This window comes from Acomys russatus, chromosome 13 (genome assembly GCF_903995435.1).
Source record: "Acomys russatus chromosome 13, mAcoRus1.1, whole genome shotgun sequence".
Taxonomy (NCBI): domain Eukaryota; kingdom Metazoa; phylum Chordata; class Mammalia; order Rodentia; family Muridae; genus Acomys; species Acomys russatus.
Window position 1 is genome coordinate 14,947,813 of NC_067149.1, and position 68,558 is coordinate 15,016,370.

The window sequence follows — 68,558 nt, forward strand, 5'->3', positions numbered from 1 at the left end:
AGAGTCCTAGGTTCCCAGGACTGACGTTTGAGGGGAGAAGGTAGTGTTGGCTGTGATTCCATCATAGCCCTGAAGCTCTGCTCTTCAGACTTGTGTGTGTCTCTGCCAGAGAGGCCTATGGTGGAGCTTAGGAACTCAGATGCGGCTGTGGGCTGACCAGGGCAGGATTTCAGCCTATGGGGGGTGGGGGGTGGGGGTGGTGGTGAGGGGGTGGGGGAGGTGGGGGTGCTGAGGCTAAGGGAAAAACCCACACCCCTCCTGGAACCCACTGCTCCAGCCACAGCAACAGAGTTTCTCGTTGTCACTTCTCCCAGGGTGGGACACCCAGTGTTGTGTCTGCGTCCATCCCCTGTGCCACCACTCCTTCACCCCCACCCTGCCCCCCAACCCCCTACCATGTATTAAGTCAGGGTTTGGGCTTTTGTTTGTTTGTTTTTTGAGACAAGGTTTCTCTATGCTATCTTGGCTGTCCTGCACTTGCTTTGTAGACCAGGCTGTCCTCGAACTCACATCGGACCTGTCTGCCTCTGCCTCCCGAGTGCTGGGGTTAAAGTATATTTATTTATTTATTGTGTATATGGGTGCATGCACACACACATGGAGGTCAGAGGACAACTTGCAGGAGTCGGATTTCTCCTTCTACCACATGGGCTCCAGGAATAGAAGTCAGGTCACTGGGCTCTGTGACCTGAGTTCTTTACCCACTAAGCCATCTCACCAGCCTCCAGCTCAGTTTTTTTTCTTGTTTGTTTTTTGTGTTCAGAGTCAGGATCTTTTGTCCCAGGCTGGCCTCCAACTTATTATGTGGGCAGAGAGTGACCTTGAAGCCCGGACCCTCCTGTCCCCACCTCCCTACGTGCTGAGAAGACAGGCACGAACCACTGCACCCACTAGCCGTTCACCATTACCTGCACGGGAGAAACACATGGGCGGCTTTGAAAGCTTCCGGGTCCCGCCCCGCTGAGATTCTTGAGGCACAGGCATCCACTGTGGGGCCAGGATGAGGCTCAGCATTCACAAGGTTGGGGAATAGTCCTTCCTGTGTGCTCTGGCCACTTCAGGAGGAGCTGGCAGCCTGCCCTTCTGTCCCTAGACTACAGGGTCCCTCTGTGACTCTCCTAGATGCTTAACCTGTTCCACTGTTGTTCCCTTGCCAGCCTATGAGCAAGCACCCTCTTGTCACCACCTAAAAAAGCCGTTTAGAACCTCTTCTCATGCCTTCTCTTCCCGTCATGCCTCTAGAAGGGGCAGCATTTGCATAAGACAAAAGCACAATATAAAAAATTAAAAACACAAACAAAAAAAAAATTAAAACATAATAGTGGCATAGGAACCAACAATGGCTTGGAGAGTAAAGATGTTTGTCACAGGCCTGATGACCCCAGCTGGATTCCTCCTGGAAACCACGTGCTGCTACAGACTGTCACCTGACCTCCACACTCACAATGTGGTACTCAGAAGTGCACACACAAATGAAAATAAGTCAAATATTTTCAGTGAAATAGGCCATTTGTGGAATGCGCAGCACAAACTGCTGAGACATCTGCAATCTCTGCTTCCCCCTCCACTAGTCAAGTAAAAAGTCATATGCCGTCCTGTGATTGGTTGGTTGGTTGTTGGTTTTAAGCTACCAACCTAGCAAAGAAAAGTCTCTAGTGTGGTTAAGGATGTGGGAAACAAGGAGGGACCATATAGAGAGACTCTGTCTCCAAAGCAAACAAAAACAACAAGGAGAATATGTGGGAAATGAACCCGAAAAGGAGAAAACATCTATGTAGAGAGGCCTGGTTGCCTTCCATGAACATCCATTTTGCAGTGTGTGTGCACTGTGTGGGTGCCAGCATACATGGGAGGGTCAGAGGACAACTTTTTGGAGTTAGGTTCTCCACTTTGTTAAGACCAAGTCTGTCTGGTGTTGAGTACTGTGCCTTGTAGTCCTTGCTAGCTGGCCTGCGAGCTCCTGGGGGCCCCTCCTGTCTCCGCTCCCGTCTCAAGGAAGAGCAGGGGGATGACACAGACCCAGTACCATGTCTGACATTTTATATAGGCTTGTACGAGAAGCCCCTGTACCTGGCCAGCCATCTACCTGCCCCTGTTATTTTGTTTTTGAGGAAGGGTCTCTTGTAGCTCAGGCTAGCGTCCAACGTATGATATCTCTAAACATGGCCTTGAACTCCTGACACTGCACCCCCCTCCCCCCGCCCCTGCTTCATTTTCCAAAGTGCTAAAATAACAGCATAGGCTGGAGGGTCATGAATGGTTCCTCCTCCTCCCCTCTCCTCCTCCTCCCCTTCTCCTCCTCCCCTTCCCCTTCCCCCTCCCTCTCCCCTTCCTCCTCCCCATCCCCCTCCTCCTGCTCTTCCTTCTCCTCCTCCTCTTCCTCCTCCTGCTCCATAGGATCTCTCTATGTGCTGCAGCCAGGCAGCACTCATACTGTCCCAACCTCCCTAGTGCTGGGATTACAGACTTGAGACTCCATACCTGGCGCTCTGTTTTTTGAGAGGATGTCCTTTTGCAGCACTAGCCTGGAACTCATGGAACTCCAGCTGGCCACGAACTCTCAGCAATCCTCTTGTCTCTGCCTCCCAAGTGCTGAGATCACAGGTCAGTACCATCAAAAGCTCAGTAAAAGGACTGAACATAGGGATCCCACCTTCAAAAGGTCCTGAAAGGACGGTAGTCGAGTGATAATTCTGTAACTTTGTGGTTAGCAAGGATATCCTGTCAAACTGTCAAAGTCTACTTTCTTTTTCTGTGGCTGCCTCTCCTTTGAAGAAATGGGTCACAAGGATTAGGTTCTCTTTCTCTCTTTTTTTTTTTTTTTTGGTTTTTCGAGACAGGGTTTCTCTGTGTAGCCTTGGCCATCCTGGACTCACTTTGTAGACCAGGCTGGCCTCGAACTCACAGTGATCTGCCTGCCTCTGCCTCCCGAGTGCTGAGATTAAAGGTGTGTGCCACCACGCCCGGCTGATTAGGTTCTCTTAACAAAGCTTCAACTTCTTAGATTCCCAAATCCCTTGCAGAAATTTTGGATATAAGTTGGTTTCACCTCAGTGTACAAAAAGACAGTGACCTGCTGGGCTTCACTTTGTTGGCCTGAAGCCAGGCTATCCATTCGCTCAGGCCATGTCTCCAGCCTTTTCTGGTCAGGGGAGGGACCATCTCCTACTCCCCTCACACACTAACACCAGACATTACCCTTGTCCCCTTGCTCAGGGTGAGTGTAGGGGACGGGCTATATAGCCAATGTTCAGCCATCTTGTCAGAGCCTAGGTTCCTATCTCTCCAGCAGTCTGCCATTTTTTACCAGACACCAGCTGACCCTGTCGTGGTTCGGCAGTTAGATTAAAGATAAGTTTTAGACGAAGACAGCCTGTTGTAGTTTAACAGTTAGATTAGATAAAGATAGCAAAATATTCGGTGTGGCAGAAGGTTGTGACCTGCTTGGAATTCCTCGCATCTTGAGATAGCCTACAGCTGGGTTGCCATAGCAGTATGCTTCCCTGCCCCCTGCCTTATAAGAACTCTGTGAAATTTCTCAATAAACGGGGTTTGATCAGAATCCAGACTTGCCCCCTTCTTCATTAGTTGAACCCCAGCGGGCCGAGGCAAGTAAGCCTGTGCTTTCTCCCCAAGGGCATGGGAAGTATAAAAAGTATATATATATAAGTTCAAGGCCAGCCTGGTGTACAGAGTGAGTTCCAGGACAGCCAGAGGCACACAGAGAACAAGCAAATGATGATGATAATGCAATACCATCATCATCATCATCTGTATACTCCAGGTTGGTGGGACACATCTGTAAACCCAGCATTCAGGAGGTAGAGGCAAGAGGATGTCAGAAAGGCCAAGGCCAGACTGGTCAACATAACTAGAGGCAGGCATTTGGAACTACTGGATGAGATCCTGTTTCAAAAAATAAATAATCGAGCCGGGCGTGGTGGCGCACGCCTTTAATCCCAGCACTCGGGAGGCAGAGGCAGGCAGATCGCTGTGAGTTCGAGGCCAGCCCTGGTCTACAAAGGGAGTCCCGGATGGCCAAGGCTACACAGAGAGACCCTGTCTCGAAAAACCAAAAAAAAAAAGAAAAATAAAAAATAAAAAATAAATAATCATACAGCCACAGAAATCATCTTCAAAAATGGACATGGTGCAGTGCACTCCTGTAATAAGAGCACTCAGAGATGGAGGCAAGAAGGTAAGGCCTTGCTTCAGAAAAAACAATAACAAAAAAGTTTGCCCTAAGCCGGGCATGGTGGTACACACCGTTAGCCTGGCACTCAGGAAGCCGGGGCAGAAGGATTTCATGGCTATCCTGTTTTCTTTTGTTTTATTTATTTATTTATTTTTGGTTTTTCGGTTTTTGTTTTTGTTTTTTTTTTTTTTGAGACAGGGTTTCTCTGTGTAGCCTTGGCCATCCTGGACTTACTTTGTAGACCAGGCTGGCCTCGAACTCACAGCGATCCGCCTGCCTCTGCCTCCCGAGTGCTGGGATTAAAGGCGTGCGCCACCACGCCCGGCTATTTTTGGTTTTTCAAAACAGGGTTTTTCTGTGTATCCTTGGCTGTCCTGGACTGGTTTTATAGACCAGGCTGACATAGAACTCACAGAGATCTGACTGCCTCTGCCTCCCAGAGTGCTGGGATTACAGGCATGCACCAGCGTGCCCAGCTAAGTTTTCTTTTTTTTTTTCTTTTGGTTTTTCGAGACAGGGTTTCTCTGTGTAGCCTTGGCTGTCCTGGACTCGCTTTGTAGACCAGGCTGGCCTCGAACTCACAACGATCCATCTGCCTCTGCCTCCCAAGTGCTGGGATTAAAGGCGTGTGCCACCATCTGGTTCTTGCTAACTTTATTTAAAATTTTTTTATATATACATGTGTTTGTCTACAAATGTGTATATGTCCCACATGTGTGCCTGGTATCTAAGGAGGCCAGTGGGGGGCATGGGATCCCCTGGAGTTGGAGTTCCAGGTAGTTGTGAACTGCCGTGCCGGTGCTGGGAGACAAAGCTGTAATAACAAGTGTGTCCATGACTGTGTGTGTCGGGGGGTCTCCCCAGCACTTCTCAATGGGTGCTTTTTAAAAAATACAGGTGGCCAGGCATGGTAGTGCATGCCTTTAGCCCCAGCCCAAGGATTTGAGGCCAGCCTGGTCTACAAAGCAAGTCCAGGACAGCCAAGGCTACACAAAGAAACCCTATCTGAAAAACAAACAAACAACAACAGAATAAAGGCACTTGAGGGGGGCATTCATGCCCATTTTTCCATTCTCTTGAGCTCTGACCTCTGGTGATCCTTTCAGCTTGGGCATTACAGGATGGCGGTGAGAACTCTGGATCTTTGTTTGTTTGTTTTTTCAAGACAGGGTTTCTCTGTGTAGTCTTGGCTGTCCTGCACTCCCCTTGTAGACCAGGCTGGCCTCGAACTCACAGCGATCCGCCTGCCTCTGCCACCTGGCTGAGACCCCTGGATCTTGTGTCTGACCCTGCAGCAAAGAATGGGTTCTGCGCTACTGCAGATGCTTGGCTGCCTGCTGGGATGGAGGTCTCAGCCTTGGGAGGAGGGGGAGAAGAGGAGGAGGGGGAGGGGAGGCAGACCTTTCTATCCTCTCAGTGGGTCGTCCTGTCTTCCTCCTATCCCCTCCTCCCCCTCCTCCTCTCAAAAGCCAGCTGGAGAGTCAGCTCTTGGAGAACTTTGATCTCATTATCTGGAAGGCAGGAAGATAGGCCTGCGAGGCCTGGGGGCTGTGCACCCGGTGCTCAGGAATGCTTTGCGCATTGTTCTAGCAGTTTCATTCCTGCTGTGTCTTCTAAAGGGGGACCTTCCCCCACAGGAAGGCTGCAGGGGAAATGGCAAGAGCACAGAGAGGGAGGAGTCTTTGGAAGAAACTATCATGGCAGAGTTGGGAAAAAGATCCACCCTAGAAAAACCCTGAAAGCCTGGTGGTGGTGGCACACGTCCTTACTTCTAGCACTTGGGAGGCAGGATCGCTGTGAGTTCGAGGCCAGCCTGGTCTACAAAACGAGTCTAGGACAGCCAAGACTACACAGAGAAACCCTCTCTCGGAAAAAAAAAAAAAAAGCAAGCAAGCAAACAAACAAACAAAAACCTGTCTCAAAAAACCAACCCAAACCAACAAACAAAAAAAACTTGCACTAGCCGGGCGTGGTGGCGCACGCCTTTAATCCCAGCACTCGGGAGGCAGAGGCAGGTGGATCGCTGTGAGTTCGAGGCCAGCCTGGTCTACAAAGTGAGTCCAGGACAGTCAAGGCTACACAGAGAAACCCTGTCTCAAAAAACCATTAAAAAAAAAATTTAAAAACTTGCACAGCCTAAAATTAAACCAAAACCAAACAAACTACCACAAATCAACTTCCTGAATGGGCCATACTCATGTTAACATCGGGAAATTATGGCTCATAATAGAGCTTTCCTAAAGCTATACAGTTTGCACATAAAATGAAAATTCAAAACTACTTTGATACCTGCTATGGAGGTGCATGCTGGCAACCCTAGCACCCAAGAGTTGGAGATAGGAAGATCAAGAGTTCAAGGCTAGCTTTGGCTAAGTAGGAAGTTCTGAATTAGCTTGGCCTAATATGAGAACTTAGTTTTTTAAAAAAGTAACAAATGGGTGAGACATGGTGGGTCACAGCTAGAATCCGGTACATGAGAGGTGGAGGCAGGAAGACAAGGTGTCAAAATCATCCTTAATAAATGGTTCAGTTCCAGCCTGGGCTACCGGAAATACCCTGTCAGAAAGAAAGAGGAAGGAGTTGGGGAGAGAGCTGAGAGAGAAGAGATAGTGCCTTGGGGGATGAGGCGCTGCCTCTTATACCTGCACTCATGAGGCTGGGGCTAGCCTGGGTTACAAAGTCAGACTCCGAGTCAAAAGCAAAACTAAACTCAAACCACCTAAAACACTTACTGGGTATGAAAAGAGTTAAAAACCACAAGTTCCTTCTCCCTCCACACCACACCTCCCATGCACGGGAGGAGTGGTTTGGCTGGCTTGCTTTGTTTGGGGCTTGGTGTCCTGTTTGATTTTCTGGGCTAGTAAGCAACGCTGCCCACCAAGACCAACAGCAACTTATTGGAAGGACACTGGGGTGGCCCAGGAAGGAAGGAAGAGCTGGTCGCCCACACAGGCAGGAACCAGGGCAGCCCGGACCTTCTTTCTCAAACACCACCGCGTGGCTTGGGTGCTGCGGCTGCAGCAGCCACCAGGCTGAGGCTGAGCGTTCAGGTTTCAAATTCCCTAGAGCATCTGAGCTGTCCACCTGGGTCATGTGTCTGCAGCCCTGTCTCCTCCTCCTCCGTCCTCTCTCTTCTCCCTTCCTTTCCCCTTCTCTTTCTATCCTCCTCCCTCTCTTGTTGTTCTAATGTATTCCAGGCTGGCCCCATGCTCCCTAAGTAGGCCAGGATGACTTTGAACTTGTGACCCTCCTGCCACCTCCCCGGAGCTGAGATCATCGGGCATGCCCCACCAAGCCCAGTTTCTGTGTAACTAGGCAAGCCAGGCATGTCAGGCAAGTACGGTACCGACAGAGCTCCACCCCAGCCCTCCACCCCAGCCCAGATCTCTGTTCTCCTCAGACTTTGAAGGGAAGTCCTTTGCGGGTAAAACAACTCTCCAACCTCCCCCCCACCCCCCATGAATATTTTCTGACCATAGGAAGGAAGGAAAAGTTGACAGAAGTGCTCTGTTACTCAGGAGGGTGAGTGGAAGTGTCATAAGTTATAAATTCAGCCTGAGAAAGTCCAGGACAGCCAGAACTAAATAAATATATAAATAAATAATATAAATAAATAAATTCAGCCTGGCGTTCAGGCTGTTCCACTGGGTTGCATCGCAGTCAGCAGTCACAAAAGAGACAGGCCAATCTGCAACTGCCAGTCACATCATGTCCCAGAGGAATTAAAACCCGAGGGGTCCAGTGGTGAGGGGTTGCTTGTGGCTGGGCTACACTTCTTGCCAGGAACTCTGAGGGCTCTCAGGGAAGACTGCACACCAGGGACCAATGAGATGGCTTAAGGAGTCAATGTGCTTGCCAAAAACCTGCTGGGCTGGCCTCAGATCCATCCCTGGGACACAGGCAGTGGAACAGAACCAACGCCTGCAAGTTTTGACCATCCCTCCATTCCCCCCGCCCCCCCCCCCAACCCACAAGTAAATAAATGTGGTTCAAAACAGAACCAGGTCACATGTCATATGCTTGACCTGGGGGAACCGTGCCTTGCGTCTCACTGCACACGTATGTGGACAGTCCTAATGAGCAAAAAGAAATGCTATCCTATGCTCTGAAGCCTCTTTAAGACTCTCAGTTTTGGAGCTGGAGAGATGGCACAGTGGTTAAGAGTACTGCCTGCTCTTTCAAAGGACCCAGGTTTACTTCCCAGCACCCACATGGCAGCTCACAACTGTCTGTAAGTCCAAGATCTGACACCTCTATAGCAACGCATATGAATTAAAATTAAATAAAATATAGCCAGGTGTGGTGGCACACTCCCCAGCACTCGGGAGGCAGAGGCAGGCAGATCGCTGTGAGTTTGAGGCCAGCCTGGTCTACAAAGAGAGTCCAGGGTAGCCAAAGCTATCACAGAGATCCTGGATGGGAGACTCTCAGTTTTGGGGTTTGTTTGTTTGTTTGTTTTTGTTTTTCGAGACAGGGTTTCTCTGTGTAGCCTTGGCCGTCCTGAACTAACTTTGTAGACCAGGCTGGCCTCGAACTCACAGTGATCCGCCTGCCTCTGCCTCCCGAGTGCTGGGATTAAAGGCGTGCGCCACCACGCCCGGCTTGGTTTGTTTGTTTTTTACTTCCTAAAGGTTTGTGCAAAGTTAAAGTCAGGAAGGCCCTTCAGTCCCAGCACTCAGGAGGCAGAGGCAGGCAGATCTCTGTGAGTTCAAGGCCAGCCTGGTTTACAAAGTGAGTTCAGGACAGCCAGGGCTATTACACAGAGAAACCCTGTCTTGAAAAACCAAAAAATGAAAAGAAATTATGCGTATGTATGTGCACATAAGTCTAGTTGCCCCTGGTGGATGGAAGAGGGCATTGGTCACTGGGACCTGGGGTCACAGAGGGTGGTGACATGAGTGCTGGGAACTGAATTCTCAGGTCCCCTGGAAGAACAGTAAACATTGTCAAGCCTTCAGTGCTCTCCCAGCACCAGGCATCATTTCCTGACTTCCTTTGTGCCCTTTGTGTTCAGTAGAGGAAGTCATCCAAGTCTCCAGTGGAAGGCTGTGGCAGTCTGTCCAACTGTCCTCCTACCCTCAGCCAGCCTGTATGCACCTCTAAGGAATGCATCAGGCTAGTTCCCTGGCCAGGGAAGTAACGTCTGTTTTAACTGAGCTCTGACTGTAATAGCCAAGCCAGAGGCCACTCTAGTGAAGGCTAGGACTAGGGGCAGGAGCCCCCTACCCCTGCCTCCTCACATGAACCTCAGGGTTGAAGCCATAGCTTGGCCTCTAGCTTGTTAGCTGTCAAAGTTTAGTTCAGCCTGAGTGGCCCAGTGTCTCTGCAGATCTGGGCTCTTCTGACCTCTCCATCACCCCTTTGCCATGGGAAATGCATGAAAGAAAGAAAGAAAAAACAAAACCAAAACCAAAAGACCAGGAAGATCCTGAGTCAGAGGCAGTGTGTGTGTGTGTGTGTGTGTGTGTGTGTGTGTGTGTGTGTGTGTGTGTGTGTGTCTGTCTATCTGTCTGTCTGTGTAGGTTCAGACTCTAAGATAAAGTTTTCCTTATGAATTGTAACTCTATTGTTGACTGGGTCCCACACTTGTTTTGTTTGTTTGGTGTATTAGTTTGGTTTCTGCTGCTGTGATAAGCACTATGATCAAAAAAGCTGGCTACCCTGGCAGAGGACTTCAGTTCAATTCCCAGCACCACATGGTGGCACACAACTGTCTGTGACTCCAGGATCTGCTCCCCCTCTTCGGGCACTTAATACAAAATACACAGATATATAAGCAACACACACACACACACACACACACACACACACACACACACACGCAGTCACTATGCAGTACTGACTGCCCTGGAACTCTGTAGACCAGACTGGCCTTGAACTCACAGCTATCTGCCTGCCTCTGCCTCCCAGTGCTGGGATTAAAAGTTGTGTGCCACTACCGTCCAGCAAAAAAAAAAGTTCTTAAACTTAGTCTGGAGAGATGGCTCAGAGGTTAAGAGCCCTGGCTGTTCTTCCAAAGGTCCTGTGTTCAATTCCCAGCAACCATATGGTGGCTCATAACCATTTGTAATGAGATTTGGTGCCCTTTTCTGGCCTACTGGCTCCCATGCAGGCAGAGCACTGTATAAATGATAAATAAAATTAAAATTAAAAAATATTCTTAAACTTGTCCAGTCCTGTAAGAAAAAGCAAATACAATCTTTTGTCTCTCAGTGTATTTTAAATCCCCGTTTGTCAGAGATGTAAAGCCTAGGAAGGCTCAGTGCAGCTGACTCCGATATAATTAGATAAACTCGGGAGAGGCTGGCAGCACCCTACTTAGTCCTTTCTCCTCTTGGGCTTATCTCAGGGAAACAATCACGGGTGTGTTCAAGGTTGTGCACAACAGTGAAAACATGGAAACCCCCCTGACTGTCTTTCGGTAGGAATGTGAGGATTTCCTCTGTGAAAAAAGGGAAGTTAATGAGATTCCTTGCAAAGGCAGTCTGGGTGACTGGGGCGAGGCACCTCCTCTCCAGCCCCTGGGGACTCGAGACTGCTGAGTCTCAATGGGAAAGACACTGGGGACAGAGGCAGACTCTGTGAGGCTCTAAGTCTGGGGCCTCAGGTTAAAGAACCAGATGACTGATTGACAAGGTGGCTCAGTTGATAAAAGACACTTGCTGTCAACAACCTGAGTTCAGTTCCCAGGATTCACCTGGTGGGAGAACCTGCTCTCTTGTTCTATGGCCCCTTCCCCCTCCAAGAGATACAGAGAGAAACTCTGTCTGGGAAACCACCCCTACCTCCCAAAAAAGAAATCAAGAATAAGGCCTTTAATTGGGAGGCAGAAGCAGGTAGATCTGTGTGAGTTTGAGGCCAGTCTGGTCTGTAGAGCAAGTTCCAGGACAGCGAGAGCTGTTACACAGAGAAACCCTGTCTCAAAAAACAAAACAAAACAAAAATAATAATAAAAATTAAAAATGCGGGTGGTGGTGGTGGCACAGGCCTTCTTTTAAATCCCAGCACTCAGGAGGCAGAGGCAGGTGGATCATTGTGAGTTCAAGGCCAGCCTGGTCCAGGACAGTCAAGGCTACACACACAGAAACCCTGTCTCAAAAACAAAAAAGAAAAAAAGAAAAAGAGGAGCTGGAGAGATGGCTCAGCGGTTGGAAGCACTGACTCACTGACTGTTCTTTCAGAGGACCTGGGTTCAATTCCCAGCACCCATATGGCAACACGCAACTGTCTGCAACTCCAAAATCTGACTCCCACAGACATACAGTGCACATAAAATAAAAAATAAATTAAAAAAGAAAAAGAAATCAAGATTATTCAGACATCTAAAGGAATGAGGAGAAACCTAAAGCCTGACAAGGGGGCTCATGCCTGTAACCCCTGAACTTAGGCAGTAGGGCCAGCCTGGGCTACACAGCATGCTTGGTGCCACCTGAGATAACAGTGAGACACTAGCTCAGAAAACCAGGAGTAAGGGGAGGGGTAGAGGGACAGAAAGAGAACTAGAAGTGAAGGAGTGGGGAAGGAGAAAGAAAAGGGGTAAGGGAGGGAAAAGAAAACAGGAAGAAGGGACAGGAGGGGACGAGAGGGGAGGGAAATCTCGGCTGAGGGAGCAGATGTGAAGGCCCCGAGGCAACAATGTGCCATGTGGAACCCCAGCTCTGAAGCGGAAATTACAGAATTGCCAACAGACCTGCTGTGTACTGGGCTGTGGTCAGAACCCACAGTCTCTTTCTTTCTTTCTTTTTTAAGATATATTTATTTATTATTATTTATGCAGTGCTTTGCCTGCATGTACGCTGCAGAAGAGGGCATCAAATCACAGTATACATGGTTGTGAGGCACCATGTGGTTGCTGGGAATTGAACTCAGGACCTCTGGAAGGCCAGTCAGTGCCCTTAACCTCTGAGCCATCTCTCCAGCCCAGAACCCAGGGTCTCTTGCTTGCTCTGTATCCACTGAGCTCTGGCCAGGTTCACCACAGTTCTTGGAGGTGCCACAGACCCTGATGTGTAGGCAATGTTGAGAACCAGGCTGCAAGGGGCTGGGTGCACGCCTTTAATCCCAGTACTTGGGAGGCAGAGGCAGGCAGATCTCTGTAGGTTCGAGGCCAGCCTGGTCTACAAAGTGAGTCCAGGACAGCCTACGCTACACAGAAAAAGCCTGTCTTGAAAAACCAAAAAAAAAAAAAAAAAAAAGACAGAATTTCTCTATGTGGCTCTGGGTGTCTTGGGACTCACTTTGTAGACCAGGCTGGTCTTGAACTCTCCTCTACATCCCGGGTGCTGGGATTAAAGATGTATGCCTCCACAGCCTACTGTGTTTTATTTATTTATTAAAAATTATTTATTAGCTGGGCGAGGTATGACACACCTTTGATCCCAGCACTGCGGAGGTAGAGGCAGGCAGATCTCTGTGAGTTCGAGGCCAGCCTCATCTACAGAACAAAACAAAACAAAAAACAAAAATGGAACAACAATAACAACAAAAACTAAAAACAAAACCCAGAACTGGGGCTGGAGAGATGGCTCAGTGGTTAAGAGCACCAGAGGACCCTGGTTCAATTCCCAGCACCCACATGGCAGCTTACAACTGTCTGTAACTCCAGGTCTAGGGGATCCAACACCCACAGACGTAAATGAAGGCAAAACACCAATGCACATAAAAAAATAAAGAGGAATCGTTTAAAAAAAAAAAAAAGTTTAGCAGCCGGGCGTGGTGGCGCACACCTTTAATCCCAGTACTCAGGAGGCCGAGGCAGGCAGATCGCTGTGAGTTCGAGGCCAGCCTGGTCTACAAAGTGAGTCCAGGATGGCCGAGGCTACACAGAGAAACCCTGTCTCGGAAAAAAAAAAAAAAAGTTTAAAGCGGCTGGAAAGATGGCTCAGTGGTTAAGAGCACTGACTGCTCTTCCAGAGGTCCTGAGTTTACTTCCCAGCAACCATATAGTGGCTCACAGCCATCTGTAATGGGGTGTATGTGAAGACAGAACACTCATATATATTAAATAATAAATAAATAAATGAATAAATAAGTAAATAAATATATATATATTTTTTTGGTTTTTTAGACAGGGTTTCTCTGTGTAGCCTTGGCCATCCTGGACTCACTTTGTAGACCAGGCTGGCCTTGAACTCACAGCGATCCACCTGCCTCTGCCTCCCAAGTGCTGGGATTAAAGGCGTGGGCCACCATGCCCGGCTCATAAATAAATTTTTTTGGTTTTTCAAGACAGGGTTTCTCTTATACTCCTGGCTGTCCTGGCCTCAAACTCACAGTGATCCACTTGCCTCTGCCTCCTGAGTGCTGGGATTAAAGGCGTGTGCCACTACACCCGGCTTAATAAATATATATTTTTTTTTAAGTACAAAAACAAACAAGTAAAACCCCAGAAGGATGAAAATAAGAAAAGAAAACAAAGAACTCAGAAATGAACATGTGGGGCAGGGTCTAGATCCTGTCATGGGGCTCCAGTCCCCTAGGCTAGAGCAATAAATAAAACCCATTTCCAGAAATCTAAGGGCCCTTCCCTGGAATGTTGTTTGCTATTTGGGGACTGGCTCAGATAAGGGTGGATAGGACCTTGTGAGGGGCAGGATGCTGCCGTGACCTGGCAAGGTGACAAGTGAGTCCCAAAGGATCCCTTAGTCAAGGTAGTTTGGCAAGCAGAGTCTGCAGAGGACAGGCAGAGAGCCGGTGCCTCTGAGAGGCTGCAGGCACTGCCAAGCGAGCTGTACCTCGTCTGCTGCTGTCCCTGGGGAGGGAAGCTGGCGGTTAGCAGCCGGGAGTCCTGTCTGTCCCTTTATATGGGCACACAGTAACCAAGCAATTACAAAGGACTGTAGAGAGCTCTGCAGCAGATGGAAGAAAAGGGAGCCGAGGCAGCTTTTCTCCTGACAGGGCACCTTCTGACAGTGAAATTGGAAGCCTGAAGGAAGGGCTTGGCTAACCAAGGTCACCCTAGAGCAGGGGTTAGAGCCCAGCACATGCCCCAGGCTGTGCTCGCGTGAGGAGAACCTCAGGACGAGTGAGGCCAGAGCCTGTGGGGAGCCTGTCTGGCCGAGTAGCCCTGCTGGGTACTGGCTGGGCGGGCAGGGCAGGGGGCAGGCAGCTTGCCGATCTGTGATACAACATCAGGAAACAAAGGGATCGGGACACCAGTGGCCTCCTGTGTTGTGTTCACTGGGGCTGCTTGGTAAGAACTTTGTAGGAGTAGAAGGGGGCTTGGTGCCTGCCGGACCGAGAGTGCAAACTAAAGCAAACATCACGTGTTCGTGGTGTGTGTGTGTGTGTGCAGTACAGGACAGTGGGTGCTGTGTGAGCTGTGTGGTGTGAGTCTGTACACAGAGTTTCTGTGTTTTCGGTTGTGTGGCCTCGCTGACGGTGTGCAGACCCTGAGTGATTGCTGTGAGGCCCTCTGCATGCTCACAGAGGGACGGTAGAAGCTGAGGAAGAGGGAACGGTCCCTCAACGCTCGCTCCCGAGTAAACAGTGTAGTACAAAGCCAGACCAGCAGGTTCTGCGTAGCAACTGCGCCTGTGTGCAGACAAAGACGCTCGCGCCTGCGCGGTGCCCTTCCGGGTCCGCCCCAGCCCTGCGCTCTTCCTCTCTGTAGCGAAGTGTTGCCAAAGTCTTTTTCTTTTGCTTCTACGTTTAGGAATTTGCCCTGTCTACACAGTGTGTGAAAGCAGGAGCTTGTAAAACTCGCCCTTGCTCGGGCTCATCTTGCTTAGTCCAATGTTTTATCTGTGTTAATATTTAGTAAGGACGTTTTATTTATTTATTTTGTTTTGTTTTGAGACAGGGTCTCTCTGTGTTAGCCTTGGCTGTCCTGGACTCAACTGTGTAGACTAGCTCGGCCTCGAACTCACAGTGAACCGCCTGCCTCTGCCTCCCGAGTGCTGGGATTAAAGGCGTGCGCCACCATGCCCTGCAGAACATTTCTTTATAAAAATATGTTGTGGCAGCAAATCCCAGCCCTTGGGAGTTGGAGGCAGGCAGATCTGGAGTTCAAATTCCTGCTCTGGAAGTTGGAGGCCTGCCCTGGCTACAATGAGACTCTATCTTAAAAGTCAAACAAGAAAGTAAAAAGGAGGCCAGGCGTGGTGGCGCATGCCTTTAATCCCAGCACTCGGGAGGCAGAGGCTGGTGGATCGCTGTGAGTTCGAGGCCAGCCTGGTCTACAAATTGAGTCTAGGACAGCCAAGGCTACACAGAGAGACCCTGTCTCAAAAAACAAAAACAAAACAAAACAAAAAAGTAAAAAGGAGCCAGGCGTGGTGGCGCTCACCTTTAATCCCAGCACTTGGGAGACAGAGGCAGGCAGATCATTGTGAGTTCGAGGCCAGCGTGGTGTAGGACAGCCAAGGCTACACAGGGAAACCCTGTCTCAAAAAACTAAACCAAACCAACAACAACAAACCCCCCCCCCAAAAAAAAAAGGCTGAATGGTAAGAGCAGGGGCTCTAGGTTTAAATATTCCCAGTTTGAAAAATAAATGAGCTGAGCATGGTGGTGCATGCTTTAATCCCAGCACTCAGGGAGGCAGAGGCAGGTGGATCTCTGAATTTTTTGGAGACAGGGTTTCCCTGTGTAGCCTTGGCTGTCCTGGACTCACTTTGTAGACCAGGCTGGCCTCGAACCCACAGCAATCCGCCTGCGCCTCCCTCGGGAGTGCTGGGATTAAAGGCATGCGCCACCACTGCCTGGCTATAAATTATGTAAAACAAAATGTCTCTTAAAAAAATCGGCATAGCTGGGTGGTGGTGGCACAGGCCTTTAATTCCAGCACTTGGGAGGCAGAGGCAGGCGGATCGTTGTGAGTTCAAGGCCAGCCTGGTCTACAAAGCAAGTCCAGGATAGTCAAGGCTACATAGAGAAACCCTGTCTCAAAAAACCAAAAAAATGCTACACAGAGAAACACTGTCTCGAAAAACCAAAAACAAACAAACAAACAAACAAAAAACCCCAAAAAACCAAAAAAAAATCATAAAATAAAAAATCAGCATGATCTCTAATACCTTTAATGTTAGCGCTAGGGAGGCAGAGGCAGGCAGATCCGTGAGTTTGAGGGTAGCTGGTTTACATAGTAAGTTGTAGACCAGCTGGTGCTACATAGTGAGACCCTGTCTCAAAAACCAACATTGTGTCTTGCTGGGTACAATACATTTAATCCCAGCATTTAGGAAGCAGGCAGATCTCTGTGACTTTGAGGCCAGCCTGGTCTACAAGGTGAGCTCTATTCCAGCTAGGGCTACATAGTGAGACCCTGACTCAAAGCAAACAAACATTAAAACAAAAAACCCAGCTGGGCGGTGGCGGCACGCGCCTGTAACCCCAGCACTCGAGAGGCAGGCAGATTGCTGTGAGTTCGAGTCCAGCCTGGTCTACAAAGCAAGTCCAGGACAGCCAGGACTACACAGAGAAACCCTGTCTCGAAATACCAAAAACGAAACCAAACCAAACCAAACCAAACCAAAACAAAAACAAAAAACCCCAAATCTCTTTCTCATAGCCATTTTTGAAACACACAGTACATTTGTTATCTGTATTCATGTAATGTGCGCGGCGCATGGCACTTTCCCCCGTGTAACCATTCCCAAATGAAAAACAGGAAAGGGAGATATATACTAATTTGTTTGTTGCTGCTGTTAGGTTTTGAGCCATGGAAACAAATTACCTATTCAAAGAAGGAAATATGTACAAACATTTGAAAGCAAAATGAGAGCTAGTTCTTGATTTGTTTAGACACATATCTTTGAGGGTGCCCTATGCCCTTTATAGGCCGCCAGCGGTGGCCTCAGCCAGCACTTGCCGATGGGAAACTCCAGAGGCAGATGTGCTATGCAGCCTTCCAGATGTGCAGTCAGCCAATCCTCTGTTTGCCCGGTTTACTCTCCTTTTCATCCCTTTTCCAGAAAAACCTGGAAAGCTCTCCAGTGTTTTGCTGACTGTGTTTTCTTCTTTCTTCCTGCCAGGCAGCAGCTAGCCCTCCTGGCAGCCCCACTGCTGGTCATTCCTCTCTAAAGAAAGCAAAACTACACAAAAGCCCCCAGTACACTTCATAGAATCTACAAACCTCAGATCTGTCTGCCTCCTGCTTACAGTGTCCCCTGTGTACAATTAAGCAGGATAAATCAGTTTTAAGACACAGTTTCTTGGTTTCATTTTGTCAACCCAATCAACAGGGAATGCAGGTTCTCATAAAATAATCTGGCACTGTGGAGAGTCCCACGGGGCAGGCCAGTTTGTATGAGAGTCTGGCCAAGTAGAGAGCCCCAGTAAATTTCCATTTGGTATTTCAGAGACTGGAGCAACATGGAATATGTATCTGCAGCTGTCTGAGGCCCAGGGCTGGGGACAAAAACAAGAGACCCAAGTCTTTCTTTTTTTTTTTTTTTTTTCAAGACAGGGTTTCTTGTGTAGCCCTGGATGTCCTGGACTCCCTTTGTAGACCAGGCTGGCCTCGAACTCACAGCGATCTGCCTGCCTCTGCCTCCCAGGTGCTTGAGCCTGGCTCAAGACTCAACTCTTTAACATCTGTGAGGGTTGTTTGGGTGCCTTCAGTTGGCTATCACTGTCTGGAATACTCTGCTTAAGAAAAACAAAAACATCCATATGCCAATCACATCAAGTTTTCATGGCCATTTTGTTGTTGCCACCACTGTGTGTGACGTCACTTATAACCATTACTTTCTCTCCTCCCCTTTTTCTTTCTTTTTTTTTTGGGGGGGGGTGGTTTGAGACAAGGTCTCTCTGTGTAGCTTTGGCTGTCCCAGACTCACTCTGTAGACTGGCCTCAAACTCAAAGTGATGCACCTGCCTCTGCCTCTCCCCTTATTTAGAACAGGTGTCACTATGTAACCCACCTGGCCTGGAACTAACTATGTAGACAGGGCTGGCTTAGAACTTACAGAAATCTGCCAGCCTCTACCTCTCTGTACCTCTCTCCTCCTTAAGTGTTTTTGGGAAAATAGCTTTTATCCTGCAAAGATCTCAGACAGCTGAGGTATAAACTCTTAAGTCCCACAGCCCTGGGTAACTTATTAAACCTCCAGGTGGTAATCTAGTCCTGACAGCCATAACACACAGCTTTTAGATTTCCTTAACTATGACTCCTCAGCCAAGGCATGTGATCTGAGACCTCTGCCAGGTGTGTGCTCCGTGTGGTCTGAAAGCAAGTTGCTTTCCTTCACAGATGCTAAGTGTGACCAGACCTCAGATATTAGAGCAGTCTGTACCCCTCCGGGGAGGACGCACCCCAGTGCTTCCTTCCACTTAAGTGCCCTTGGACGGCTGAGGGCAAAAAACAGAGGACTCTGGAGGCCTTCGCTCCCCAGGATTCTTCCAGGGCCTACCAAAGCCTGACAGAGAAACAAGAAGCTTCAGAGAAAGTGGCTCGCACTCACCCATACAACTCACAGGAGCCTGGTGTTACTCCGGTTTCCTGGCTTGAGACTCTGAAAGGTTGGAAGATGCCAGAAGGTGGCCTGAGACTCAGAACCTGTCGAGTTTGCAAAGTAAAGTTCAACAGCAGGTATTAGCCCTCAGCCCCTTCTAGCTTGGTGTGCTGTCAAAGGCCTGTAATTCCAGCACTGTGGAGGGTGAGGCAGGAGAACTGTGAATTCTGGGCCAGTCTAGACTACACAATAAGACCCTGTCTACAAACCAACCAACCAACTAAGCAGAAAATCAAATAAACAAAAATAAACCAAATCCAAAAAGCCCCACCCCATGGTGACAGTTTTTCTTTCATGAAGGCATAATCCAGACCCAGGAGCCTGGCTGAGGATCCCGGCGTGGATTATGGGTAGATCGGACTCTCTGTTCAACAGTCATGGACCACATTTGTCCTGAGGATGTGTGAAACCTGGGTCCAAGCCTCCCTCACCTGTGGGGCCTGTATGCCTCCCACCTGGCAAGTGTGGCTTAGTCACTATGCAGGATAAGCGGTGAGTCTGGGGGTGTTGGGACCCAGGGTGATCTACATTGGGCTTGTCAAGTGTGTGAGCAGACAGGACTCACCTACTCATTTACCTAGTCACAAATCACAACTTTAGCATACATTACAAACACCTAGGCTGAGAGCGATGTAGGAAATGGAAGATGGTTGAGCCCTATTCGCTCTCTCTCTCTCTCTTAGTATTCTGAGACAAGAGTCTCACTTTGTAGCTCTGGCTGTTCTAGAACGCAATGTGTAAACCAGGCTGGCCCCAAGCTCCCAGGGATCTGCCTACCTCTGCTTCCTGAGTGCCAAGAGTGAGGAAGCATGGTGTGAGAGAGGAGGATGGGTGGGGAATGAGCAGCTTGAAGCCTGCTGAGGGGGGGCTTTGTTCTTTTGTGGTGCTGGGGTTCAATCCCTGGGCATTGAGAGCATACAGCAAGCACCCTACCTGTGAGCTGCATCCCATAGGAGCTGGTTTTTTTGTTGTTGTTTGAGACAGGGTTTCTCTGTGTATTCTTAGCTGTCCTGGACTCACTTTGTAGACCAGGCTGGCCTCAAACTCACAGAGATCCACCAGCCTCTGCCTCCTGAGTGCTGGGATCAAAGGCGTGCATCACCACACCTGGCAGGAGCTGGGTCTTATGTTTATCAATAATAGAAATAAAGTAAAATTAACAGGTGCATCTGTCAGTAAAACCTGGAGGAGCCTCTGAAAGACAGTTTCCTGTCACTCAGACTGGCCTCAAACTCACTATGTAGCCAAATATGACCTTGAACTTCTGATCCTCCTTCCTTCAGCTCCTGAGTGCTCGGTGAGATCCAGGGCTTCATGTATGCCAGGAAAGAATTCTACTTAAACTGTGTCGCACCCCACGCCCCACGCCCGTGAAGGGGTTTAAGCCGAGTCAGACAAAGCATGGAGCTGCTGAACTAACACAGTGCCAGTGGGAAGAAGTGGATTACAGAGAAGCAGCTGCCAGTTTAGGCAAAGATGGCTGCAGATGTGCTCTGGCCTGCAGACTACACATCACTGTGGTGGGGGGCAGGTACCACTCTTGCCAGTTTCCTGCACATCTCGTGTGATTACCAGGAAGTCAGTCCTCTGTGCAGTGGAAGCAAGCAGGGAGAATCCTGTTTACAAAAGGGTACCATCAACTAACTTAAGGTGGCCAGCAAGATGGTAAAGGAAGGGCCCAGAATCCTCTCTTTACACAATGTCTGAGCCTGAAGGATCAAAAAGAGGAGTTTAAGACTTGTGCACAAGAGGAAGCCAGAACGTAACAGGCAGAAAAGCTGCCAGTAGCATCAGCTCAGATCCCATTTTCCAGGTCCCCTTCTGTAGGAGGCCAGGGTACTTATTTCCACCGGTCTCTGGGCGGGTAGGTGGTATCGGGGACGTACGTTACTAGGCCGAGTTCAGCAGACAGCCCTCCTTATGCTGTGCAGTCTCAGGCTCATTGCCCAACTCCTCAGCTTCAAGAAGAGCACCTGGGAGCTCAGTTCAGAAGTCTTACAGGTCAGCGCAGACACCTTGATGCTGGTAGGATCTGTTGGCACTAGGAGTCACATTATCCCGTATTTGATCTTTCCTGCTTTGACCGTAAGCCTTTACTTCCTTGACAAAATGTCTGTGGAATGCCTGTGGTGTTGATCTCTGGAATAACAGACATTACAGGTTTGGAGGCAGCGTCAGAAGAGGTAAGTGAGATGACCTTCCAGGCACAGGCTGTTGAAGAAATACATGGGTTCCCTGGGCCCCACAGCCCCACTGTCTCAAAGCTGATCTCCTCTCTCCATGCTCCCAGCGCCATGCCCTGGGCAGGAACATGCTTCTGTCACAGCTCACAGGTAACACTCATTTTCATGAGACATGTTTATACTCAGGATGAAATTCCATTTCCTGTCACCGCACCTAGCTTCAGTTGGCGATCTTGGCTTATTTTATCCTCAGTGAGTCATCCTTATAAATTTATTTCTAGAGACAACATGGTCAGCTCCTCAGCTCACAAAGGCCATGGGACATCTTACTTCTATATTTACTCAAACAAAATAAGTGGTGGCAACACACGCCTCTAATTCCAGCATTCCAGAGGCAGGGGGACTCTCTTAAAGTTCCACGCCAGCCTGGTCTACAGAGTGAGTTCCAGGACAAAACAAAAACAAAAACAAAAAACCAAAAAAAACCCCCCAAATCTCAGGAGCAGAGTGTGCGCTCAGCACCCCCCTGTTCTGTATAGGGGTGCCTTAAGGTATACGGGAGCTGCCCTTTCTGGTGGGTGTCCATGCCTCTGCCTGCCTGAGGCTGCAGTCAGGTCTGCAGAGTACCTGTGAGGATCTGCAAGATATGGTGGCCAGGTCATCACGCTACCCACACCGAGCTGCAGAACCAGGAGCTCAGACAGTGGCTGTGCAGTATATATTCAAGCTCCCTACCTTGGGCTGGGGAGACAGCTGGATGGTCGATGCAGGCACAGAGCACGCACAAGGCCCTGAGTGCAATCTTTTAGTGTTGCAGAGAAAGGCAGGTTTCCTGCTGGGTAGAAGAGCCTCATCTCAAGGGGTCAGGGTTACACAGGTTGATGAATTTACTGTAGGCTGGTGTTGAGCTAGTTATGAAGCTGAAGATGGCCTTGAAGTGACCCTTCCAGGGGTGGCGGTTACACTGTGCACAGAGGACGGGGCGATGGGAAACTGACCTCGGGCTCTGCATGTGCTGAGCAAGCACTGTTACTGAGCCACATCCCTGTCCTGTTCTGTAGCTGAGGCTGACCTCAAACTCTGGCTCTTCAGCCCCAGCCTCCAGAGCACTGAGATCAGTACAAGCTGTCACACACACACAGCTTAACCTGAAAGCATGGTGGCTGAGAAGGTGTGGGGTCAAATGCATCTCCAGTCATAGCTACTGGACAAGAGACTGGCTTGCCCTGTGCTGCCCAACAGTAAGGCCCATGTGTGCTCTAAAAACACCACAGGGGGAAGCAGCTCTGTTCTTCCTCCCACTCCCCACCTTGTTTGCCTTTCTCAGTGTCACCTGTCACTACACACAGCACCTGGTTCTCACACTCTCTCCCCAGAAGGACAGGAAGACATTGGGAACAGAGCTTTCATTACTGTAGCCAAAGGCCAGTGCAAATCCTGACAGCTAAGAAAGGCTGCACCAGTGGCTCAGTGAGGGCAATGCTTCCTCTCTCTCTGCAACTACCACTTCCCTCTCCCACTACGGCCATGTCTTTCCATGGACTTAGCAGCTGAGAGCTCAGATGACCACACGTCTGTATCAGTTCCAGTGGCAACTCTCCCAGTGTGGTGGTAACAGTTCCTCTCCACCTCCAGATACTGTGTCGGTCGGTTGACAACTCCACCCCTCCCCCAGCCAGCTCCCCTCCCTGACCCAGAGGAGGCAGCCTGTGCCTTCATCTAGAATTTCCTACCCTCTGCTTTGCGCTGGTATCACCTTCCGGAACGTGCCTACAAGAAGCTGACCAGTAAGGCGCACGCCTTTAATCACAGCACTCGGGAGGCAGAGGCAGGCGGATCGCTGTGAGTTCGAGGCCAGCCTGGTCTACAAAGTGAGTCCAGGATGGCCAAGGCTACACAGAGAAACCCTGTCTCGAAAAACCAAAAAAAAAAAAAAAAAGTATTGTTATGTGTATGAACGCCTTTAATCCCAGCACTGGGGGGGGGGGGGGGGGCAGAGGCAGGTGGATCGCTGTGAGTTCAAGGCCAGCCTGGTCTACAAAGCAAGTCCAGGACAGCCAAGGCTACACAGAGAAACCCTGTCTCGGGAAAAAAAAAAAAAAGTATTGTATGTGTGTAAGTGTGTTGCTTGCATTTGTATCTGTGTACCACGTGTGTGCCTCCTGCCCACAAGGTCAGAAGAGGGAGCCAGAAGCCTGGAACTGGAGAAGCAGATGCTTGTGTCACCATACGGGTACTGGGATGTGAATGCAGGTCCTATGCAAGAGCAGCCGATATTATTAAATGCTGAGTCATTTCTCCAGCCTTTTTATTTATTTATTTATTTACTTATTTATATATTTATTTTTGAAGCAGGGTTGCCTGTATCCCAGGCTGGACCTGAACTGACCAAGAAGCTGGGGCAGACTTTGAAGATTGTGAGGTTCTGCTGCCGCCTCTATTTCCTGAATGTTGGGATTACATGCCGGAAGCAGCACACTCAGTTTATGTGGTGATGGGGACAGAAGCCAAGGCTTTGTGCATGTCGGGCAGGCACTCCACCAGCTGAGCTACATCCTCGGCTCTCCAAGGCAGTTTCTGACATCAATGATTGCTCAGGTACTTACCACTGCTCAGACCCTCGCCAGTCAGTTCCTGAGGGCCTGTGTCTGTAGGTCTCAATGGCTGATTCAGGATAGGAACCATTGCTTTCCCAGGCAAGGCAGGAGGAAAGGCTCCCCCCCCCCCCCAGGTTCTATCCACCAGGCTCAGAAAGTATCTGGGCACCAAACAGAAGCTGCCTGCCAAGAAGCATCTACTTAAGAAGCTTGGGCTGGAGCTGAGCTCAGCACTTGGGAGGCAGAGGCAGGCTGATCACTGTGAGTTCCAGGCCAGCCTTGTATACCAGTTGAGTCCAGGACAGCCTAGGCTACACAGAGAAACCCTATCTCTGAAAAACAAACCCAAACAAACAAAAAAACCCAAGAAGCTTGGGCTCCAAAGAACCACTACAAAACGTCCACACATCACTTGGTTGCCACATCCTGGTACTTTCCCTGCCCCATGCTTCTCCCAAGTTCTTGATGGAAGTCAGGACAGTGCACACCTGTAGTCCCAGTGCTGGGAGGGCTCAGGTAGGACTGAGTTTGAGGCTAGCTTGGGCAATATAGTGAGACCCTTCTCTGTGCCACTCCTGCCAAGTTTATTATGATGAGACCACTTTGGGTTTCAGATGAAAGACAGCATTTTATTTTAATAAAAAGAAAGAAAAACAGCCGGGCGTGGTGGTGCACCCTTTAATCCCAGCACTTGGGAAGCAGAGGCAGGTGGATCACTGTGAGTTCGAGTCCAGCCTGGTCTACAAAGTGAGTCCAGGACAGCCAAGGCTACAAAGAAACCCTGTCTTAAAAAAAAAAAAAATAAATAAATAAAAGAAAAAGGAAAAAAGAAAAAATTCATTAAAACAAAGAAAGGAGAGGAGCCAGTCTTCCCCTTTGTGGCTTTCAGCTGGGGTAGGTACCAGTTACCTTGTGTTTTTTTGGTCTTTTTGTTATTTTGTCTTTTTTTTTTTTTTTTTTCCAGAGCTGAGGACCGAACCCAGGGCCTTGCGCTTGCCTAGCAAGCGCTCTACCACTGAGCTAAATCCCCAATCCCAGCTGGGGTAGGTAAAGGGCGGGCTCCTGTGTCAGGAATGCAATGAACAATGCAAGAAAACTCCAGACTAAGGTTGCCTATCACCCTGCTCACATTGCTACCTGATGGCCAGAACCTAGACCATGCCTTCCTCCTGAGGCGACGGTGGGTAGAGGCTGGAAGTGGCCGCTCTGACAAAAAGTACAGGAAGGAGCCACAGACCCACCTTGGAGAGGCCTCAGGCTGAGCCTGGAGAAAGAGTGTGTGGGGGTTGGGGTGGAGGTGGGGGTGGGGGTGGAGCAGGCCTTCTCAGTCCCTTCCCACACTCTGCACTCCCCTCCTTGTTTCTCAGACCCTCCACTTCCATCTTCCTCCTACCCACTTCCTTTACACTCTCCTCCTCTCTGCCTTTTATTCCCCTCCCCCTCGCCTCCATGCTTCCTTCTTTCCTTACTCTCCCCTATCCCCCACTTTCTCTTGCCGCCTCTCCCCGTCTCCAGTCCTTTCCTTTCCTCACCCTCTTTTTTCCTCCTCTTTTACACCTTCCACAACGACCCTTTCCCCCACGGTCCTTTCCACTCCCTTCTGCCCATCCCCCCCAACCCTCAATGGTCTCCTCCCCTCCAGCTCCGCACTCGCGGGAGCCACGTCCGCAGCCCCGCCCAAGCGAGCTTCGCGGGGAACCCCAGTGACGTCACAACCCGCAGCGACCTCCTTCCCGCGTTCTCCAGAAAAGACGCGAAGGTGGTGACGTGTCCCGAGCGCCAGCGCGGCTGCGCACGTGGAGGCGCGTGACCAACCTGCCGCGCCGCCTGGCGGTGAGGCTGAAGGCGACGTGCGGCGGCAGCACGGTGACGTCATCTCTCGGGGCCGCATGACCGCGTGCTGCGTCGGCCGCCCCTGAGCCACTCTGGGCGGAAGCATGGCTTCATGCCCTTCTTAGTTTCCTGAAACTGCTTGCCAACGTCACGCTGCGGGTCATTGGAAGTTTGAGGGTCGGGAAACACGAACACAAAAGACTGCGTATTCGTGCTGCCTTTGTCATCAATCGAAATCATGTCTCAGAAAGGGACAGAAAACGCCGTCTCCAGCAGCAACCTGATGCTGTTGTTTTATGCAGACGACCAAGTGGGACTCAGTGCATTGATTTTCACGAACTAGTCCTTTAGTAGAGTATCCCGAGTCGCTCACAGGAGCGCAGTCCACATTGCAGCCATAGCTGCTGGATCCACCCCGCCCCCCACGAAGTGCAGTCTTCCACATAGCTCTTCATACGATGTCTGGATGCCTCCTGGAAATGCGTGCTTTGGACCTTGCCCTGCTTAGAATTCAGATATACTTTGCGCTTGTTGAGGCCAAAATATGCATTTCAACTAAGAGTGAATCCTATAAACACTGATGTTTAGGCTACTATGCAGCAAGTCTTAATGTGGAAGAGTAATACTAGAGCCAGCCATAGGCCTGCCCCAATGGAGAGAGTGGGACACCTGGCCACACCCCACACTCACAAGGTGCTTGTCCAGCCTTCATAAACACATGCATTCCTTGCTTTAACGTTTTTACTTTATAAGACATAACTATCAAGGGGCTGGAGAGATGATTTAGAAGTTAGCATTGGCTAATTTTCAGGTACATAATGGCTCACAACATCCCTAATTCCAGCTGCAGGTGCTCCAGCAACCTCTTCTGATTTCCCAGGACACCAGGTATCCACGTGGTGTTCATACATACATGTAGGCAAAACATGAGAGGAAAAATAGTCATTTCAAACCAATATGGTTGTTCCAAGTAGAACGAACGTACACATAGAAGTAAACTAAACCTAATTTTAGTACTGTGTAGAGACAGATTTGCAGCCGTAGTGAGAGGACTTTGCAGGAAGGAGTAATGCTTATAATCCAGAGAAAAGTGAAGACTCAATGAGAAAGACCCCCGGAGTAAGTAAGTCATGGAGGTGTGTGGGAAAAGGTTCCTCCTCTCCTAGAAGGCAAAGCTCCATTCATTCTGTGATGAGTGAACCCAGAACTAGGTTTTTTGTTTTGTTTTTTTTGGTTGTTGTTTTTTGAGACAGGGCCTCTCTTGTAGTCCTGGCTGTCCTGGACTCTTTGTAGACCAGGTTGGCCTCAAACTCGCAGTAATCCACCTGCCTCTGCCTCCCAAGTGCTGAGATTAAAGGCCTGCGCCACCACAGCCGAGCCTGCTCTTCTTGTTTTAAAACAGGTTCTCACAATGTACTTCTGGCTGTACCACAACTCAGTATGTAGATCATGCTGGCCTCAGACATCTGAACGCTCAGCTACTCAAAGATTTGAAGAGCCGGGGTGATGGAGCACAACTTTTTTTTTCGAGAGAGTCTCTCTGGGTAGCCTTGACTATCCTGGACTCGCTTTGTAGACCAGGCAGGAAGATCGCTGTGAGTCTAGGACAGTCATGACTACACAAGAGAAACCCTGTCTTGAAAAACCAAAAAACCAAAACCAAAACCAAAAAACCCCAAACAAACCAAAAGCAAAAACCAAGCAAGCAAACAAACAAACCAAAACCAAAAAACCCCTAAAAATTTGAATAATAAAGAAGAAAAATTAAATGTAGCTGGGGTGGTGGCGGCGGCGGCACACACCTAGGCAGCGGCAGGCTAATCTTTGAGTTTGAAGCTAGTCTGGTCTACCAAGTCCGTTCCGGGACAGCCAGGGCTACACAGAGAAGTCCTGTCATATGAGGGATGGGTAAGTGTTGCTGATCCCTGGCACTGCCCACTTTTTCCTGTTAACTACAAAGTAAATTCTCCCAAAGGTTTCTAATAGTAAAATCATGAAATCAATGGTACCATTTTGAAAAACTAGTGACACTGTATTTTATTTGCTATCAGGATAAAGAATGTGATTAGAGCTCTCAGGCAGAGAGCATCTGCCCTGCCTGAGGCATCATTACTTTCCTACACTGTTGGCTAAGGTCCAGTGCTGCTGACTTAAAGAATTACAGATAAACAAGCTGCAGGTGAATCCAGGAGAAGGCCAATGATCTGGATTTTTGTTGTTTCTTCTAAAACTCCGGTCAGAAATAAGTGCCCAGTTTATAATGAAAACTCTACACAGCAGTACCAACAAGGCTATTTACAGGAGTTTCTTCTACAGAACCCACATGAATGTGCTGAGCAACTGCATCTTAGCAAAATGCAGTTCACTGGCAGGGGCTGAGTAAGTTCTACTAGGGTTTACAGTGGTCAGGGGTTGGGATGTGCAAACTCCGCAAAATACTCTTGATTTGCCTCAAGGGAAAGTGATAGTGGTCAGAGGGGCCAGCTCCAAAGGCTGGTCCATGGGTGGCCTTGGGTCCTGGTAGTCAGCCACATGTCCGTTCCGGTGGTGACCATACTCAAACTTGATTCGAAGCTCACCAATCTTGGATTGCGGGAGGATATCTGGGATCCACTCAATGATAAAGGGTGTAGGCTCCTTTTGATCTGGGGAAGTGTTACCTACAGAGGGAAAAAAGGAGGCCAATTAGTATGGATCTACCTGACTTAAATAAAGAGTATTCCTTTCTTTGTTTTTGAGGCAGGGTCTTTTTTTTTTTTTTTTTTTAAGATTTATTTATTTATTATTTATACAGTATTTAGCCTGCATGTGAACCAGAAGAGGGCACCAGATCTCATTATAGATGGTTGTGAGCCACCATGTGGTTGCTGGGAATTGAACTCAGGACCTTTGGACAAACAGCCAGTCCCCTTAACCTCTGAGCCATTTCTTCAGCCCCGGAGACACGGTCTTACTGGAGCCCAGTATGTCCTCACATTTACTGTGTAGCATATAGTAACTCTAGGTCTGGGCTAGCAAGATGGTTCAATATAAAGGCAGGCGGGGCACAAGCCTGGCAACCTGAGCTCAACCCCCCAAACCTACATACATTTGGATGGAGAGAACCAACTCCATGAATCTGTCCTCTGAGCCCCATATACATGCTGTGGCACACTCACAACACCTCCACCTTCATGCATGTGCACGCATGCACACACACATGGAGAGACACACTATAACAACAAAATTAACAATAATAGTTGGGTCAGGCATGGTGGCACATGCCTTTAATCCCAGCACTCTGGGAGGCAGAGGCAGTCAGATACCTGAGTTCAAGGCCAGCCTGGTCTACAAAGTGAGTCCAGGACAGCCAAGGCTACACAGAGAAACCCTGTCTTGAAAAAAACCAACCAACCAACCAACCAAAACAAAAAAAAACCCAGGGTTGGAGAGATGGCTCAGTGGTTAAGATGGCTGCTCTTCCAGAGGTCCTGAGTTCAATTCCCAGCAACCACCTGGTAGCTCCCAACCTAATCTGATGATGCCTCTTCTGGTGCGCATGAAGACAGCGTGCTCATATGCATAAACCAAGTAAATCTTTAAAAGAAAAGGAAAAAAAAAAAACACCTGGGAATACATGCTTGGAGTCTGAGTTTTTGAAGCTCCTCGCCCCCATAAGCACTTTATCCTTTTTCTTTTTTGTGACTGGGTTTCTTTGTGTAGCCCTGGTTGTTCTGGAACTAGCTCTGTGGACAAGGTGGCCTCTCTGCCTATAGAGTGCTGGAATTAAAAGTGTTCCCCAAACTGGGTGTGGTGGCACACACCTTTAATCCCAGCACTCGGGAGGCAGAGGCAGGGGGATCATTGTGAGTTTGAGGCCAGCCTGGTCTACAAAGAGAGTCCAGGACAGCCAGGGCTGTTGCACAGAGAAACTGTCTCGAACAAACAAAAGAAGAAAGAAACCAGACTTGGTTTCGTGGCCCATGCCCATGATCTCAGCACTCTTTGGAAGCAAAGGTGGATGGATCTCTGTGAGCTGGAGGCTAGCCTGGCAGAGTTACATAGAGAGACCCCATCATAGGCATCGCACCAAAAGAAATAAATGGAACAGGGCCAACAAGATGCCTTAGTGGCTACGGGATTGTTCAGGGAGTCTGATGAGCTGACTCCAATCACCCAGGGCCCACAGGGTGGAAGCAGAGAACTAAGTCTTGTCAGTGTCCTCTATCCATGTTCCATAGTGCTCTCTACCCACCCCATCCCCAAATAAATGTAAAAAAAGTAACAAAAACAAAAAACCCTTCATGGGGTTAAAAAATAAAAGGAAAAAGAACTAGAGGAATAAAAGGAAGAGAAGTCAGTGCTGCTATAAGCATTCAAAAGGACATTTCCAGGGCCAGTGAGCAGCTCAGGCTAATGGCACTTGCTAAAACGCCTGATGACCTGAGTTAAAGCCCGGGAACCTCATGCTGGAAGGAAAGAACCAACTCCCACAGCTTGCCCTCTGACCTCTTTCTACAAGCTCACTGTGACATGCACACCTCTCTCCTAAGTAAGTAAATAAACATAAAAAAAAAAATGTAGCCCACAGATGGCTCCCACCACCAAGGATACAAATAAAAGTTAAAAGCCAGTGCTGGCTTTATGACATCAAACAGAATAGCCGCAGTGACAGCAGAGCCAGACTGAGGTGAGAGAGAGGGTCAAGTTCAAAGACACAAAATTCAATCTACACATGGTTGCACAACATAGTCCAAACCACTATGGCAACGACTTCAGTACTAGCTTAAGAGCACACAGAGTAGCGCTGTCTCCCACCAGTAACGAAAACAAAAGGAAGTATATTTTAGTTTCTGAGAGGGTCTCTGTAACCTTGGCTGTCCTGGAACTCAGAGATCTGCCTCCTCTGCTATATGAATGTCAGGATTAAAAGCAAGCAACACCACACTTGATTTTGTAAAAGTTTATTATATTAAATATTGGACATTCACCAATAATCATCTGGAAAAGAACAGAAGATGGCTGGCATATCAATTACACAAGAGCAAGTTTCAGAGGATCAAGAATTTACATGTGGTAAAATATGTAGGCTACTCAGGTGGTAGCAGCAGCGGCAGTGCATGACTTTAATCCCAGCACTCGGGAGGCAGAGCAGGCAGATCTCTGAGTTTGAGGACAGCCTGATTTACACAGTGAGTTCCACGACAGCCAGGACTACACAGAGAAGTCCTGTCTCAAACAAACAATATGTAGGCCATAGATTGCTTTTGAAAAATTCAATATTAAAAACAAAAAACAAAAAACAAAAAACAAAAAAAAGAAAGAAAACTTCAATATTATTGGGAAGGAGAGATGGTTCAGCAGTTAAAGAGGGTGTATTGCTCTTGCAGAAGACCTGAGTTCAGTTTCCAGCACCCACAATTGGGTGGATCACAATCATCCCCAACTCCAGCTCAAAGGGCTCTGATTCCCTATTCTGGCACCACTGGGCACCCCCCCAACACACACACGGCATACCCGTATACAAGTACATATACATAATTTGGGGGGGGCAGGGCTATAGGATGAGCCAGCAGGTAAAGAATCTTTTTTTTTTTTTTTTTTGGTTTTTCGAGACAGGGTTTCTCTGTGTAGCCTTGACTATGCTGGACTTGCTTTGTAGACCAGGCTGGCCTCGAACTCACAGAGATCTGTCTGCCTCTGCCTCCCGAGTGCTGGGATTAAAGGCGTGTGCCACCATGCCCAGCTAAGATACTTTCTATTAAGCCAGATGACTTGAGTTCAATGCCCAGAACCTACTGGACAGAACAGATTCCTCTAACCTCCACATACATGCTGTAGTAGATGTAATACATGTAAAGAAAAACTGGAAAAATAGCATTGAGCATATCCATGGAGAACGGTGTAAGATAAAGGAAAAAAAATCAGCTAAGATATGAGTCTTCAGCAACTTTTAATAGAAAGAAATTATCCAAACATGCACGCCTTTAATCTGAGCACTGGGAGGCAGACATAGTAGTCACGTCTCTTTGAGTTCAAAGCCAGCCTGGTCTATGTTAGGTCTCAAACCCAGAACGAATGGCTAACTGACCCGGCCACCACGTTCTCTCAGCATCCCTCAGTCGCTACCCATTACAGGATATGACTGGCATACCCATCCCTTACTCTAAACTTCTCCAGCCCGGGGCTGGGCTGCTTTTCCCCAGTTGACCTTCCCTATATAATCCAGCCATTTCATCTCCCCTTTATCCTCCTGGATCTCCCCCCTCTCTTCTTTCGTGGCCTGGCTCTGGGCCATGTTTACTCTGGACTCCCTCAGATGTCCCGATCCCTGGCTATGAGCTCCCTTTTACCTACAGTAACCCTTCTTCAGCACACCTAAGAGCAGCCATGTCCTTTTTTAATTTCTTTAAAATTTTTTTCATTCAGTCTACATAGTGAGTTTCAGACTAGCCAGGGGTACACAGTGAGATGGGGTGGGAGGAGAGGAGGGAAGGGGAGGGAGGGAGTGTTACATGGACATAACCGACACTGCTGTGAAGAAGGCAGGCTGAGGGGTTTGACTGCTGCTTTCATCATCTCTCCATGGTGCACAAACATTCAGCTATTGTTCAGAAAGCACCAGCTCAAAAGAGACAAACACTTTCCCTTTCTCAGGTTCTTACAATGTGAGTGCATGTGCTTTGATGAAGGATCCAGAGCTGGGTGTGGACCCCAGCATTGGAGAGGCAGAGGCAGGTGGATTGCTGCCAGTTTGAGGACAGTCTGGTCTACAAAGTGAGTCCAGGACAGCCAAGGCTACACAGAGAAACCCTGTGTCAAATACCCCTCCCTGTACCCCCCAAAACCAAACAAACCGATGAAATCCAGAGCCTCAGACAGCCCTGAGGACAGTGGCCTTCAAGTGAGAGGTGCTTCTGAAAGTCACTTACCAACTTTTAGGAAGGTTTTCAGCTCCAAGGGTCTCAGCACGGGCTGCTTCTCTATGCGGCCGTAGGTTTCTGCTATGCTCTCTACTTCTACTTTAGGGCATTTAAACAGCTCATAAGTCCCATCCCGGTTCTGGATAAAGCTACGTGTGATTTCCAGGGGCATCTGGACACAGAGACAGTAAGTAAGTGGGACATGGAAAACTTGACATGCATGCATCTCAGGTGTCACTTAGGTGTTATGATTTGTTGGCTCTGTTTCTTAACAATTAAACTTTATTATACAACCCAACTAGCTTACACAAGAAGGAAAAAAGGTTAAAGGGACAAAAGAGTGAACCTTCCGGTATCCGTTCCACGGGATGGGTCTTTAGGTGACTCTCTGGCCCACGTGTTGGTCCAGCCAGTTTGCTGCTCCACACCGCTCAAGCCCGGGCTGAACCTGTTGTTCTCTCCTCCCCACCTGCCTGAGTCACATGGGAAGGGGGGGTCTCCTTCTCCCATTGAGGGTCAATTAGAAAAACAACAGCCCAGGTGGGGTTCCCAGGTCTGCTTCCTGAATTCCAGGCCCAGGATGGCTCCACTCAGTCTGTCACAAGGTATTCATGGGGTGCCTCAAGGGTAAAACCCGCCAAGACTGCTTTCACCTGTGACAAAGCTTAATCTTTCCCACAACGACTCTTTTTGTTGTTTTGAGACAGGGTTCTCTATGTAGCTTTGGCTGTTCTGGACTCACTTGGTTAACTAGCCTGGCCTCCAACTCACAGAAATCCACCTGCCTCTCCCGAGGGTTGGGATTAAAGGCATGAGCCACCACTCCTGGCCTCTTTTTATCTTTTCAAAGTGTTTATGCATATGTGTGTGAATGAAAATGAGGACGTGACTCTTTGTAGGGATGGTTGAGGAGAAAAGTTTTATTGCAGATATGAGGGAAGAGAACCAGATTGAACCAGGCCATGAGAGGAGGGCGTGGGAAGTGAGAGAGGAAGAGGAAGGGGTGTGTGGAAGTGGACCAAGAGAGCACATGAGAGCTAAGAGCAGAAGCAAGAGTATGTGTAGCCAAAGTAGCTGATTGTACAGGAAAGAGAAGCCGGGAGAAGGAAGCCCAGGCTCTGAGCTGGAGAACTTCGGGTAGGGACTAGGTGAGAACTGCTGGCAGCAGGCAGAAGTACTGAGATTTGTCCCAGGTTTCTCTGGGACCTGACAGTGTGTATTGTATGTATGCCTCTCATGTGTGTGGGTGCCTAAAGAAGCCAGATGAAAAGTGGGATCCCCTGGAGCTGAAATTACAGTTGCATGGCAGTTGTGAGCTGCCATGTGGGTGCTGAGAACTGAACCTGGGTCCTCTGGAGGCACAACCAGTGCTTTTAACCTAAGCCATCTCTCCAGGCCCATGTACTTTTTTTTTTTTTTTTAAAGATTTATTTATTATTATATATACAGTGCTCTGCCTGAATATATGCCTGCACACCAGAAGAGGGCATTAGATCACATTGTAGATGAATCGCCATGTGGTTGCTGGGAATTGAACTCAGGATCTCTGGAAGAGGAGACAGTGCTCTTAACCACTGAGCCATCTCTCCAGCCTCCCCCCACCCCATGTACTCTTTTTATTTTTATTTTTTATTTTTGTTTTTTTGAGGCAGGGTTTCTCTGTGTAGCCCTGGCTGTACTGGACTCACTTTGTAGACCAGGCTGGCCTTGAACTTACAAAGATCCGGCTGCCTGTGGCTCCCAAGTGCTGGGATTAAAGACCTGTACCACTATACCACTACGCCGGGCTTACTCTTTTTACCTTTTGTTGTTGTTGGTTTGGGTTTTTTTGTTTTGTTTTGTTTTTTAGGTTTTTCAAGACAGGGTTTCTTTGTATTTACTCCTTTTTATCTTAAGTGCAGGCAAATCAATAAACTTTCTTTTGTACATTCTTTACAAATATTTATTTTGTATCCATGTATGTATGTGCTGTGGATGTGACTGTATGTACAGATATATGTGCCTATTGTCCACAGAGAGAGAGACCAGAGGAGGATGAAGAGCGCTACTCTATCATTTTCAACCTCAACACAGGGTGTTTCACTGAACCTGTCTTCTAAGGCTCACACATTAGCTGTGCAGCCATCAAAACCGTACTTCTGAACACAACGATGCTTGGTCCTTCATCTACTCTGTGTTGCATTTGAGACAGTCTCACTGTGTAGCCCTGGAACTCCAGATTTCTGCCTTGGCCTCCCAAATACTAGGATTGTAAGTGTAAGCTACTAAGCCTGGCTAAATTAACCTTCATGTATCAGAGCCCTACTGTGCTGAATTTTCTGAAATATTCTACTTCTGTAGGAAGGGAAAAAAATCGGTCAAAACTTCAGATTAACTTCAACAAACCATTTTAGAATGCATACTATAGGGCCTATGAGATGGGCGAGTCAGTAATGGCACTAATGGCACCTGGTAAGGCTGGCAACCTGGGCTCAACCCTCAGAACCCATAGAAGGAGGAGGGAACTGACTCCTACAAATTGTCTTCTGACCTCTACATGCACACGCGCATGCGCGCGCGCACACACACACACACCCTCTCTCTCTCTCAATACATAAATAAATAAATTTTTTAAAAAAGTAAATGTAGTAAAACATACAGTGTGTCCCTGGTGAAAAATAATTATAGTTTGGGAAGGACTAGTGACTTCACAAATAGAATGTCATCTGTATCATCCATTCCTGTTCTATTGCCAATCAGTAAGGTTGAAGACCTTCACAGATATCAGGGTATCATGAATTCACAAGGAAAATCCCGCTTTGGTGTTTTGGTTTTGGCAGGGGTGGGGTGGTGGTGGAGGGAGGTGGGGACAGGGTCTTACTTGGAAGCTCTGGCTAGTCTGGAACTTGCTATGTCGACCAGGCGAGTGACTGGTCTGGCTCCTAAGTGCTGGGATAAAGGAGTACAACACCATGCCTGGACCCAAATCCTGCTTCCTGACCTCAAAGGCAGAACAGAGCATCCTTTGACTTTAGATCCTTTTTGGTGGATGCTTTATTTGTTCATACAGGGTCTCATACTGCTGAAGCTGGCCTCTAACTTGATAAGCAGCTGAGAATGGCTTTGAACTTTTGATTCTCCTGCACCCATCTTAGTGCTAGAACTGAAGTGTATACCACTGCACCCCATTTTATATGGTATTAGGATCATTTTCAAGGTCATCACACCTTTACCAGGTTAGTCTCATTTTTTGTTTGTTTGTTGCCAGAGTTTCTCTGTGTAGCTCTGGCTGCCTGTACTCACTATGTAGACCAGGCTGGCCTTGAACTCACAGAAATCCACCTGCCTCTGCTTCCCAAAGTGCTGGGATTAAAGGCGTGCGCCACCATGCCGGCTGTTTACCCCCCCCGCCCCCAAGACAGGGTTTCTCTTTGTAGCCTTGGCTGTCCTGGACTCACTTTGTAGATCAGGCTGGCCTCAAACTCACAGTGATCTGCCTGTCTCTGTCTCCTGGGTGCTAGGATTAAAGGCATGCGCCACCATGCCCAGCTCTTATGACACTTTCTATTATTATTATTATTATTTTGGTTTTTCTTTTTCTTTTTTTAAAAAATATTTATTTATTTATTATGTATACAGATCTTGTTATGGATGGTTGTGAGCCAATATGCAGTTGCTGGGAGTTGAACTCCTGACCTTTGGAAGAGCAGTCAGTACCCTTAACCTCTGAGCCATCTCTCCAGCCCTATTTTGGTTTTTCAAGACAGGGTTTCTCTGTGTAGCCTTGGCTGTCCTGGACCCGCTTTGTAGACCAGGCTGGCCACAAACTCACAGCAATCCACCTGCCTCTGCCTCCCGAGTGCTAGGATTATAGGCGTGCGCCACCACGCCCAGCTCTTATGACACTTTCTAAAGCATGAATACTTAACAAAATCAGACTCAGAACTACACAGACTACATCTAAACAATCCCTTAGCATGAAAAAGGAAGAAAGGGAAATGGCTCAGGCAGCAAAGTGCTTGGCATGCAAGCAGAAGGCTCTATGTTTCAGTTCTGCCCCAGGAAGGCAGGTGTGGTAGAAACTGCTTGCAATTTCAGTGCTGGAAACACAGAGGCCTGAGGAACCCTGGAGCTCACAGGCCAACAACCAGCCTTGGTGACCTGCAGGCCAGAGGAAGACACTGACTCAAAAACAAGGTGGAGCAGGAGAGACAGGTGGGTCCTGGGCTTGCTGGCCAGCTAGTCTGACTAAATTGGTTGAACTTCAGGCCAATGAAAGATCATGTCACTCTCAGGAGGCAGAGGCAGGCAGATCTCTGTGAGTTCGAGGCCAGCCTGGTCTACACAGCAAGTCCAGGACAGCGAAGGCTACATAGAGAAACTCTGTCTTGAAAAACCAAAAAAAAAAAAAAAGGCCAGGTGGTGGTGGCGGCACACACCTTTAATCCCAGCACTTGGGAGGCAGAGGCAGAGGCAAGTGGATCGCTGTAAATTCAAGGCCAGCCTGGTCTACAAAGTGAGTCCAGGACAGCCAAGGCTACATAGAGAAAACAAAACAAAACAAAACAAAACAAAACCAAAAACAAAACACAAAAAAACAACAAAACAAAACCAAAAAAAAAAAAAAAAAAAAAAAGACAGACATGTCACTTGCTGGATAGTGCTGGTCCATGCATTTAACCCCAGCACTTGGGAGACAGAGGCAGGAAGATCTCTTGAGCTCTTTGTAGACAGCCTGGTCTACAGAGTGAGTTCCAGGACAGCCCTGTTTCAAGAAAACAGACAAACAAATGAAAAAAGCCCAAACAATAAGGTAGAGAGTGACTGAAAAAGATACCTAAGGTGAACTTTCAGCCTCCATGTCCACACACATGCAACACACACACACACACACACACACACACACACACACACACACACACACGGCTCCTGAGGAATAAACTCTTACCTCTGGGGTGTCTAAGATTTGTTTAACTTGCAGAATATTAGTGATATGCCAGGTGTACTTGGAAAAGGTTCCCAGTGGCAAGGCATCTTTCCGAACAAAAGCTGCAGTGGAAAGGAAGGGACAAACTTGAACACCAGACAGCAGTGTCCTTTCAGTGTACTTGCTACTCCAGTGTCTATCTCACTGCAGTACAGCTGCTCTCCTCACAGATCTTTTTTTGTTTTGTTTTTTATTTTTTGAGACAGGGTCTCTCTGTGTAGCCTTGCCTGCCCTGGATTCACTTTGTAGGCCAGGCTGGCCTTGAACTCACAGTGAACTGCCTGCCTTTGTCTCTGGAGTGCTTGAATTAAAGGCGTGCACCACCACTCCCAGTCCTCTCCTCACAGATCAGTGTGGCAGGTGCTGACGACCAGATGATAAGGACCTCCACGACAGAAGTCTCCGAGGCTTGTTCCAGATTTTCCTTTTTGGACCTTAGAAATTTTACATTTTGTTTTTGTTTCTTTCCTGTAGTACTATGTTGAACCCAGGCCCCTGGCCTACTGTTCCATGCCTGGTAGAGACATGTGCATAGAACTCAGTTCTGAAAACCTCTTATATCCTAAGATATAACGGGTCAAATCATAGTCTTTACAGAATTACAAGCGATGCCTACCCTCTTCCTGCATGTGAAATTAAAACAGCTCCAGCAGAGGGCCCACAGCATAGCTGAGGGATTAACAGTATGTGAGGCCTCTAGTTTGACAGCTTCAAAATTGGGACAGATTAATTCCAGCACTCGGGAGGCAGAGGCAGGCAGATGGCTGTGAGGTCAAGGCCAGCCTGGTCTACAAAGTGAGTCCAGGACAGTCAATGCTACACAGAGAGACCCTGTCTTGAAAAATCAAAACCAAACCAAACCAAACCAACAACAACAAAACAAAAATCAGGGCTGGAGAGATGGGTCAGAGGCAAAGAGCACGGACTGCTCTTTCAAACGTCCTGAGTTCAATTCCCAGCAACCACATAGTGGCTCATAACCATCTATATAATGTGATCTGATGCCCTCTTCTGGTGTGCAGGTGTACATGCAGGCAGAGAACTGTATACATAACAATACATGAAAATCCTTTTTTTTTTTTGGTTTTTTGAGACAGGGTCTCTCTGTGTGGCCTTGACTGTCCTGGACACACTTTGTAGACCAGGCTGGCCTTGAACTCACAGCGATCTGCCTGCCTCTGTCTCTTGAGGGCTGGGATTAAATGTGTGTACCACCACTGCCCGGCTCTGAGTGCTAGGATTAAAGGCTGGGCCACTGTGCCCGGCTACATAAAAATCTTTAAAAAACAAAACCAAAAAAACTTGACATCCTTTAAAAATAAAGAAGTGGGGCTGTTGATCTGATAAGCCTGACTATATGGTTAATGGGCCTTTGGAAATGGTTTCTGGAAGAGGAATGTGGAAGAGTCTGGCCTGTGGGCTGAGGACCTAGAGAGCTGTAAGTAGAGCTTAATGGGCCATTCTGATAGGGGATGTGGGAGAGTGCCAAGAAAGACCTGGAGAGAAATGAAGACTATCAGGAACCAAGCCAGTAGCACTCATGTTAGATTCAAGCAAAGAAACTGGAGATCATACACACACACACACACACACACACACACACACACACACACACACACATGCATGAGGCTCCGTTATAAAGGAATGGACTTCCTTATCTCAAGACAGGGGGCATGCAGACTGTGTATCATGGATGTGGCTCACTACTTATTCAGGTCCCCAAGGAGAGAGAACAAAAAAGGAGCAGAGAAGATATTAAAAGGGTACAATACTGCTGGGCGTGGTGGCGCACGCCTTTAATCCCAGCACTCGGGAGGCAGAGGCAGGCGGATCGCTGTGAGTTCGAGGCCAGCCTGGTCTACAAAGTGAGTCCAGGATGGCCAAGGCTACACAGAGAAACCCTGTCTTGAAAAACCAAAAAAAAAAAAAAAAAAAAAAAAAATGTGCAATACGCTGGGTGTGGGCACATGACTGTAATCTCAGCACTCGGGAGGTAGAGGCAGGCGGATCTCTGTGAGTTTGAGGCCAGCCTGGTCTACAAAGTGAGTCCAGGACAGCCAAGGCTACACAGAGAACCTCTGTCTCGAAAAACAAAAGTGCAATTTGTCAAGCGAAAGGAGCATGAGCAAGTTGAAAGAGACAATGCAGGATTGAAAACAGCTGTAAGACAGGCATGGTGGTGCATGCCTTTAATCCCAGCATTTGGGAGGCAGAGGCAGGCGGATCGCTGTGAGTTCGAGGCCAGGCTGGTCTACAAAGTGAGTCCAGGACAGCCAAGGCTACACAGAGAAACCCTGTCTTGAAAAATGAAGAAAAAAAAAAAAAGATTTCCCTCATGCTCCAGCAAATATGTGTTTTTGGTAGTTGCAGATAATTTCTGTGACATTTGGAATTCTGGGAACTTTTCAAAGGGTATATAAATGCTAGGGCCCTAAGAGGTGAGGTTGGTGGTTGTCAGTCATTCAGGAGGGTTGGTTTTGGTTTGTTAGTAGTCGTGCTTAAAGAAGAAATAAGAAGAAATTAAATTCAAGGATCTCTCTCTCCCCTCTCTCCTTTCTATCTACTGATATGAGGTGAAACTGGGTGGATGAAAAGTAGGAAAAAGAAGAACCCACAAAGTAGCCAAGTTCAGGTACACAGAGGTGTTAAGGTAAAGCCTAAGCGGCAGTGGGGAACCTAGGATGTTGAAGACAGCAGAACCATGGAACATTTGTGGAGGAAAGCCGCAGACGTGGAGTTGAGTTGGCTCAAGAGAGAGGCTAATGTGTCCTCAGGCAACAGTGCTGGAGGGGTGGGACTCCCCAGGTCCTTTGGAGCCTCAGATGTCCAACATGAAAGTATAGGACTTGGTGTTGTACTGATGAGCTTTAGTCTTGCTTTGATAGGATCATTCCTTGCTATGTCCCAATTCTTCCATTATGGAATAGGGATGTTTGTTCTATGCTATTGCATATTCAATGTAATTTGGTTCACATTTCATAAATGCTCATGGTTAAGACTGACTCAAGTTAATCTTAAGATTGATGAGACCTGCTGGAGCTGTTAGAGCCTATGGGAACTTACGATGTTGAACTGATGCGTTTTGTACTATGAGATGGCCACATACCTGTGGGAATTTGATGACTATTGAAGTTTATAGTGATATGCTTTGGTGTTATCAATGGGTAAATGACAAGATTTATGATCATTATGGAAACAAGCCTCTGAGTATGTTTTTTGGGAAGTTTACAGATTAATTAAGGTGGGAAGACCACATGTAAATATAGGCTTTAACCAAGTGGTGGAGATGGCATGCCTGTAATCCCAGCATTCAGGAGGCAGAGGCAGATGGATCTCTGTGAGTTCAAGGTCAGCCTGGTCTATAAAGTGAGTCTAAGACAGCTGGTGCTGTTACACAGAGAAACCCTGGCTCAAAAAAGCTGGGTGCGGTGGCAAAGGCCTTAATCCTAGTACTCGGGAGGCAGAGGCAGGTGGATCGCTGTGAGTTTGAGGCCAGCCTGGTCTACAAAGCGAGTCCAGGACAGCCAAGGCTACACAGAGACCCTGTCTCAAAAAACAAAACAAACAAAAAACCCAAAATCAACCAAATAAATAAATACGGGCTGTACCATTTTATGGGTTAGAGTTCTAGACAGAATAAAGAGGAGGAAGCAAGCTGAGCACCAGCATTCACTTCTCTCTGCTTCCTGTGGTGGCATGGGACCAGCTGCCTTTTACTGCTGCCATGAGTTCCTCACGATGATGAGCCCAAATAAACCGTTCTCTCCTAAATTGTATTCTTGAGGTATTTTGTCATAACAACCAGAAAAGTAATCAACACAGTTTTTAAGTTTTTAGTTGTTGCTTTCCTACAGAAACTTTCCTTTTCTGTTGTTTTGGTTTTGTTATTTTTAAAAAGATTTATTTATTTATGTACATAAGTACTCTATTGCATGTATGCCTGCATGATAGAAGAGAGCATCAGACAAGAGAGGGCATTATGTCCCATTACAGATGGTTGTGAGCCACCATGTGGTTGCTGGGAACTGAACTCAGAACCTGTGGAAGAGTAGTCAGTGCTCTTAACCTATGAGCCTTGTTTTGCTTTTTTGAGACAGGGTTTCTCTGTGTAACAGCCCTGGCTTTTCTGGAACTCACTTTTTAGACCAGGCTGGTCTCACAGAGATTCACCTGCCTCGTGCCTCCTGAGTGCTGGGATTAAAGGTGAGCCACCACATCCTTATAACTTTCTGAAGACCTTTTATTCTAATCTTACTGGTGGAGGTTCTTTCTAATAGTATTTACCAAGCAATGAATGAATAAATAAATAAATAAATAAATATTTTTTGAGACAGGGTTTTTGAGACAGCCTTGGCTGTCAGCCTGCCCTTGAACTCACATTGATCCACCTGCCTCAGCCTCCCTGAGTGCTGGGATTACAGGGGTGCACCACATTGTCCAGCAAGAATATGTTCTTTATTTCCTGGAACTTGCTCTGTATACCAAGCTTCTGTCAAAATCTGCCTCTGCCTCTTGAGTGCTGTGATGAAAGGTGTGAGTCACCATGTCAGGTTGGAATTATATTCTCTTTGTTGTTGTTTGTTTCTGTCCTGGAATTCACTCTGTAGATCAGGCTATCCTTGAACTCACAGAGATCCATTTATTTATTTAATATACATTCAGTGTTTTGCCTGCAATTAACTCCTGCAGACCAGAAGGCGGCACCAGATCTCATTATAGATGGTTATAAGCCACCATGTGGTTGCTGGGAATCGAACTCAGGACCTCTGGAAGAGCAGGCAGTACTCTTAACCTAAGCCATCTCTCCAGCCCTCTTTTCTTTTTTAAAAGATTTATTATTTATTCAGTGCTCTGCCTGCATGTACACCTGCAGGCCAGAAGAGCGCATCAGATCACATTATACATGGTTGTAAGCCACCAGGTGGTTGCTAGGAATTGAACTCAAGACCTAGGGAGGTACAGTCAGTGTTCTTGTTTGTTTGTTTTCTTTTCCCCCGAGACAGTGTTTCCCTGTGTAGCCTTGGCTGTCCTGGACTCCCTTTGTAGACCAGGCTGGCCTCGAACTCACAGTGATCCACCTGACTCTGCCTCCTTAGTTCTGGGATTAATTCTGGGATTAAAGGTGTGCGCCACCACGCCCGGTTTACAGTGTTCTTAACCTCTGAGCCATCTCACCAGCCCCTGAATTATTTTCCTAATGTACTATGGCAAATGTTTCCTCTAGACCACAGTTTCTGGAAAGGTCCCCTCTACACTTCTGTCAGTTTGACATAGATGCCCCCAAAGATGCTAGTGAGCAATCATGTCTTGAGCATAAGCTAGGGCTCTGCTGAGCTCCACTTGTGTATCAGTGACATATCTACTGACGTCCACTGGGGCTTCAACTGTGTTTGTGGAAACTGCACCACACTTAGATGTATCAAACAGCCTTTGCTCATCGTTTACCAGGCTTACATCTCCTCAATGTCTTCATTCACTCTTACTGAGAGAAGGCACTGCCTTTGGAGGGATGGTGGTCACTGTTCTAACAGATAATTACCCAAAGATTCATGTTCCAATAACTTGCCTGGACCTCAAAGTCCCACATAGATTTTTCCACACATAGTTGTTTTTTGAGACAGGGTTTCTCTGTGTAGCCCTAGCTGTCCTGGACTTGCTTTGTAGACCAGGCTGGCCTCAAACTCACAGCGATCTGCCTAACTCTGCCTCCCGAGTGCTGGGATTACAGGCGTGGGCCACCACGCCTGGCTCACACACAGTTCTTTAAGGTCACAAAGGCTACTACTTTCCCCCCAGGGGCACTCCGCACCTGTGGTGGAGTTGGGGAGCCGCTTTTTTGCACTTCCTATGGATATTCTCTGTTGCAAGGCATCAAAAAAGGACTGAGGAATGTGGAACACCAGGGGCTCCGGTTTGCCTGCAGAAAGAAGAAGGATGTCAAGTAAATAAACATGGCTGGGCCAGCACTCGGGAAGCAGAGGCAGGCAGATCGCTGTGAGTTCGAGGCCAGCCTGGTCTACAAAGTGAGTCCAGAATGGCCAAGGCTACACAGGGAAACCCTGTCTTGAAAAAAACAAAACAAACAAACAAACAAAATAAACCCAAAAAATAAATAAATAAACATGGCTGTTCTCATGCTGAACATGCAGAGGGGAAGGAATGAATGGGGCAGTGACCAAAATTACCTGCTGTGTGGGGGCTAGGACGACAGGCCAGTAAGGGCTCCTGTTAGCAAGCTTGACCACCTGAGCTCAATTCATGAAACCCACATGGTAGGAAGGGAGAACCAGCTCCTGCAAGCTGTCCTCTGCCTGCCATACACCAGCCAACTGGCCATGGCATGCACATGCCCTCTCCCAACCAAGTCAGATACAACCACCACCACCAGCACTACCATCTGAGGTTTCTTTATTCAAAGACAAAATGCTGATGGGCCTTTGCAAGCCAAGGACTGCATCAGCCTTGCCCTTCCTCTTGCTCATAATATACCTATCGTCTACCGAGGATAACATTTTAGATTCCCAGTTGTGTAGGCACCACCAGGGCAGACTTCTCTCCTTGAAGGGCATATGAATCGAGATCACTTAAGCAGAGCTGAGGAGCCTCTGGCTGGCCTGCCCATTGCCCTCTATGCTGGCTGCACTCATGTCTAAGAAAGCAGGAGGCTACTCTCTCCTGCACTGTCAGGGCCATGAGTGCTGAGGAATACAGTGCTGCAGGTCTAGCCACATCAGTCTAATCTCGTCCTAATTTGGAGGAAGAAAAAGTGAGCTCAGAATTTTACTTAATCATAGAGGGAAACATCTAGACCTTTGTGGAGAAGTGCAGAGCTGTGGCCCATCTGCATTCACTGGAGAGAAAGACAGTGTTAGACATGGTCTTACTCTAGCACAGGCTGGGTTTGGAGCACTCTGTAGACCATGCTGACCTCAGCCTGCAGGGATCCTCCTTCCTCTCTCCACGAGCACTACAATTACAGATGCACCACCACGCTTGGCCCTGGGAGGAAGACTGTTAGTTGAATTGAAAAAAAAAATTAGTTCAACAGTTAAGAGCACTTGCTGCTCTTGTAGAGGACCCAGGTTTGGTTCCAGCACCAACATGATGGCTCACAAGCATCCATAACTCCAGTTTCATGGTATCTGACTACCTCTTCTGACCTTCACAGACACCAGGCACGCGGGTGGTGCGCATATGTACATGAGGGCAAAATACCCATTAAAAAAAAATCTATTTTTCTAAAATTAAAAAAAATTATTAAAACGAGTAGTTAGGCAAGGTGAGACAGACCATAATCCCAGCATCTTTACAGGCTAAGGCAGGATTGTGAGTTTGTGACCACCTTAGGCTACAGAGCTCTTAAAAAAAAAAAAGTAAAGAAGAGGGCTGGAGAAATGGTTCAACACTCGCTGCTCTTCCAGAAGACCTGAGCTTGGGTTTCCAGGATCCATATCAGGTGGCTCAAAACACCTGCAACTCCAGATCTGCGGAGCCTGATACTGTCTTCAGACCTCTGTGGACAACTTCACTAAGATGGCATGCACACATACACATACACATAAAAAAACAAAACAAAACCGGAAACCCCAAACAAGTAAATAAAAATGAGCCTGGTGGTCGTGGCATGTGTCTTTAGTCTTAGCACTCAGGAGGCAGAGGCAGAGGCAGGCAGATCCTGGCATTTGAGGCCAGCTTACTACAGAGAGAGTTCCAGGACACCCAGGGCTACACAGAGAAACCCTGTCTTGAAAAACCCACACCCCACCAAAAGAAAAAAGAAGAAAAAAAAGACTATTTTGTACTCACTTTTTTTTCCTTTTTCTTTTCTTTTTCTTTTTTTGAGACAGAGTCAAAATATATGGCTTTCCCTGGCTTGGAACCCAAAGAGATCACCTGCCTCTGTCTCCCAAGTGTTACTAGTTTTTGTTTTGTTCTTTGAGATAGGGTTTCTCTGTGTAGCCCTGGCTGTTCTGGAATGCACATAGATCCACTTGCCTGTCTCTCTGGAGTGCTGGGATTAAAAGGCGTGGGCCGTCGCCACCACCTGGCTGTTACTGATATTCTTTGAGGGATGGTCTCATGTAGTTCGGCTGGCCTCTAACTCACTGAGTGAGGCCTTGAACGATCCTCCTGATGAGATTGCAGTGCAGGACATCACATCCAGCCGGCTTTGCCTGCTTATATTGACTGTGCAAGAATGCCAATGTCCAAACTCAGTGCTTGGCGTGTATAGATGTATGTGGATTCATGTTTGCAGGTGCTGTGCACTTGTATGCAGAGTGGAGGCCAGAGATGAGCTTCAGGTTTTCTTAGGACTGTGTTCCTATCTTTGTTGTCTGTGTGGCTTTTTGCTTAATGAAACATTTTTTAAAAAGCTGGACCCACGCTTTAATTCTAGCTTTCAGGGAGGCAGAGGCAGGCAGATCTCTGAGTTCGAGGCCAGCCTGATCTACAAAAGTGAATCCAGGACAGCCAAGGCTACACAGAGAAACCCTGTCTCAAAAAATAAAAACCAAACACACCCCACACATTTTTTTTTTTTTTTGGTTTTTTGAGACAAGGTTTCTCTGTGTAGCCTTGGCTGTCCTGGACTCACTTTGTAGACCAGGCTGGCCTCGAACTCACAGCGATCCGCCTGCCTCTGCCTCCCGAGTGCTGGGATTAAAGGCGTGCGCCACCACGCCCGGCTTCCACACATTTTTAAACATTTATTTTATGCATATGAATTTTTTGTGTGCATGTTGTATGTGTAATCCGAAGGCAAACAAGGAAGTCAGGAGGAGGTGTCAGATCCCTGTGGAACTGGGGGTCTGGAGCCACCGTGCAGGTGCTGGGAACTGAACTCAGGTTCTCTGAAAGAGCAATAAATGCTCTTAACTGCTAAGCCATCACCCCACTCTTGCTTTGTTTTGACTTAGTATGTGTGTGCGCTCATGCATGCTATGGCATACATGGAGGAGGCATGTCAGAGGCCAACCTGCGGAAGTCAGTTCTGTCTACCATGAATTCCAGGAGTAAACTCAGGTCATCAGGCTTGGTGGCAGGGACCTTTACTTGCTGAGCCATCTTAGTGTCCTACTCCACAAATGGGTTTTTGAGACAAGGTCTCTTGTCAAGATCTGAAGCTGGTCCGTTAGGCTAGAGTAGCTGGCCACCTTTTTAGCACTGGGATTACAAGGTCACACCACCTAATCCTAACCCAGTGGGTTCTGGGGATCAAACAGTCCAAGTTCTTCAAACAGCAGGGAGCTCTTCATCACCTGACAAATCTAGGAAACCTGTGTTAGGAGCTCTGCTGGAACGAACACCAATGAAAGCAGCTTACGGAAGAAAGGGTTTGTTTGGGCTCACAGTTTAAGGGTAGGGGTTCAAAGTGTGGACTCCATGGCAGCAAGAGAGTCCAGTGCTGGACAACAGGAGTGTGAGGTGGCTGGTCTCACCAAAACCAAAGCCAGGGGGCTGGAGAGATGGCTCAGGGGTTAAGAGCACTGACTGCTCCTCTGGAGGTCCTGAGTTCAAGTCCCAGCAACCACATGGTGGCTCAGAACCACCAGTGATCTGATGCCCTCTTCTGGCCTGCAGGTGTAATGCAGACAGAGCACTGTACACATAATAAATAAATCTTTAAAAACAAAACAAAACAAACAAACAAACAAAAAAACCCAAAGCCAGAAAGCAGAGAGAAATGCTGGCTGGCACAACACTCCTTGTTTCCATCCCAAAGCATGGATGGCGTCGCTCCCTCGGCTAAATCTGTCACCCTCCTCATACACACTCAGTGGCGTGCTTCTGGGTGACTCTAAATGTAGCCAAGTGGAGAATGAAGAAAAATGGCCACACTGTCCACCTAGACCCTGCTCAAGGTACTGGGCAAGCACTGGTGGCTCGCCTTTGCTCTGACTTCACTGGGGCTGCGGGGGCTGCGCACCACACCCAGATGCAGCCTGCATGCCCAGCCTTACCCTATGCATTTGATGCTCTTATGTCAGTCTCGCAGGCTTGGCTTTCTCTGAGCCGTCCTCTCCCTGCTCTGATTTACATCTAAAGTTTTGGCATCTGCCACACCAGACACAAATGCAAAGACAAAGGTCCAGGCAGACTACAAAGTTTATTTGCTGTGCTTTTTTCTTCTATTTCTAAATTCATTTTGTTGGTCCTGAACTCCAATTATGATTAAATCAATTATTTAATGATGATTTTTGTTTGTTTGTTTGTTTTTTGTTTGTTTTTTGAGGCAGGGTTTCTCTGTGTAGCCTTGGCTGTCCTGGTCTCACTTTGTAGACCAGGCTGGTCTTGAACTCACAGCAATCCACCTGCCTCTGCCTCTTGAGTGCTGGGATAACAGGCGTGCGCCACTGTGCCTGGCTTAATAATGATTCTTTAGTTCTTTCAACTTTGATGTCTTTCTTCTTTTGCTTGTTTGTTGTTGTTGCTGGTTTTTGGAGATAAGGTTTCTCTGTGTAACCTTGGCATCCTAGACTCAATTTGTGGACCAAGCTGGCCTTGAACTCATCACAGAGATTCGTCTGCCTCTGCCTCCTGAGTGCTGGAATAACAGGTGTGCTCCTGGCTTACATTTATGTATGGGGAGGGGAAGAATTGTGCCAGAGAGCAACTTGTGGGAATTGGTTGTCTCCTTCCACTTCAGGGGTCTTGGGTTTCACACTCAGCTTGCCAGGCTTGGCAGCGAGGGCCTTTACCACTGAGCCATTTTGGCTAGCTTTTTTTTCTCTCTTAGTACTGGAGACCCCCAGAGATTGTGTATGCAGGACACACACTCTAACATTAAGCTACACCTCTACTCCACTCTTCTTTAAAACAATAAACTCAGGCTGGCCTCAAAAACTCAGGGCAGCCCTCCAGCCTCAGTACCGCCACACCCAACTTGACTTTTATTTTCTTATGGCTCAGTGCTCTTGGAACTCAAGTTCACTTATTTTTTTCTACAAATCAGTGTAGAACTACTGCCTACCACTCTGATGTCTCCTACTTCTAGCTGTACTTACCATCAAACTGATAGTGCATGGTCTGATGGATACGCTCTGTGACACTGGCCAGCCAATCTTGGAAGGACAAGGTCACTTGTGCCTCATCTAACAGCTGACCACAGACTAGGAAAAGGAAAAAAAAAGAAAAATTTTCATTAACTTTATTTTTCTTTCAAAATAAATAACTGAAGCTTGAAACAGTCAAGTGGGTTACACAGGAAAAAAAAGAACATAAAAATTAAATACAGAGAAAAGAAAACTAAGTGAAATAGATTTAAGGACTTTTTCTTTTTAATTGACATATAATAACTATACATTTGCTGGGGATTGAACTCAGGACCTTTGGAATAACAGTGTTCTTAACCTCTGAGCCATCTCTCCAGCCTGCAGACCTTTTTTTTTTTAAAAAAAAGATTTATTTATTTATTATCATGTATACAGTGCTCTGCTTGCATGTACTCCTGCAAGCCAGAAGAGGGCGCCATATCACATTACAGATGGTTATGAGCCACCACGTGGTTGCTGGGAATTGAACTCAGGACCTTTGGAAGAGCAGGCGGCGCTCTTAACCACTAAGCCATCTCTCCAGCCCCCTGCAGACCTTTTTAATATTCTTTTTTTTTTTTTTGGTTTTTGAGACAGGGTCTCTCTGTGTAGCCCTGGCTGTCCTGGACTCACTTTGTAGACCAGGCTGGCCTTGAACTCACAGCAATCTACCTGCCTCTGCCTCCCAAGTGCTGGGATTAAAGGCGTGCGCCACCACACCTGGCCTTTAATATTCATTTTTATTCATGTGTATGCATGGGTACCTATCTCTCTCTATATATACATACCATGTGCATGCAGTGCCCTCTGAGGCCGGCGAGGCCACTGAATCCCCTGAAGCTGGAGCTACAGGTTCTTTGTGAGCTACCAACGTGAATTCTGGGAACTGAATTTGGGACTTGGCAAGAGTACCAAGCGCTCTTAACTGCTGAGCCATCTCTCCAGCTCCATAACAAACTTCTAAAAAAGAAAACCATTTCTACTGAGCGTGAGAGTTGATGATGGTACATCCTTTAATCCAGCACGTGGGAGGTAGGGGCAGTAGATTTGTAAATTTCAGGCACACCTGGACTATACAGCAAGTTTGAGGCTAGCCTGGGTTACATGAGATCCTGTCTCAAAAAACCAAAAACACATTCATTTACAAAAATGAATGAGAGGCTGGAGAGATGGCTCAGAGGTTAAGAAAACTGACTGCTCTCCCAGAGATCCTGCGTTCAATTCCCAGCAACCACATCTATGATGTGATCTGATGCCCTCTTCTGGCCTGCAGATGTACATGCAGACAGAGCACTGTATACATAATAATAAGTAAATAAGTCTTTTTAAAAAAATGAATGAAAGTCCTCAAGACCAATAACCGCAGGCTGGGAAGATGAGTTGGTAGTTGAGAGCACTTGATCTTCCAGAGCACTCTAATTTGGATCCCAGCCCCCACATCAAGTGGCTCACAATCACCTATAAATTCAGTTCCAAGGAATCCTACAGCCTCTTCTGAGTGTGTATTTACATAACACAAATTCAGTAATGAAGCTATTTGCTTCCTATTAAGACTGACACAGATGCCAGGGGTGATGACGTAGCTTGTGTCAGCATTTGGGAAGTAGAAGCAAAGCAGTTGTTCAGAGCCATCTGTGGCTACACAGTGGGTTTTGAGAAAAATCGATTGGACAGCCAGATGTGATGGTATGTGACTTTAATATTAGCACTCAGGAGACAGAAGCAGGTGGATCTCTGTGAGCTCAAGGCCAGCCAAGAGCTACACAAACCAAGCCAGGTCCTCTGAAAGAGCAGGAAGTGCTCTAAAGCGCTGACTCTCTCCACCCTTCGGTTTGTTTCTTTTTTGTGTGTATGTGTTTTTCCAAGGTCAGAAGACAGAAAATCCCTTGGAGCTGGAGTTATAGGTGTTTGTGACCTGCCAAAGGGAGTCCTGGGACCAAATCTGTGACAGAGCAGCAAATACTCTCTTACCTGCTGGACTGCCTGTCTACTCCAGCATGATTCTGAGTATGGTTGGAATCCAGGGCCAGGAGAGACCTCGCCCGCAGCTCCATCAGCTGCTGTTGTTTATGTTAGTAACCCAGCATGGGAGACAACACGCAACAGTTTTTTTATTACTCCTTTTGACTTATTCTGGATGGTTTTCCACCCCAAAAGCCCCTTCTAGGAAGGGAAACTTACCCTGCCTTTTTAGTGAAGAAGCAACCACAGGCTTTTTCAGGCCACTCTTCTTTAGATTGCTGGTTACTGCATCTTGAGGCATCAGAGAGCTGTTCACCTGTGCACCTGGGTCACAGATAGGTTGCAGTACTTAAGACACGCCTATGGAATGGGACACTCCTTAGCTGGTGGAGTGCATGCCTAACATGCACCAAACCCTGACTGAGCACCTGGGCCCCATAAACTGAGGGTAGTGGCACAAGTAACCCCAGTAAGCAGAAAGTGGAGACAGGGTAACACATTCAAAGTCATCCTCCACTGCAAGCTAATTCCCTGGCCGGCCTGGGATTTACGAGATCCTGTCTCAATATAAAACATAACATCCTGTCTGCAACCAGGCATATAATCCTAGCAAATGAAAGGGGGAGGCAGGGGGGTCAGAAGCTAAAGGTCATTTCCTTTCATATAGGAAAACATCACTGTGAGTTCGAAGCCAACCTGCACAGAGAGACACTGTCTCGAAAAACCAAAAACCAAAACCAAAACCAAAACCCACACACACACACACCAAAAAAAGTAAGAAAAAAGAAAAAGAGAGAGAAAACAAAAAACAAAAAACAGCCAGGCGTGGTAGTGCACACCTTTAATCCCAGCACTCAGGAGGCAGAGGCAGATGGATAGCTGTGAGTTCGGGGCCAGCCTGGTCTACAAAGTTAGTCCAGGACAGCCAAGGCTACACAGAGAAACCCTGTCTCAGAAAAACCAAAAAGGGCTGGAGAGATGGCTCAGAGGTTAAAAGCACTGACTGCTCTTCCGTTGATCTGATGCCCTCTTCTGGTGTGCTGGTGTACACGCACAGAGAACACCGTATACATAATAAAAATAAATAAATCTAAAAAAAGAAAAGAAAGAAAAAAATTACTGGTTTTGTTTTATTTTGCTTTGTTTTTCTGAGACAGGGTTTCCCTGTGTAGCCTTGGAGGTCCTGGACTCACTTTGTAGACCAGGCTGACCTTAAACTCACAGTGATCCACCAGTCTCTGCCTCCCGAGGGCTGGGATTACAGGCGTGTGCCACCGCATCCAACATTAAAAAAAAAAAAAAAAAAAAAAAAAAAAAAAAATATATATATATATATATATATATTAAAAGAAGTCTCCAAAACTGGGGCTAGAGCAATGGCTTAGCTGTTAAGAACACTGGCTGCTTTTGCAATAAGAACAATGTTCACTTTCCCAGCACCCACATGGCGGCTCCCACCTCCTAGAACTCCTGCTCTGGGGATTCCATACTTGCCCCCTCAGATATTAGGTACATGCATGATGTACAAACATCCATGTACACACATACAGGCACCACACCTATAAAATAAATTAAAATGTCATTTTTAATTCTATAAAATCATAAAAATTGATTTGATAGTGATTTTTTTTTTTTGAGACAGAATTTCCCTGTGTAGCCTTGGAGGTCCTGGACTCACTTTGTAGACCAGGCTGACCTTAAACTCACAGTGATCCACCAGTCTCTGCCTCCCGAGGGCTGGGATTAAAGGTGTGCACCACCACTGCCCATTGATAGTGTTTTCTAAGACATCTAAAACATAAACAATCTTTGCTAAGATCCAGGACAGCCCTACAGTTTCTAGAAGGAACCAGTGTTAACCTTTCACCACAACATTTTAACTTCTGCTGCTGCTGCTGCTAAGAGACTTGGGCTGGAAACAGAAGCGGAAGGAAGGACTCTAACCTGCTTTTCCCTCTGCAATAACCAACACGCTTTCTACTGAGCACTCTTCCAGTTTCTTCTGTATGAATAGTTTTATGATATTTATTCATTGGATTTTTTGTTTTTGCTTTTATTTTTCAGACACAGTAGCCTAAGATAGCTCCAATCTTGCTGTGTAGCTAAAGATGACCTTGAATCTTGATCCTCCAACCTCCATCTCCAATGCTGGGTTTACTTGCATATACCACTAAAGCCAGTTTCTTTACTCTTTGTTTGATGTGCATTTATGAGGTGGTGGTGGTGTGAGCAAATTCACGGGTCAGAATGTGGTAGCCAGAACAGGATGTTGGATATCTTCTTGTATTGCTCTCTACCTTATCCATGAGACAGGGTCTCTCACTGGACCTGAGGCTCTCCACTTTGGCTAAGTTAACCTGTCAGCAGACTCCCAGGATCTACCTGTGTCTACCTCCCAATGCTGGCCATGCAGGTACCACAGCCATGCCCAGAAATTTTGTAGGTGCCAGAGACTCAAACTAAGGCAAACTAAGGTCCTGCACAGCCAGACCTTTAACTGATGAGCCACACTCCAAACATTTGAGGACTACAAACTTGTGTGTGTGTGTGTGTGTGTGTGTGTGTGTGTGTGTGTAACTTAGAGGATGGTTTTATGGAGTCAGCTCTCTCCTAACCTGTAAGTGGGTTCTGGGGATTGAACTCAAGTTATCAATTAGACTTACAAAGCAAGTGCCTTTACCTGCTGAGCCATCTCACAGGCTCACTGAAAGTTCTTTTATCATAAAAAAACAAAACAAAACAAAACAAAACCTTTACTAATTTGGTGTCAAAAGTATTATTCTCTAATTTTTCATTTCTAAAATGTTTGTAACAACACTGCTGGTGAGTTAGCGGTTAGGTCTCCTTGTGTATGTCAGGCAGTACCCTCCTTTTGTTTCAGTCTGGTTACCTTGATACTTCCCTGCAAGGGCACGTTAGGATTTTCACACTGATGCACATGAGCAACTGACATCATTTCCTTGTTTTTTTGTAGTGCTATGGATTGAGCTTCGTGCCTCACACACACACTACACATGTGCTCCACCTCTGAGCTACCCACCTATGTTAAATTTAAATTTAATTATGTGTGTAAATGGGTCCTGGTTTACAATGGTTTCACTTAAAACTTGACAAGTTCATGGTGGCACAGAAAGCTATCTACATTCAGTAGAAAGTGCACCTTCAATTTTGTAACTGTTTTCTCCATAAGCACTGTGTGGGATCCTATTTTCTAGTGAAGAACAGTGGCTGTGAGTCCCAGACCTGTTAGCCTGAGGTCAGGAGAGAAATCACTCGTGCTCTACTGTATGACACTGTGAGCACTGTTGTTCTAACAGATGAGGTTGATGAGATGTATTTTAGCGTCAGGATTATTTTCAACTTACTCTGGGTTCACCAGGGTATAACATTCATAAGACTAGGAATACGTGTGTGTGTGTGTGTGTGTGTGTGTGTGTGTGTGTGTGTGTGCATATATATGTATATAGACATGTATGTAGATGTAGATGTGTGTGTAGCTACAATTGAAAATGCAACAACAAACTATATCCCTAAATAAGAGTGAGAAGCACCCTAACCATTATTATAAGCTGTTTGGTGCTGAGGACTTGGTACATGCTAAGCATGTATTCTGCCACTGAACTGTAGAGGAATGTTAAGGAATGGTTGTTCAGGAATGTTAATTAGAACATGGTTGTTTTGGCAAGAAATCATATCCAAAGACCTTCTAGGTCTGTATGATCCCGATAGCAAGAGATCACATCCAAAGATGATCTAGGCTGGAATACAAACACAGCTTTAATCCAGGAGACAGAGGCAAACAGATCTGAGTTCAAGGCCAGCCTGGTGCAGAGCAAGTATCAGGTAAAGACAAGCTTAGGTCCAGGCATGGTGGTACACGCCTTTAATCCCAAACAATGAAGGTAAAGTCAGGCTGCAGAGAGAGAACTCAGGTAAGACTGAATGAGCCAGAAAATGAGAAGCCAGAAGATTAGAGCAGATTGCTGAGTTAGTTTGAGGCCAAGCAGAGCATTTCCAGGCCCAGAGAGAAGCCAGATTGAATAAGTCAGCAGGGAGAAGAGTTTGAGCCGGAACAGCTGAGTTGAACCAGCCAGCCCAGAGCTCAGGAAGAACAAGAAAGAGTAAGATCATTAAGCAGTAAGTCTCAGAGGCTGAAAACATTCCAGGCCTAGGTTAGATTGTATGGATGCTAGAAGCTTCCACAACTAGGCCTAAGTTAGCAGATAGAGGCAGTAGGCCTCCCAGAGTCAGAAGAATAACATTAATTTTACACTGAACTACATCTCCAATACATCATATGTTTTTTGTTGTTTTGTTTTTGCAAGACAGGCTTTCTCTGTGTAGCTTTGGCTGTCCTGGAACTCACTCTGTAGATGAGGTTGGCCTCAAATTCACAGAGATCCGCCTGCCTTTGCCTTCCTATTGCTGGATTAAAGGCGTGTGCCACTGTACCTGGTTTTATTTTTGTTTTTGATACAGGATTCCATTATGTAGCCTTGGCTGCCTTGGAATTCTTTAGGTAGACAAGGCTGGCCTCAAACTTGCCTCTGCTTCCAGAGTACACCATCAGGCCTACCTCTTACATTTAAAAAAATTAGTATTAAAAATTCAACAACAACAGTCCTTTCTCACAATTCCTCAGACAGTGGAAGAAAGACAAAAGACAAAACACCAAAGAAATAATAAACTTTCTCACCAGACACTTCATCCTTCTTCCTCTTTCTTGACTTAGAGGCAGCAGACTCACAAGCAGAGACAGACGATTCTGAGTGGCAGCCTAGCTGGGGCACAATTATCTCTTTAAGACCTTAAAAAAAAAAGGTTGTGAATTATGACTACTACTATCCAAGAGCAAGTAAGGGCCCCAATCTTAAGAAAAAGATCTATAAAAATCTGACTCCACAGGAAAAAAAAAAAAAAAAAAAAGAAAGAAAGAAAGAAAGAAAAAGAAAAAAGCATAGGCCAGCTGCTTGGTATAAAATAAGCTACTTGAAAGAACTCCCCCAAACATTGTGCTCTATTTAGGAAGGGGGAAGTGGATTGGGAGCAGAATACTTGCCTAGAATGTCTAAGACTCTGGGTTCTATCTCCAGTGGGCACGCACACACACACACTTTAAAAAAACAAATGATCTGGGTATGGCGGCGCATGCCTTTAATCCCAGCACTCAGGAGGCAGAGGCAAGTGGATCAATGTGAGTTCAAGGCCAGCCTGGTCTACAAAGGGAGTTCAGGACTGCCAAGATAACACAGAGAAACCCTGTCTCAAAAAACCAAAAACCAAAACCAAACAAAAAACCAAATGAAAAGCCGGGTGTGGTGGCAAACACTTTTAATCCCAGCACTGGGGAGGTAGAGGCAGGAGGATCTCTATGAGTTTTAGGCCAGCCAGGTCTGCAAAGTGAGTCTAGGCCAGCCAGAACTGTAAGAGAAACTTTGTCTTGAAAAATAAAAATTAAAAAAAAAAAAAAAAAAAAAAGAGAGAGGGAAAACAAACAAACAAAAAACAAACAAACAAACAAACAAAAACAAAAAACAAAAAAAAACCCCAACCCAAACCAACCAAACAACAACAACAACTGAAAATAGTGCAGGAATAACGGATCCGTGGTCCAGAGCACCTGCTGCTCTCTTTTTTTTCTTTTTGGTTTGGTTTTTCGAGACAGGGTTTCTCTATGTAGCACCTGCTGCTCTTGCAGAAGAGACTGGGTTCAGTCCCCAACACCCACCTTGGGAGGCTCATGACGACTTACCTGTTCTTGAGCTCCCGTAGTACCTCATGCCTCTGGCCCTTCCCTGATACCCACACACACTTCCCCCAAAACCCATGTAAAAATTCAGACACGATGCTGGAGAGATGGCTTGGCAGTTAAGAGCACTTGCTGCTCTTGTAAGACCCAGGTTTGGTTCCAAGCACCTACATGGTAGCTCAAAAACACCTGTAACTCTAGCTCAAGTGGACCCAGTGCCCTCTTCGGGTCTGCATGGACAGCAGGCACACACGTGTTGTCCGTACATTCATGTAGACACTCACTCATACACATAAAATAAAAACAAGTTTTAAGAAAACAGTCAAGGTCAAGTGGAGCTAGTGAGATGGCCCAGTGGTTAAGAGCACTGTCTGCTCTTTCAGAGGACCTGGGTTGGATTCCTAGCACCCACACGGCAGCTCACAACTATCTATCTGTATTCCCAGTTCAAAGGGCTCCAATACAGTCTTCTGGCCTCTGTGGGCTTCCAGGTACCTGTGTGCATGCAGGCAAAACACACACGTGCAAAGCTTGGGGTTCAGTCCTTAGGTTTGGGGGTGGGGGGAGGAGAAAGGCAAAGACTGATAGTTGAGGTGTCTCTGACCTCTACACATGACACATGACCACACCCATATGCACACTGGGTGTGGTGGCGCACGTCTTTCTTTCTTTTTTTTTTTTTTTGGTTTTTCGAGACAGGGTTTCTCTGTGTAGCCTTGGCCATCCTGGACTCACTTTGTGGACCAGGCTGGCCTCGAACTCACAGTGACCCGCCTACCTCTGCCTCCCGAGTACTGGGATTAAAGGTGTGCGCCACCATGCCCGGCTGGCGCACGTCTTTCATTTCAGCACTTGGGAGGCAGAGGCAGGCGGATCGCTGTGAGTTCAAGGCCAGCCTGGTCTACAAAGTGAGCCGAGGACAGCCATGGCGACACAAATAAACCCTGTCTCAAAAAACAAAAAAACAAAACCAAAAAACACCCATATGTACACAAAAATAAATAAATAAGCCAAAAAAGATAACAATATTTCATCGACAAAGGTCTGAAGAGCACTGGCTGCTCATGCAGAGGATGTGGATTTGGCTCCCGGCACCAGCATGGTAGCTCACACCCATCTGTAACTCCGGTTCCAGCAAGTCCGATGCCTTACCTGACCTCTGCAGGCTTTGGCACACACAAGGTGCACAAATATATACTATGAAGCACACACACATACATATGAAATCAACCAATAAATTAATCAGCTAAAAAAAGGTCAACAACCGCTACACAGAGAAGGGCCTGTCTTGAAAAACAAAACAAGCCACTCGTGGTGGCGCACGCCTTTAATCCCAGTACTCGGGAGGGTGAGGCAGGTGGATCGCTGTGAGTTCAAGGCCAGCCTGGTCTACAAAGTGAGTCTAGGACAGCCAAGGCTACACAGAGAAATCTTGTCTCAAAAAACCAAAAACCAAACCAAACCAAAACAATGTCAACAACACAACAACAAAAAAGGTATTTTGAGCAAGGTATCTTCATTTTTGGAGATTAAGAAAGAAAAGCTATAATAAAATATTTTTTTCTGTGTAATTTTGGTCAACTTATGGTATCTGTAAAGTTAAAAAAAAAATCAAACTATGGGCTGGAGAGACAGTGAAGTGGGCACTCCCCACACCCATTTGCTAAATCCATTATCTCAAAATGTTTAGCTCTTTCAATTCTTAGTTTTATCTATTTAACCAAATTTCTATGTACATATGTTGTGCTGGTTTGAATTTAAAGAAAAACTACTAGCGATGAGTAGTGACTGTGGTCTGTAATCCCAGCAAGTAGGAAAGGCAAAAGGATTGAGTTTGAGGTCAGCTGGATTACTTTAGCAAAATGCTATGCTTCATTTACTTATTTTGTTGGGGGATTTTAGAGACAGAGTTTCTCTGTGTAGCCCTAGCTGTCCTGGAACTCACTCTGTAGACCAGGTTGGCCTCGAACTCAGAGATCCACCAGTCTCTGCCTCCAGAGCACTGGGATTAAAGGAGTGCACCAACACTATCTTTTCGTTTTTTAAATTATTGTTATTGTGTATACAGTGCTCTGCCTGCATGTACACCCACAGGCCAGAAGAGGGCATTAGACCACATTATAGATGGTAGTGAGCCACCATGTGGTTGCTGGGAATTGAACTCAGGACCTCTGTTAGCACAGTTGGTGCTCCTAACCTCTGAGCCATCTCTAGGCTGTTGTTGATTTTTTAAGATGCACTGGTGAGATGGCTCAGTAGGCAGAAGCACTTGCCATGGAGGCCTAGTAAATGATGGAGAGTACTGACACCACCTATGTGCCATGGTACATACATATGTGCACACGCATCATACACACACTCACACACACACACACACACACACACAGTTAAAAAAAAAAAAAGGCATCTGTACTATCTAGCACCTGAATCTAAAGGCTATTAGGACAATTTCCAAATGCATCAGTGAATGCCTTCTCTGCCATTTGAGAACAACCAAGTAACTGTCAATCTTCCCACGTACCGCTGGCATCAACATTTAAGAAGTCTGAGAATTCCTGAGCCAATGTCTCATCACTGGCAAAGGCACAGAGGCAAGCAAAGAAGTGGATGCACCTTGGGGCTGCCTCGGCCTTGGGGACACTGGACTTGTGTGACTTCAGGGTTTGGCAGGAGCAGAGGAAGCGGCGCTCCGGCAGGCTTCTTGAGCTGATTTTCTGCAGGAAGGACGTGTGCAAATAGCCCAAGCTGTGCTTCTGGCTTGTCTTGCATTTCACTACCATGATGTTTTTAGTGACTCTCTGCACCAGGGGACCTGTGGGTTCCGTGGCCAACTGCCAGATGGTCTGTTTGGTTTCTGGGGAAGCCTGCATCGCATTCAGGACTGAACTCTTCAGGGTCAGAGGGGTGGCCTCCACCTGGCAGTTCACTGCTAGCTTGATGTGCTGACACTGGTTTTCCACGATGCCTTGAGAAGTGGCTTTCAAACATGAGGGGACATAACACCGGCCAGAGCTCAGCTGAGTGATGATTGTCCCGTCCACTGTCTGGATTGTCGTCTCTGAAACACCCAGCTCCACAAAGCATCGGTAGTCAGGGCCCCGGTCTCTTTGCCGCACAGAGTAGACCTGTAGGTCAGAGCCTGTGATGATTTTGACAGCTTCAATGCTAGGCTGCTTCCGGGCACCATAACGAAATATGGTCCCACATGTCTTGTTCTTACAGCTCAACCCACGGGTTCCATTGTATGTGCCACATCGGGGACACTTCCTGATCCCCCTCAGTGTGGCCTTCCCCAAGTCAGATAAGAAAGCCGGGACTTTAGTTCTTTGAGAGTTTGGTTCCATTGTTCACAGCCCCTAGAAAGACAAGACCATCAGCGGGAGAATACAGTCACACAACATTAACGTTGAGAGAGGAGGCGAGGGAGGGATTTTCAATTATTTATTTTTGGCATAGGGTCTCACTTTGTAGCTCAGACTGGACTGTAAAAATGTAGCTGAACTGGCTAGTTTTATAGTAACTTGCCCCAAGCTGGAATTACCTGATAAGAGTGAGTCTTAACTGAGAAACTGCCTTCATAAGCTATGGCCTGTGGTGGTATGAATAGGATCGGTCCCCATAGACTCGTGTGTTTGCATGCTTGGCCCACTGCGAGCGGCGCTACTGGAAAGTGTGGACTCTTTGAAGAAGTATGCCACAGTGGAGGTGGGCTCTGAGGTTGAGTCAGTCTCCTCCTGCTGCCTTCAGATCAAGATGCAGAACTCTCAGCTCCTTCTCCAGCACCATGTCTGCCTGCACACCGCCATGCTTCCCGCCATGATGATGTACTAAATCCCAAACTGTAAGCCAGCCTCAATTAAATGTCCTTCATAAGAGTTGCCATGGTCATGATGTTTCTTCACAGCAAGAAAACGCTAACTAGATGGGCAGTGGTGGCACACGCCTTTAATTCCAGCACTTGGGAGGCAGAGGCAGGTGGATTGCTGTGAGTTCAAGGCGAACCTGGTCTACAAAGTGAGTCCAGGACAGCCAAGGCTACACAGAGAAACCTTGTCTCTGGAAAAATAAAAAAGAAAAAAGAAAAGAAAAGAAAAAAAAAAAGAAAACCCTAAGACAAAGGCTGTAAGGCATTTTCTTAATTAGTGATTGATGGGGCTGTGGGCTGGTGATCCAGGGTTCTATGAGAGAGCAGGCTGAGAAAGCTGGTAAGCAGCACCCCTCCATGGCCTCTGCATCAGTTCCTGCCCTGCTTGAGTTCCTGTCCTGACTTCCTTCAGTGATGAACAGTGATCTGGAAGTGTAAACCAAATAAACTCTTTCCTCCCCAACTTGCTTTTTGGTCATGGTGTTTTGTTGCAGCACTGGGAACCCTAAGGCAGGCAGGAGCCAGCTAGCCTCTGTGTGTCACAGACCCTTCTGCCTCAGCTGAGCTCCCAGTTGTTGGGACCATGATGCTGCTTCAGCACCACATAAGCTGAAGGTGGTGGTGTGTGCCTGTAACCCTACCATTCAGGAGGTAGAGACAAGAGCATGGGGCCAGCAAAGCCATATGACTGAGCAGCAAGAGTGAGGCGGAGACAAGCGCAACATTGGAAAACCTTGTCCTGAGATGGGCAGGACTAGGGCTGCCTCCTCCCTGTTCTAGGCCTGCTTGTCCCAGCACACGTCAGCCTTAAGACCCCCAGCTCTGCTGCCCTTGAGGTGCTAACATAGCCCAGCGGTCAGGTTTCAGGTTAAACTTCCCACTCTCCTTATGGTATGTCCAACAACCACCTGGAATCCCTCTTTATGCAAATGAAGCATTCCTAGCACCCCTGGCCTCAGCCAATAATGTACACTCATCCCCAAACCCCTCCCCACTCCCCAAGGTTTACCTAGCCCTATCTCTCAGGCACTCACATGGCACTCGCTCAGGCTGAGCTTCACTTTCTTCAGTCAGCCCATGGGCAATGGTGCCTGGATGCCCCGGGGAAAAAGCAGAACTGGGGCAGCAGTGAGGAACATGAATTCAGTGTCATCCTCATCTACAAAGGCGTTCAAGGCCAACCTAGGCTAGGTGAGAATCTGTCTCAAAGAGAAAGGCCCAGAGCACAGGAAAGATGGATTACTTCACTTCTGCTGGCCCCTGAAGCCCAGCCCAGTCCCTTCCAGGCCTACCTGTACTAGCTGCCAGGGCACCTGGAGGACTGCGGAACCTGTGTTCATAAGACCTAACATGGGTTTCATTAGTATGTGATGATCAGAGCGCACAAGGACAGGCATGCTCATCTGAGGTGATATGTGCCACTTGGCCTAGTCTTCTGAAGGCTGAACTCTGACGTAACAATGCAGACATTCCATTTCTCCCTGGCAAAGCTCTTGCTCAGGGTTCCAGTCAGATTCTAGCTCCCCTGGGAAGACGGCTTGGCAGCCTAAAGCAAAACAAGAGAAGGTAGCTGTCAGATGACAAAGATGGACCCTTTTGCTCAGAAACAGGAAGACTAGAGGCTGGGACAGCTCAGTAGCAGAGCACAAGCTTAGCTCACATGAAGTCGTGGGGCTAGTCCACAGCACCAGAACATATCACAAGCCAACCCTGCCAGGGTCTACATCTACATTTTGACAATATTTAATAAATATTTGTTAGATATTGCTATGGAAATTTAACATTTTATACTTTCAACAAGGAAACAGTAAGCAACAATAATGTTATTACATAGGGTTGACAGGAGCACCAGCCACAGTACAGAACTAGTCAAACACTTGCCTTCCCTAGAGAATATTTTTAAGTGCCTTATTTTTATTTTTCATCAAAAAACATTGTCTTATTTTCGAGATAGAGCTTTTCTGTGTAGCCCTGGCTGGTTTAGAACTCACTCTGTAGACCAGGCTTTCTTTGAACTCACAAAGATCCACTTGCCTCTCCCTCCCAAATGCTGGGATTACAGGTGTGCACTACTACTGCCCAGCTTTCATTGAAAAGCTTAAAATTCATTTTTATGTATATGAGTGCTTATTTAGGCTTCATGTATATCTATGCACCAATTGCATCCCTGGTTCCTATAGAAGTCAGAAGAGGGTACCAGGTCCTCTAGAACTGGAGTTGTGGACAGTTGTGAGCTGCCATATAGGTACCAGGAACCAAACCAGGCCCCTAAGAAGGAGCAGCAAGTGCTTTTTTTTTTCCCCCCAAGACAGGGTTTGTCCCTGTAGCCTTGGCTGTCCTGAACTCATTTTGTTGAGTCAGACACATAAAATAAAAAGAAATACATCTTTTCAGAAAAGGTGCCTTGCTGAGTGGTGGTGGCGCACGCCTTTAATCCCAGCACTTGGGAGGCAGAGGCAGGTGGATCGCTGTGAATTTGAGGCCAGCCTGGTCTACAGGGCAAGTCCAGGATACTCAAAGCTATACAGAGAAACCCTGTCTCAAAACCCTGTCTCAACCCCCCCAAAACAAAAACAAACAAACAAACAAACAAAAAAGAAAGAAAAAGAAAGTGCCTTTAATCTCAGCGCTCTGGAGGCTGAAGCAGGCACAGGCACAGGTACAGGGGGATTGCTGTAATTTGGATGCCAGCCTGGACTACAGAGGGAGTTCCAGGTCAGCCAGTAGTACATAGAGAAACCCTGTCTCAAACAACAACAACAACCAAACAAAACCCAAAACCTATCAGAAAAGAGCAGAAAGGACTTTATAATAGTTACAAAGACTAGAAATGAAGCTCAGAGGTAGAGTACTTGTCAACATATTTAAGGTTGGGAGTTTAATCCTCAGCACTACAAAACAAGCAAACCACAAAGCAAAATTTCAGTAAAGTAATATGAAATGAAAGCTATTGCATATTAACAGAATGTGTTCTTGTTACACTGTTACTGGACCTTCATCTCACAAGACTATTGGAAAGGATATAAATAAAATATGTTTATAATAAACACTTTGCCATAGCAATTTCACTTCTATGATATCATGATTTATATGTGTCTTTTGATTTTTAATCACATGTATATGTGTGCCTGTGTAAGGCTATGTGCATATGAGCATAGGCGTTCATGGAGGACAGGTGCACTGGACCCCTCTGGAACTATAGTTACAGGTGGTTGTGAGCTACCAGACATAGGTGCTGGGGACTGAACTCAGATACTTTGTATTGTACGCACCCTAAACCACTGTGTCATCTTTTCAGCCTCCACGCCCTTTTTTGGAGATAGGGTCTCACGATGTACACCTGGGCTGACCTTGAACTCTATATGTAGACTAGACTGGCATCCACATCAGAGATCCCCCCTTGTGAGACTTCATAACTGCAGAATAGGGAAGGGACTTTCAGTAAAGAGCTGAGTGCAGTGTAACTAATTAGTATGCTACTGTCAAGCAACTAAAAACAAGTGAGATCTGTGTATCAGTAAGTATCAACATATATTGGGGAGTGAAAAAAAGTGTAGTGCTTTGTGTATGCTATTTTTGGTTTTGAAAAGAAACTAAGTGGGAGGGGGTAGACAAGGTTGGAGAGATGGTTCAGTGGTTAAGAGCTTTTCTAAAGGGCCCGAGCTTTTTTGTTTGTTTGAGATAGGGTTTCTCTGTGTAGCCCAGGCTATCCTCCAACTCACAGAGATCTGCCTGCCTCTGCCTCCCAAGTGCTGGGATTAAAAGCAGATGCCACCACCGCCTGGCCCCAAGCTTGGTTCTAAGTGCTGACATCAGGGTTCACAAAATTGCCTATAATTCTTCATCCAGGAAATCCAACCCCTTTAGTCCACTGGGAACACACACACACACCTTAAGAAAAAAGATTTTTAAGAACCCAGTATAGATGTCTATTCCTTTAGCAGTGCTTTGAGACCTAAGAAATGGAGATTTATACTTTTTTTTTTTTTTTTTTTTACTGTTTGAATTTGAAAACGTACTACTACAACCCATTACAGAGTTTTTTGTTGTTTTTCGAGACAGGGTTTCTCTGTATAGGCCTGGTTGTCATGGAATAGACGAGGCTAGCTTCGAACTCAAGAGACTCTGCCTCTAGAGTTCTGGAATTAAAGGACCTTGCCACCACGCCCAGCTTGTTTTGTTTTTGAGCCAGGGTATGCAGGTAGAAAGCCTCTTGCCTCCGCCTCCCGAGTGCTGGGATGGCAGGCAGCGCCACCTGGCCCGGCTTGCAGACTGTCTTAAAAGGATACACAAGGAACGCGATTTGTGAAGGAGCTGCGTTGGAAACCTGTAGGGTCTCCGGATGGTCGTCTCTCCTCAGCAAGAGGATGAACAGCGCCTGGCGCTGGAAGAGGGAACCCAGGATGCAGTAGGTTTCCCCCTGGTTCCATCTGGCCGCAGAGCTGTTTTGGGCGTGTGAAGAGCGCCCCAGGCGAGAAGAAACTACTTGAGTACGCGCATTCACTCAAGGAGTTCTGTGGAGATGCTATTTACCCATTTTAGGAATGAAGCTGTAGGGCTGGATCTAAGCGTCACAGCCCGCGGGCCTTTACTCAATGTGGAGTCAGCCTGCTCGCTGTCAGACCTGAATCCCGGCCAGTCCCGCTATGTTGTTTAGGAGAGCGCGCCTAAGAGCGGCTTCCGGGAACGGACGGCGGCAAAACGCACTTCCCCTGCGACCCGCCTCCCGGCATCCTCAGCGTGACTCACTTCCGTTGGCAAGTGAGAAGCCAGAGAAAGAGCCACTGCCTCGACACACAGTTCTAGGAACACGTTCTCGGCCTCGGCTCCCGCTCCAAGCCGCGGTCCACCGCTGCCTGGACTTGTCCGAGCCCCCTTACCTGCCTCGCACCTTCCGGGACCTCTCGCTGGCGACCACCCTCGCCGCGTTACCTTTTACCTACCGAGGCCTTGTACAAACGCAGCCAAACTTCGTTGTAACGACAGTCGCTATTGGTCAGGGCGGCCAACATGCGTCAATGGCCCACCCACCTCCACTGGAGTTGCACGACGGGATTTGTAGTGTCCTCAGCGGATAGTGCTATCTTTGGGACGTGATCTAGAGGTAGCAGCTGCACGGAAGGCTCTGGGTACTGTCACACATTCGTAATCACCTTAGCTTGACCTAGGTACAGAAAATACCTACAGGGCTTTCCTGGGGTCCCAGTTCCTTCGAGCCAAAACTCTACTGAAAACAGTTCTAGAAAGGGAAGCAAATCTCATCTGATCTGCTTTACTTCATTAGCAGAAACAGCTGGTTTCCAGTTTGTCTTTCACTTGATTGGGTCTTTTTCCTTTGGTACTTGGCACAGTATTTGAACGCTCCCCGCTCAGCCGAAATATGCTTTTTGTGTATTTGTTCTTTAGAATCGGTTTTTGGTTTTGGGAGCGGGGGACTGGGGTTTCCCTGTGTAGCCCTGGGATTCCTGTTTCTCGATCTGAAAACGAGACTGACCTTGAACTCTGAGATCTACCTGCCTCTGTCCCCCAGTGCTGTGGTTAAAGGTATGTGCCACTACCGCCTGGTCGTTCGTCAGAATCATATAGAGTAAATCTAAGTTTTTCAGTAACTTTTCAGTTATCTCCAGAGAGCAGTGCTGCTTTTGGTGAAGTTTGTGTGTTGGTAGCTCTGTAGACTGATTTACTCTGGCCAAATCTCACTCTTCTCGGTTGAAGAAATGGTCTTTTCTGGGATCAGTTTCTCTAGTATTGTTTCAGAGATTGGAGGGAGGAGCTAAAGAAGTGATGTTCCCACTCTTCACAATTTTCATTTGTTGTTTCGTTTAAAAACATTTACGTTGGTTAACTAGTTTCTAGCAATTTGCTCAAGTGATGACCAAGAGCCCCCAACCCACATCTCTCGGCTGGTATTGGGGAGTGTTTTTCCTTTGCCCCATTCAGTATCAGGCTGTCAACAGAGGGAGGCAGACACTCCCTTCTGGGGTGTTGTTTCTCTCCTGTCTTACACAATGCACAGTGCTTCATGAAAGGCCCTGTAATGGTCACCTCCTTGTCCTTAAGAACCAGCTACTGAATCCTCACACCATGCTTTCCCCTCTAGCTTACAACTCTTTCCAACTTATATAAAATACAGGCCAGGCATGGTGGTGCACACCTTTATTCCCAGCACTCGGGAGGCAGAGGCAGGCGGATCGCTGTGAGTTCGAGGCCAGCCTGGTCTACAAAGTGAGTCCAGGACAGCCAAGGATACACAGAGAAACCCTGTCTCCAAAAACCAAAAAAGCAGGCTGGAGAGATGGCTCAGTGGTTAAGAGTGCCGTCTGCTCTTCCAGAGGTCCTGAGTCCAATTCCCAGCAACCACGTGGCAGCTCACATCCATCTATAATGTCATCTGATGCCCTCTTCTGCAGATAAAGCACTCATATACAATAAACAAACAGAACAAAAACCAGCAACAGCAACAAGAACACCCCCCCCCCCATATCCATTTAAGCCATGCATTGTGTTGTATGTACGTTTGAGCCAATCATTGTGTTGTATGTCCATTTGGGATCTGACAAGCCCAGCTGCCTACCTACCTAGTGGAATGCTTCTCCACTTCTGATGTTTCCTCCCAGGCCAGCATATTTCTTTTCCTGTGGTAACTGGGCTCTTTCAAAGGATCAGGAACTCGGCTGTGGCTCCAAGTGTTTTCCTCTACCTTCTCTTTACTTCTCTCCCTGCTCTGTCTCCTACACGTCTTTGACTACTGTCTGCCCACTGATCATTAGCCAATGTTTACTTTGATCCAACCTTTATTAGTTAACAGATCTTTTACCATTTCCCTTAAAGTTAAAACATTTTTAAAAACCGTAGATGGGTGTTTTGCCTGCACATACATACCTGGTGTTTGCTGATGACAGAGAGGGCATCGGGTCATATGGAACTGGAATTACAGATGGTTGTGAGCCACTACTTGGATGCTTGGAACCAAGTGCTCTTACCAGCTCTCCAGCCCCAACATTTCCCTTTTGATCTCTGCCTCCTGCCTGATAATAAATTGTTCATTCAGAAACACGTCAGTGTGGCACTGAAGGGTTTATGGGAGAATAAAGATGGGATTCTGGGTAAAAGCTAAACTATCACAGACATTGCAAGTCTTGCAGTTTCAGTTGTCTCCTATGTATCATTTGAAACAGTTATATGTAGCCCAGGCCAATGTGTGAGGGCTGAGCCAATGTGTGAACAGACAGAGGTGGTGCAAAGTCAGGCCCAGGGGTCCAGACACACATTTTAGGAATCAAATTGGAAGACAGAAGCTGGATCCCTGTGTGGAGAGGATGAGGGAGCCGAGGAGTGAACTCAGGACGCCAAACATGCTAAACAAGGATTCCTACCCTTGATCTTCAGACTCCAGTCCCTTTTGGTTTTGGGATTAACTTTCTTATTTTACATGAGTGTTCTGCCTGCAAGTTCAAGTGCACATGCTTGTAGGGCCTGCAGAGGCCATCAGATTCCCTGAAACAGGAGTAAACAGATTGTGGTATATTGCCATGTAGGCGCTGAGAATCAAATCATATCCTTCATCCTCAACCTCCTTCTTTAGGAATTCATTACTGAGCTGGGTGGTGGCGGCGCACGCCTTTAATCCCAGCACTTGGGAGGCAGACACAGGAGGATCGCTGTGAGTTCGAGGCCAGCCTGCTCTACAAAGCGAGTCCAGGACAGTTAAGGTTATACAGAGAAACCCTGTCTTGAAAAACCAAACCAACCAACCAACACACACACACACACACACACAATAAAAAAATTCATTACCAAAAGCCTGACATGGTAGTACACATCTTTAATCCCAGCACTTTTTTCCCCCTCTTTTCCAGACAGGGTTTCTCTGTGTAGCTTTGGCTGTCTTGGACTCACTTTGTAGACCAGGCTGCCCTTGAACTCACAGTGATCCGCCTGCCTCTGCTTCCTGGGCTAATCCCAGTCCTTGAAGCAGATAGGCAGATCACTGAGTTTGAGGCAAGCCTGCTCTACAGAGTAAATTCCAGGCAGCCAGGACTACATAGAGAGACGCTGTCTTAAAAAACAAAAAAAGAATTCATTATTGTACCAAAATAGGAAAGACCTATGAAACCTGGAGAAGTTCCCTCCCTTCAGGGAATGGAGGCTGCCCTGGGGTGTGACCTGTTGGCATGGTTATGTCAGGGTTCCAGCCACAGACCCACAGAAAATGGCAAAGCTATCTCTCCAAGTGAGGCTTAGAGGGATAGCAAAGCCTTCCTTGGGGATCTACGTGTAAATGGCGACACTGTGCACAGAAAATGTACACTACAGGTACAGTGACCCCCACCCCATATTTATAAGATTAGCTAAACCTCTCTCCTTGATCCCCCTGTATGCCATAAACCCGCCTTTCTGTTCAAGTGCATCTAATAATAAGCATCCTGAGCTGTGGGGTGCTGAGGTCTCTGCGTCAGTCCAGCCCACGGGATAACCAGCTTCTCTGTGCACATGTGTCTGTCTTCATTCTTTTGCAACCCCAGTAAGGTTCAATCCCTGGGGCTATGGCAGCACCTACCTTTCTTTTCTTTTCTTTCTTTCTTTCAAGACAAGGTTTCTCTGTGTAGCCTTAGCTATTGGGGAACTTGTTTTGTAGACCAGGATGGCCTCGAACTCACCGAGATCTGCCTGCCGCTCGCATCGCAGAGTGCTGGGATTAGAGGTGTGCACCACCACGTCCAGCACACACCTCCCTTTCATACTCCTGCTAGTACTTGCTTAAAGGTAAGCTAGCTAGCTTTCTTTCTTTCTTTCTTCTTTCTTTCCCTCCTTTCT

At 47.2% G+C, this 68,558-nt stretch overlaps 1 protein-coding gene across 1 annotated transcript; it reads right to left on the bottom strand.

Annotated features, from left to right (window-relative positions):
• Positions 1-27,639: 27,639 nt before the first annotated feature.
• On the bottom strand, positions 27,640-59,345 carry C13H2orf42 (chromosome 13 C2orf42 homolog). The gene is made up of 8 exons (XM_051154849.1): positions 58,398-59,345; positions 54,824-54,934; positions 50,347-50,451; positions 48,139-48,243; positions 42,942-43,049; positions 37,094-37,194; positions 32,176-32,338; positions 27,640-27,924 (listed from the first exon to the last, which is right to left on the bottom strand). The coding sequence occupies exons 1-8, from the start codon at positions 59,218-59,220 to the stop codon at positions 27,716-27,718; spliced, it is 1,725 nt and encodes a 574-aa protein (XP_051010806.1). The 5' UTR covers positions 59,221-59,345; the 3' UTR covers positions 27,640-27,715.
• Between the last annotated feature and the right edge of the window lie 9,213 nt (positions 59,346-68,558).

What these genes read in the sequence shown, in the direction of transcription:
- C13H2orf42 (XM_051154849.1), bottom strand. Translation starts at nt 59,220, where the DNA reads ATGGAACCAAACTCTCAAAGAACTAAAGTCCCGGCTTTCTTATCTGAC. An exon ending in GCTCCCCAACTCCACCACAG is followed by an intron (nt 37,195 to 42,941) that starts GTGCGGAGTGCC and finishes TTTCCACTGCAG; the next exon opens with CTTTTGTTCGGAAAGATGCC. An exon ending in GAAAACCTTCCTAAAAGTTG is followed by an intron (nt 27,925 to 32,175) that starts GTAAGTGACTTT and finishes TTCCCTCTGTAG; the next exon opens with GTAACACTTCCCCAGATCAA.